This window comes from Ipomoea triloba, chromosome 7 (genome assembly GCF_003576645.1).
Source record: "Ipomoea triloba cultivar NCNSP0323 chromosome 7, ASM357664v1".
Lineage (NCBI taxonomy): Eukaryota > Viridiplantae > Streptophyta > Magnoliopsida > Solanales > Convolvulaceae > Ipomoea > Ipomoea triloba.
In genome coordinates, this window is record NC_044922.1 from 16,963,790 (window position 1) to 17,034,357 (window position 70,568).

Genomic DNA, 70,568 nt, shown 5'->3' on the forward strand with positions numbered 1-70,568 from the left:
ATATATATATATATATATATATATATATATATATATATATATATATATATATATATATATATATTATTTTAATTTTAATTAAAATTGTTAAAATTAAAATAATTTAATTTGATTCATATATATATATATATATATATATATATATATATATATATATATATATATATACTGCTAAAAACGGAACGAAAATAATAACTATAATACATATATACATATTGAATCATCTTTAATGACTCTAAAAAAAATAGAGATCTATATATATAGCAATATAATTATGGAAAATAGAATTACAAATAGCAATGAGATTTATTTTTGTTTTATTACTATTTTATGAGACCCAAAATTATTTGAGACTAGTCTATTATTATATTGTTTCTAAACTTGGTATAAAAACTAATTCTAATTTCTTAAACTATTTTATATATAAACACACACATATATATGTTACGTATGTAGATATATGCTATAATATAGGTTAAGTATGTATATATGCTAACGTACGTGCGTATAGATGTTAATATATATATATGTTTAAGTATGTTAGGTATGTTTCTAAGCCTTTTTAAATCCACTCTCTAATTCCTAATTGAATTTAACTACTGGTTCCTATCCTTGTTAATTACCCACACGCTGCATAAATATATATACACATATTAGCCACACCGATTTTAGAATATAAAAAAAACCCTAGTCTTCATGATCAGCAGCAGTGGACACTCTCATCCTTCCCCAATTTCGACGTCAATTCCCGTTTTTTCCCAGCGTCATCTATTTAACGTGAAATTGAGACGGAGCAAGTGTAGTGATTCAAGAGTTTGTATTGATTTCGAAATCCAGGCCAGGTAAGATTTATGTCCATCTAAAATTATTTACCCCATAAATTAAAATCTGTTTTATTAAGTGTTTACGTGCAAAATTGTTTTAAAATCCCTCAAAAATATTTTCAGGTATTTGTAAATATTTGCTATGTGATGAATATTCAAAAGCTTATACATATTTGTTGTTCGGATTAGGAGCATAACTAATTTAGTATAAACATTGCGTGATCGAATTCGTGTTCCGCATGTCTAATCTTCGCTATGAAAATTTATAAAGTAATATATATCATAAAATATGCAATATGTGAGCTGCTGGTGTAAAAATGGTGATGCCTTGTTTTATTTATATGTGTTTATTTGTTGAGGTATGTTAATTGTTACGTCTGGAATCATTCTGCATGTATTTGTACATTAAGTACTTTCGTTTTACAATTCAATAATTGTATTAGTATATGATATATAGTATAGATATTTGGTGTATTATATTTAGTATGTTAATTAAGAGTATCAATTGTATATTATATTGTATTGGCGTGAATGATTTCGTATATAGTTTATGAAAGGTAAAACATTGGTATATGGATATTATATATACAAAGGTTATAGAGATAAGGTATGAAATTGAATTAGTGAAATTTGGGTTTTAAATGTAAGACGTGAGACTTTAAGGTTATGGTTACTTATATGTTTTGTCTAGGAGGATGGCGAAATTTGGAGTTTTTGAACTCTCATTTTTGGTTACTATTATTATTACTGTGAGAGCTGAGTTCCCTCTATTTGGTTTTGGCCACCGGTTCGTGGATTCGTCCGATTGGTTGGGATTTGGTTTTGGCCACCGGTTTGTAGATTCGTCCGGTTGGTTTGGTATTGGTTTGGAAGTCGAATGATGTTGTGGTTTTAGTGGGAGTGAATGTGAAGGTGGTAAAACGAAGAGTCAAGACTCCCCGAGTGTCGTGTCTCTCAAGGATGGCGAATGGGAACCGAATTAGTGTGTTGGCATCTACGAGGTTGAAGGGAAAGAGTTACGGGAATGGCTAGGGGTAAGATTCATTTGTAAGGGGGTAAGAAGGTTGATAAAGGTTGTGTAAAATAAATGGAAAGACGGAGATCGGGGCCTTAGGCTTCTCTATGTGGACTATCTTTGTATGGTTTTGTGAGCTAGAGATGTGGAATAGACTAGGGAGTTCATGGCACATCACCAAGTGGCGTCACACTTTGGACTCCCACATCTTCATTCGGTTGGGGCATTTCATCGAACACTTTGTCTACCATTCCTCTCGGATCTTGTCCTTTCGGCCTAAGAGCGAAGATGTGGGTGAGTAAGACTCGTGAGTGGCCGCTATCACGCACACACTCACTTCCTTTGGGTTTGCAACCTAATGTGGCCACACTTAGGCACAAAGCATCAACAAACATCATCCACACAAGATCATCATCCAACAATCAAAAAGCTCACATTTAATCTAGCAATTTATATCAAACATCCACATAGATTAACATGGGTAATAAACTCTACAATTCTAGCCCTTAAATGACCCTTAAAATAAGCTATTCTTGGTGCTTATCAAAGTTTCCACACTTAAACCTTGCTTGTCCTCAAGGAAGCATACTTTTCTAAACTCTAATCATATAAGCACCAAGGATAAGCATACTTTTCTAAACTCTAATCATATAAGCACCAAGGATAGTTCGTTCTCTCAAAACTCTAATCATATAAGCACCAAGGATAGTTCGTTCTCTCATTGTCAATTGATCAAGCGATGTGTAGGTGTTCGGAGTTGAGTGGGTGAAATTCCCCACACTATCTACCAAGACCACTAAACTCATGCCGACCAAGTGTAAGAAATATGCTAAGGAAGTTAAAGTCTCAAGAGATGGATATAACATAAAAAGTTTTACACCTTTCAAGCATGCAAAAGACAATAGGGTTTCACCTTGTATTTTCTAAGGGCCTCCAGCCGATCCGACTAGTGGGAACGATGCTCACCCCCTAGCCAATTTCCAACCTAACGCCAAAGCCCCTTTACGTTAAAATAAGTGAGGGCAGGGACATGGACCGCTCATCGCCATGGCTTGGGCGATCACTCTATTTTCTCACTTCCTAGGATAACGTCATCAGGCGACCCGACTTCACATGGAGCTCCATGCTTTTTCGAAGACAATGCAATGGGTGCCTGAATCCTAGCGAAGTGGCCCACCTCCTCTCTATTTTCTCATCTTTCAGGATCTCTTCGGGGTAACCGACTTCACATGGATCTGCATGCTTTTTCGAAGACGGTGCAATGGTTACCCCGTATCCAGACTAGATGGCTCACCTCGGTTTTATCTCTAGGGATGGCCTTTTGCCTTTTTACTTTCACCATATATCAACCCCTCATGCCTTTTTCTAGGGATTAGGGATTTTTCACTCTAAGCTCTCTTAGGCTCACCTTTTGCCCCATGTCCTGCTAAGATTAATTTAATTTCCGGGCTTCGTAATTCTTATCTTTCTAAAACTCAAGGGGTAAACACTCCCACTTCGAGAGATCCTTGACTAAGGTCCAAATAAAATACAAGGTGAAGAACATGCAAGCACACATAAAAATTTTCAATTTGGGTCAAATTGTGCAAATTGGTGCAAAGTGTAACTTCCAAAGCATATTTAAAACATTCGTATTTGGCACAAGGTTAGGAGCCTTCCTAGATAGTATTGGCAATAACACGCCCTCTAGTTCCTATACCTTATCACTCAATTAATCAACTATTTCAAGAAACATAAATCCTTTCCACACTTAAAAGCGAACATCGTCCTCGATGTTTCCATTAGGAACGGAGGAAAAAGGATTAGGGTCTTAAAAGATTGTGCATTAAAGCATCTTTCCACACTTAAAAAGTGTGCTCTGGGCTTCAAATAAGTTTTCTAAGAAATATTATACCCATTATAACAAAATCATGCAACTCATCATCTGTGAACCAAGGCAATTTTGCTCTTAAAAATTGGAAGAAAGGTTAGAAAGATATACCATACAATGCGTCTACAGCCTTATCTTCAGCTTACTGCCCATCTATTTGAAGATTGTCGGCTCATCATCTCCCCGCATTTGGTAATTTAAAAGTAATTCTATGCCTCTGAAATGTTTATCCTGCATTTGTTAGCTCAAACGGCTGCATAGAATTTAAACAACTAAAAGAAACAAAATAATAACAGTAAATAAAATTTGCTTAAAAATTGGGATTATTGGCACTGCCAGACCTTGGAGACTTATTGGATAAAAAGAAAATAATGCACGAAAACTGTCCAGGACCTATCCACGCGGTCTTACACGCGTGTTGGCCCTCGTGGATCAGCACTGGAAAGTTTCCACGCCTGCCAACACGCGTGTGGGCAATCGTGGACACAGTGCTGATCACTTTCTTCGTCTCTCGGCTTTTGCCTTCCGTTTTTGATTCGTTTTAGCTCATTCGTCATGGCTTGGCCCGAAAATCACCTGCATTGTTAGCTCAAGCAAGGCTATCCTAAAAAGAAAATTGCTAATAAACTAAGGAAAATGAAAAGTAAACAAGAAATAAAATTCTAATCTAAGGATAACGTTGGGATTGCCTCCCAAGTGCGCCATGGTTTAACGTCTCCTGGCCAGACGTTGTGTGCTCTATCCTTCGAAGCACACAGATTTTGGGACCTTACCAAGCGTCCCATGTACTTTTGCTTCAAGGTATGCCCCAAGATGGGGAACATCCTTGAATTCCCACGCAAATAAAGGAAGAACAAGGTGTGTAATTGGAAGGTTTATGGCTTCAAACACTCCCCTTGATTTCTCAAAGGTAGTGTGATCTTCCCCTATTTTGTCATTCTCTCTTCCACCCCTGATGGTCTTATCAATTTCATCGTAAGGTTGAGACCATATCCCTTCACTAGAAGTCATATCACCCCCCTCAATTCCCTCGAACAAATCAAACGTGAAAATTTCCTCCTTATCCATCATCTTTTTCTCACATTCTCTATTCTCATTTCCCCACTCTAATGGTCTAAAAGAATCACCCTTTTCTTTGCAGAATATAACGAAGTAATATCCCCCTCACCTATCAACTCATCCCGTCCCAAATCATAGGATTCATTTTCCAAGAATTTAAAACTATTATATTCATCTTCAAACAAACTAGAATCCCTATGATTTCCAACTAATATATCACGATTTACTATAGAGTCATCCTCCCAAAAATTAAAGCAATCATAGTCACAAGTAATAGAAACATTAACACGTAGGGAGTCATCTTTACAACGAACATGAGTATTTTTATCAATACTTTCGCACTCATAGATAAAATTGTCAACAAAGCCTATGGAATCATCCTCCCGGAAATAAAAACATTCAGTATCATAAGAATAAAAATCATTGTTGCATTGTAAATGGGAGTCATCCACTTGAGTGTCAAAAGTAAATCTATCAAGAGAACATGGATCTTCGAAGGTAGTAATGCAAGAAGGTTTAGGAATGTTACCATGTGTAGGCTCTTTATCTTCCCATACCACTTCGATGTTCTCATCATCTCTCTCCATCTCGACCTCTTTTGAATTTTCCAATTCGAAAATTGGAACTTCTTCTAGCACCGGAGCATAACAATCTACCATCCCTTCACTACCTACTTCTTTTCCAGCGTTTTGTGCATCCATCCTTGGATAAGAAGTTGGGTGCGGTAAGTAGTGATATGGAAATGGATAAGGGTTTTGAGGTGGGTAATGATATGTTGGTGGAATGTAAGTATGGGTGGAATGGGGATAATATGGATATGGTTGGGGTGGAATATAGTTTAAAGGATTACCCTCATGGTGTGGGCAACCATGGGGATGCATTTGAGCTCTCATTGGCAAGCTTCTAATTGATTTTCAATAAAATTCCCTGCACAAAGCTTTGACCAACAACAAATCTTTTGCAACTAGAAGTAGTTGAAAGTGAGCAATAAAATATTCAAGATAATTAAGCTCACTTTTCCAAACAAGTAGCAAAAATAAGAAAATAAAACAAACAAAAAGAAAGCAATTCAAGAACTCTTAAAATCCAACTTCAGAGATGTCAACACTATTCAAAACCATTTGCCATCCCCGGCAACGGTGTCGTTTTGATGTTGTGGTTTTAGTGGGAGTGAATGTGAAGGTGGTAAAACGAAGAGTCAAGATTCCCCGAGTGTCGTGTCTCTCAAGGATGGCGAATGGGAACCGAATTAGTGTGTTGGCATCTACGAGGTTGAAGGGAAAGAGTTACGGGAATGGCTAGGGGTAAGATTCATTTGTAAGGGGGTAAGAAGGTTGATAAAGGTTGTGTAAAATAAATGGAAAGACGGAGATCGGGGCCTTAGGCTTCTCTATGTGGACTATCTTTGTATGGTTTTGTGAGCTAGAGATGTGGAATAGACTAGGGAGTTCATGGCACATCACCAAGTGGCGTCACACTTTGGACTCCCACATCCTCATTCGGTTGGGGCATTTCATCGAACACTTTGTCTACCACTCCTCTCGGATCTTGTCCTTTCGGACTAAGAGCGGAGATGTGGGTGAGTAAGACACGTGAGTGGCCGCTATCGCACACACACTCACTTCCTTTGGGTTTGCAACTTAATGTGGCCACACTTAGGCACAAAGCATCAATAAACATCATCCACACAAGATCATCATCCAACAATCAAAAAGGTCACATTTAATCTAGCAATTTATATCAAACATCCGCATAGATTAACCTTGGGGCCACCAATCCCCTTTCTACTCTACTCTAACATACTAAAGAAACAAGAAAATGATATGAAATCTCAAAGAAGCAAATATTAGATTAAGAAATGGATAGAATAGTTACCACCCTCAAGAGGGGAGTCTTTTACAATTTGTCTTTGAAGTTCCAATCTTCCTCCTTGCCCATGAAGCTAATCTAATCTAGGAGAAGAGGAATTTCTCCCAAGAGGGGGGAAAATCCCTAAGAAAACCTAATATATGCTATTGTATGCTAAAATCTACTTGCCTAGGGCTTGGGATAATGATCCTTATATAGTGGGAACAAAATAGGGGCAAAATAGACATTTTTCCCGAAGCTGAATTTTAGGGTGACACAGGGCTCTCGACGCGTCGAGCCCTCAAGGAATTCCCGATAATTTGTTACGGCATATTCTCGACGTGTCGAGCCTTGATGCTTCGACGACTATCGCCACGTGTGGTGGAGGGCGTGGGGAGCTTCTGGAATGATTCCACGTCCACCCACACGCGTGTGAGGTTGCGTGGGAGACTCCTGCTTCACGGTTTCTTCATTTTCTGCTCAATTTTTGCCTTAAGTCCTCCCTTTGGCTGTAGAATACCTTAAAAACATCTTCCATGATCGTGTTAGTGGTTTTTGGTCACATCTGAGTCTTAATGCATGAAATTCTTATAAAATGGGTAATAAACTCTACAATTCTAGCCCGTAAATGACCCCTAAAATAAGCTATTCTTGGTGCTTATCATCGAAACTTTCCATTTGGATCCATTCCTCCTTGACAATATGTATGATAACGGTTGATGGACATATGAAAAAGTTTAACTAATTATTTGGAAAATTTACCTTTGGTGGTTATTGTGAGAGTTCAGGATACTCTCTATTTGGTGGTTAATTAGAGAGATTGGAATTCTATCTTTGGTGTTTATTTTGAGAGATTGGAATTCTCTTTTTGGTTATTATTTTATAGACTTGGAAGTGATTCTTTTGATGTGGAAATTGTCGGTGGTTATTTAAGGATTTAAAATATTTCTTTAGTTATTATATTATAATTTAAAGAAATTTGAGTATTGATGGTATTATGAAATGTCTTGAGGAATTGATTATATGAAAATGTTGAGATACAGGTTATATGGAGAATGTTGAGAAAAGAGTGGTTGAATGGATTTGGATTATGGATAGGCAATGCCTTGATCTCCTAGGAATTTTGTGGGTATATTTATATATACTTTAATGTGTGATTTCCTCAAGTTACATTTTAATTGGTTGAAATTTATTGATATTGATGAGAATAAAAATGCTTAAGGGGTTATTGAATGTGTTAATTACATGTTCCTATTTGTTATGTGCTATGTGAAAAATGTTTTACGGGGTGGAGTATGTCTTACCAGCCGTCGTGCTGACTTTATTTCCCCCTTAGTTAATTTTGCAGGTGATGATTGCATGATTTGGAGCATGAGAACGATTTACACATTTCTAGATTAGTCTTTGAAGTTTTATTTTATTAAATAATCTAGAGGTTGTATTTGAAAGAAATGTATTTAGTTTATTGTACTAGTAGTAGTTGGGGATTGTTGTTGTAATATTGTTTTTAGCCTGTGCGTTTAGGTATAGGAGAGATACCTGAACGTGGCGGTAGCATCCCTATTTTTATGTAGCTTTGTTTTTGGGCTTCCGCAATTAATTAAATAAATCCCTTTTTATATAATATTTTGGTGTTGAAAAATGGGGGTGTTACATCAACACCAAGTTCTCCCTCCACCTCTTGATCTCTCTAAGGATGATATTGATGAAGAAGATCATATGCCTCTCACCAGGCTGATGAAACCGAAGCCTTCACAACCCGAATCCTTCTCTGCACGACCTGTTTCCAAGCCAGTGCAACCTCCCGAATCCTTCTCTGTTGAAACTCAAGGCCCTATTGCTCCCATAATTAGAGCACAACATTAGGCTATTACTATGCCACGAAGTCGGGATGAGTCGGACTCAGAATCCACGTGGATAGAAGATGATTCTGAGGGGGATGGAAGATGTTGATATCTGTCGTCCATCCTATCAACCGATACCTGAGGTAGTCAGAAGACAAATCACCGAACATATGTCTCCACTCATAGCCCAAATAATGCTTGCTCTAGATTATGTCCACAGACACATCTACTTGCAATGGCCATATGTGTCAACTGTTCAGATTGAGGAAATTTCCTCTAAAGCAACCGAAACTGAGATATCCGAATCATTCCAGCAGCTCACCATCCATCCTGATCATGTCTCTCAACAAATCAATGCCGATGCAGTATTGGCTCAACAATTGGCCTATGAGGAATCTAATGATGTGATGCCTCATACCGAAGTATTTGCTGAGTTGCCCTCCCATGAAGAGATACTACGGCAAGAACTTGCTCGCGTCTATAATTGGCAGGAGTGGTGAATGTCAAGCCTTTGGGTAATTGCCAGCACAATCAGTGAAATGGCCGAAGAGGAAGAATGGGCATTGGATTGGATGGGTACACGATCTATTTTTGATGCAACGAGACCGGATGAGATTGAAAGGGTCTTTGCTGGAAAGCTTCAAGGTAAAACAACTCGGTTTGGCAAATCTGTTGATCTCAATGTAGGCTACCGAACACCTCGGGAACGCCTGATGCTAGAAGACATGAAAATTGCCAAGATCCACAATATCTCTCGAGCACAGACGGAGATGAGGGATCTTAGACCTGATGTTGGACCGAGCCATTTGCCTGACGAAGATGATGATAATGAGGATTCGGATTCTAATCCAAATCAAGGATGCCGTGACCAAAATGATAGGAAGGATGATGATGATGACGACAACGATGACCCATCTGGAAATGGAGTTCCTCCTTCCCATGCATCCCGAGCCGTTGTCAATCCAAGTTCGGGAGAACAGACTGATCATGCCAATGATAACTCTAATCAGCCCAAATCTGATGAGACAAAGTTTGCACCCACCGAATCATTGGACCAACAAGTTATGCAAAGTCCTAGTTCAACCCGATATGAAAACGTGGAAGCATCTCGAGGTGTGAATCATGATGGCTTGCAGATCATTGATGAAAACCTGATCGCCTCAGATCTAAATCTCGTTGATGTTGAGGTTGAAGTACTTCTTGACTTCACTACGGATGGAAATATGGAAGTATCCCAAAGTGTCAGTCCCGAAGACTTATCCTCCCCGACCAACGAATCCGATGAACTCAAAACTGCCGAAGGACATGAACTTGTCTTGGCTGAAGGTGGAAACATGGAAGCACCTCCCAAGGACAGTCATGACCACACTGCCGAAGTGTCCAAGAGCTCGGACTCCTCTGAGGTAATTGTCAATACCTCTTCCGCTTTCACTTCTCTGTTACATGCCATACAAGGGATAGCAAGGACTCAAGATGCTCAATTCAAATCTCTAAATGAGTCCATCACTAAGATCAAGAAGGATGTCAGAAAGCAGAAAAAGAAGTCCTCTAAGTCCAACACTGATGAAAGGCTTACGGCTCTTGAGAAAAAGATTGACAATGCTTTTTCGGAGAATCTTATTTCCCTCGGATCCCTGAAGGAATCGGTAACCAAAATCACAACCATACAACGTGATTTGGTTACGAAGCATGCCTTCATCAAAGAACGTCTTGATCTATCTTGCTCCAAGCTTGAGTACGTCACAGGAAATCAAAACACAATGGGATCTTACATCTCGGAGTTTGAATGGACTCTCAAACAGCTGCAAGTATGCATCAATCGATTGAGCAACAAAGTCGATACTCTTATTGAAGTTAATGATGCCAACAAGGGGGAAGAGATGAAAGGAACTCCTCCGAGTACTTGCAAGTGAAAAGAAATTGTCCGAAGAAATGACGATCAGGACAATGATGATGTCTCACGAGAATGAAAAGCCCTTCTAAACATCAAAGAAACTCCATCTCCTTCACCATCACCGAAGAGAACACAAGATAAACCTTCCGGTGGTGGACCAAGCTCTAAAAAGCAGAAGAAACCAATGACCCGAAGAGTCGATGGAGAACAGATTGAATATGTTCCATATAGGGAAGGATCCGGAAAGTACTATCAGGAATGCAACATTCCACCCTTCTGGAACAAGAAGAAACCTATGGATAGGTTGAATTACCTTAAAGATCAAAATGAGAGAATTTTCGAGCAGAAGAAAAAGGACGAAGAGACCCCCAACTTTTCTTTTGTCTTTTAGAATAGGTTTTTGTTTTCATATCTTAGTCTTATAGGTTGACCGAATCGTTAGTAACGAACCATCATTGAGATATCTCTCATGGAAAGGATTCAAGTCACTGACATCGAAGCCTTGGAGAATCAAACCAAAGAATTGAAGATTTGAAGAACCGAAGTGTTGAAGGCTTGAAGAACCGAAGACTAAGATTACAGGCCGAAGGATGGAAGGGCCAAGCTTTTATGACCGAGCAATCTAACTGTGATTGTCTCGAGGAGATTAAGAGGAATGATAAGGTCAATCATTCTCTCGCACAATCAAGGCAAAGACATTCTCTGATAAGTTGTCTTATCTACTGCCTTGAGAATGGGTATAATTGAATGTCAAATCGGGTTCTATGCAACGATCCCAAGGAGCATTTAATGATTGTCACCTTTTTGTGGGACAAAAGACAAATTGTCCTTGCATAAAAGTGAACAAACGGCTAGAAAGTACTAACATTCTGAAAAAGGTCAAAACCTTACCCATTGGATATTACACACTGGACAATAGGTTTGAATTTCACATTCCCTCCAACGGATCTGAAATTGCACCTATAAATACCCTTGTCCCATCTCACTTTGACAAGGTTGAAAAAAGCTAAATATTGTCTAGCAAGCAAACAACTCTCAGTGTGATATTCATAAGCTTACAAGTGATATTTAGCAAAAAGAAGTTCTTGTGTGATTAAGAAGCTTATCAAGGAAACTAATCACAAGGTTTCAAGTTGGAGAAACATCACAACCTTTCAGCCATCTCTACAAGTGAAGTAGAAAGAGGCGGAGTAAACTTGGAAGAAGTTGAAAAAACTACAACAACAAAGCTGCCGGGCTAAGTGATCAAAGGAGCTTGTTGTAACGGAGTTTGTACTATTACTGGGAATATAGTGCAAACCTTCACGAGTTGTGAAGAAGAGTGGAGTAGGCTTAGTTAACAGCCGAACCACTATAAAAATCTTTCTCTCTCTCTTTTATTTATTTTACGTATTGCATTGCATATCCCACTCAAACGTAACACCTTTACAAAAAAAACCTAAGTGCAAAGTGAAACTAAAATTTGACATAATCTTTCCGCTGCGATATAACTCTTTTGAAAAAGTTTTCAAAAACCTCTTGTGAGTCTATTCAACCCCCCCCCCTTTTAGACTCACACCGTTACTACCGAGACCAACAACTTTCATACTCACACAAACCCAATCTTATGAAACTTTTCACTCTTGATGTATATATTATAGTATTTCAAAAAAATATTACAATATTATGTTAATGTATGTAATTAAATTCCTCTCATTATAATATTAAAAAAAATTCCAACAATCAAATTACTATATGATGTATATTATAGTATTCAAAAAAATATTACTATATTATGTTAATGTACGTAATTAAATTACCCTCATGATAGCATACCATGCAATTCAATTATGGTTCAAAATATTTTAATCTTGCGCATTTTTTTATTTTATATTCGTTAACAATAAAATTACTATATGATGTATATTATAGTATTAAAAAAAATTTACTATATTATGTTAATGTATGTAATTAAATTTCTCGCATGATAATATTAAAAAAAATACCAACAATCAAATTACTATTATGATGTATATTATAGTATTCAAAAAAAGTATTACTATATTATGTTAATGTACGTAATTATATTCGTAAACAATCAAATTACTATATGATGTATATTATAGTATTAAAAAAAATTACAATATTATGTTAATATATGTAATTATATTCTTCGCATGATAATATTAAAAAAATTCCAACAATCAAATTACTATATGATGTATATTATAGTATTCAAAAAAAAATTACTATATTATGTTAATGTACATAATTAAAATTTCTCTAATGATAATATTAAAAACAAAATTCCAACAATCAAATTACTATGTGATGTATATATTTTAGTATTCCAAAAAAATATTACTATATTATGTTTATGTACGTAATTAAATTCCTCTCATTATAATATAAAAAAATTACAACAATCAAATTACTATATAATGTATATTATAGTATTCCAAAAATATATTACTATATTATATTAATGTACGTAATTAAATTCCTCTTGTGATAATATTCAAAAAAATAATTCCAACAATCAAATTACTATATGATGTATATTATAGTAATCAAAAAAATATTACTATATTATGTTAATGTACATAATTTGTAGGCAAATATACCAATTTGGGATGTTAATCTTGTAGGCAGTTTAGTGTTATAAATAGGGAAAAAGTCTCCTATAATATCATTCCATCTTATCTCTAATTAAAAGCAATTCAGTCATCCCGTCCAAAAAAAGAAATCCTTTCTTCGAAATGGCATTCAAAATCTTGTGGTGTGCTCTCCTTTTTTCCCTAATTGCATTTTGTAAGTCCAATCGTTTTTTTCTTTAGAATACTATCCCCTGCGTTGAAGTTTCAATTTTTTTAGGGAGTTTACGTAGTGTAAATGTATAGTACGGGTTTAAAGGTGTCTTCAACAATTAAAGCATGCTCAGAATACCTCAGGACCAATAGTTATATCGTGGACTGCGGTCCACATTAAAATTTGCTCCTTAGGACATTTCGTGGTCTAACCCAAAATAAAATTAAAAACTGTTATTGTATGTAACTCATTGTTCAGAGATGTAAAAGTAATGATTAAAGTTTTGGCAGGCACATCGCTCACGATGGTTGATGGGTGCAATTGCAAGGACAAGTGGTGCTGGGACGATAATTCTTGTGACAAATCACAACATTGCAGTTGTAACAAAATTGTACACATTTGCGCCTGTCCTGTTCAACCACACGCGAATAATCTTGGATGTAGTAGCGATAAGGACTGTAATCATCCTCATCATCTTGGACTTACAAATTAAACCTACAATATGCAAAATAATTTTACATTAGCTACAATAGTGATCTATATAATTCATGGTTGTTGAATAAATATAATATTAGATGTTACTGGTTAACAAGATGTCTTGGGGTTCAAACTCCCGATCTCTCTTAAAGAACAAGAGTGCATGACCACTCACGCCAACCAAACTGGTTACTGGATGTTAATGATTTGATTATCAATATTTCATATAACAAATATTTCTCTCCCTTATCAGTCGATGTTACTATATTCTATAAAAAATTATTTTAATAGGAAATTAATTATCTCAATTATGTTATGTAGAAATGGCATAAGATTTGGAAAAAAAATTATATAAATAGGTATTAAAAGTTAGAATTAATTATTTTTCAATTAAATCATTTAAATGCTTTGCAAAGTTGGATTGACCTAATTCAAAACCATAGTTCGGCCGAAAAATTTAACGATAGGATTAAATGTGATACAAATTGAATAGTCATGCATCTACTTTGAAGATGTTAATAGTCAAGGACCAAATGTGATATAAATTGAATAGTCATGCACCTAATTTAAAAATCTTGATAGTCAAAGACCGAAATTGATACATGTATTATAATCGAATGACTACAAATGATAGTTTCTCTTTTTGAATCTATTAACTTGGGCCAAACATGCCCTTTGGACTGAAATAAAATAATACTAGTTAAATTTAATGAGTTCTGTTCATAAAATAAAATAATACTAGTTAAATTTAATGAGTTCTGTTCATATTTATATTTATATATAGTTAAATTTAATGAGTTCTGTTCATATTTATATTTATATATCTTGTATTATTATTGATATTGTTATTGTTATTACTATATAATCTTGTATTATTATTGATATTGTTATTGTTATTACTATATAATTCAGGAATCAAAAGTGAAAATCTCTCTAATATCTTTTATAATTCAGGAATCAAAAGTGAAAATCTCTCTAATATCTTTTTATAGAAAATAATTCAATGCTAATATAATAGGGTAAGCATAGTTTTGGAAAAAAAAATTATTTTGTTTAGAATAGAATTAGTGATTACCAAAGATAGCAATTTGGGCTGTTAATCTTGTAGGTAGTTTAGTGCTATAAATAGGGAAAAAGTGTAAAGGATACCAAGCCTTGTGTTTGAGTGTCACAAACTTGTAAAGGTTGCTGTCTTTGAGACACTGAATCATTTTATTTCCAAACTCTTTGTTGATGACCCTGGACATAAAGCCTTCGATTTTAAGTATGGATCCTTCCTTAACCATACTTTTCTTCGCATCTTGATCCTGGATACTCATTACTCCATCTTTTCCATAAATGCAAGTTCTTTCAAAGATAGTGGAGTGCATGCTCAGATATCTTTGGCTAACCAGAAATTGACATGTGTTAACACACGACTCCACATTCTCAATAATAAACGGTCATCAACCGTTCAGCTCAATAACCCATTGAAAAACATCTTGAGTATGACAACCAACTCCTCGTGAAGAAATCTTCAGTGTAAGTCTTCGGTTAATAAGAACTTGGCCAAAACTCTGGAGAACGTCTCCTTCCTTTCTTGACAGAAATAAATCCATGAGCCTTCATGATGATTTTAGTACTCGATCATGAGATACTTCACAAATCTCCAGACATGAGGATTCGTGTAACTCAAAGTTCCTCAGTCAGACTTCGTGATAATTATCACTTGTCGTTCCCTGTTTATGACTGATATAGCAAACAAAGATATAGACAGGAACACATAAACTTCATTTCATTTAAACTAAAGGGACCCACAATATACAATAATTAATCCAGAAAAGACACCATAGTCTGCCCTGATGATGTTGTGATATTGCGGTGAGGTGTGGATGTAGGTGGTAAAACGAAGAGTCAAGACTCCCCGAGTGTCGTGTCTCTCAAGGATGGCGAATGGGAACCAAATATGTGTGGCATTTAGGAAGTTGAAAGGTAAGAGTTGCAAGAATCAAAGGGAAAGGTTTTGTTCATGGGTGGTTTGAAGGTAAAAAGGGATTGAAAATACAAAAGGTAAAAGGAAGGGGTTGCATGCCAAAGTCAAGCCAAAGGATTGATTATCGTAGGTAGCTTGGAATTGGGTTTCGGGATTGATCTAGGGAGTCACGGTATTAGTACCGAGTGGCGTCACACTCAGACTCTCAATCCTCATTCGGTTGAGGCATTTTATCGAACACCTAGCCAACCACTCCTCTCGGATCTCATCCTTTCGGATTAAGAGTGGAGATATAGATGAGTTGGGCTCGTGAGAGGCCGCTATCGCGCACTCTCTCACTCCCACTCGGTTCACTAGCTACCCCAGCCGGAAATAGAAGCAAAGATTGAACAACATCATCCATACAAATATCAATCATACTCCCAAAATACTCAAGATCATAAGATAAAATATAAGCATCAATCCATAGGTGAACAAGGGCACACACACCCAAACTAATCTACTCTAACATGATGAACATTCAAACAACAAAGCAAAATACTCAATGTAATAAATCTAAAGAAGCAATCTAAATGGAAAGAGTATGTTACCAAAGGAATGGTGAATTTGACATCTTCAATCCATCTTCGTTAATCTAAAAGATCTATTCTAATCTAAGGGAAAAGAGTGTGTTTTTCCTCCCCAAAGGGGAAGGAATGGAAAGAGAAATCAGATCTAAAGTTTATTGGGGCTGTAGGGAACTGATCTAAAAAACCTATAAAGGGCATATATATAGTCCCCAAAATCTCGCCCTAATTATTTCCGCGCTGTGTCGCGTCCACGCGGCTCACACGCGTGTGAGCGTGCGTGGGAGCAATCCAGTAAGCAATCACGCGTGCTCACACGCGTGTGAGCGTGCGTGGTGAAGTTTGCTTCTGTTGTCTTCTTCTATATTGTAGCTCTCGACGATACGGTTCCATAGCCACCTGCCTCGCCTCATTCGGACATTCCTAGCTCCGGTTACGTCCGTTTTACTGAAGTGTCACCGGAATGCCCTGCGAAGTGCAAGATTTGTGCAAATTATATCGAAACACACAAGATTAGTCCCTAGACCTATATGCAATGAAATTACCCTATCTTAGCATGTTTCTAGGCCTAATGGACATCTATTATAGCATGTTTCACACCTAAATGACCCCTAAAATACGGCTACTTTTGGCACTTATCAAATTTTCCACACTTTAACTTTGCTTGTCCTCAAGCAATTCACAATTAAATGCTAATCATTTAAATGTCAAAGGTAGCTGTGTTACTCAATCAATTAATCGGTCTATTAACTCTAGGATGTAGCCAATGGAGTGGGTGAAATAACGCACATTATCTACACAGAATGGTAACCACATGCCATACACTCTAAGAATATACAAACAAAGAAAAACCCCAATGGTCTCATTTGGACAATGCAACGCACACACCCTTCATTCAACCAAGCATGCAATCCAAATTAGATTCACCTCAAATTTTACAAAGGCCTTCAAGCCGAGCCCCCTAGTGGGAACGATGTGCACACCTCAACCAACCACTTTTCGACTAAACGCCAAAGCCCAACGGTAAAATAAGTGAGGGTAGGGACATGGACCGCTCACCGCCAATGGCTTGGGTGGTCACTCTTTCTTCTCACTTCCTAGGATAACGCCATTGGGCGACCCGACTTCACTTGGAGCTCCATGCTTTTTCGAAGACAGTGTAATGGGTGCCCGAATCCTAGCGAAGCGGCTCACCTCCGCTCTATTTTCTCATCTCCTAGGAGCATTTTATGTGGACAACCAACTCTAGGTATAGCTTTTGCTTTTTATGAAGACTATGGTTGAACACAACCTAGCGAGATGGCTTTCCTCAATTTTTATCTCTAGGATTGGCCTTTTGCCTTTTCTACTATTTCTCCATACAACCCCTCATGCCTTTTTTTTGGGATTAAGGGATTTTTCACTCTAAGCTCACTATTAGGCTCACCTTTTGCCCCATGCCCTACCAAAATTAGTTCAATTCCGGGCTTCGCTTTCACTTATCTTTCTAAAATTAAGGGGTGCACACTCCCACTTCGAGAGATCATTGACTAAGGTCTAAGGAAAATAAGAGGTGAATATCATGCAAGCATTCAAGAATTTAAAGCTCATTTGGTCAAAGAAGGGGTACTTCCCATGGATATTCAAAGAGAAAAAATTTTATTTTTGGCATATGATTAACATTCTCCCTAGATAATGTGAACAATGACACACTCTCCAAAGATAAAACACACCCATAAGACAAGACCAATAAATCAATCAAGCAAACAAACAATATAAGCACAAGGTGCATCCTTTCCACACTTTAAAACAAACATCGTCCTCGATGTTGCCTTGAGGATCAAGTGGAACAAAGGAGCACGGTCATTCAAAATCAATCAAACCCTTTCCACACTTTAGAAGTGTTTCCGGGGGTGTGGGGTATTAATAATATAGCATTTTGTGGGTGCGAAATAGCATGTGTTTATCAAGTATGCAAGGAACACGTATAACAATTTAATTTCCACACTTTAGAATTGAAAAACGAGGCATAAAAAGTAGAAGGGATAAGAGGTTTACAACCAAGTAAGCATCCCTTCATTTCCACACTTTAAGCTTCCAACATCTCTTTTGCCTTCGTTCTCCAAGCTACATGAAACAATGTTAGCGCAAGAAGACAACCAATTGACGTGCAATGGCCTGACGGAAGTTATTTTATTCATAATGAAAGTATTAAAGCATAAACCCTAAAACAAGGTAAGTAATTAAAACAAAAGCAATAAGAAATATATGTAAATCAAGATAGCAGATGATTCTTGGCATTGCCAAGCCTTGGAGACTCATAAAATTGGATGAAAAGAAAATAATGCACGAAAATCTGTCAGGACCTGCCCACGCGACTCACACGCGTGTAGGTCCTCGTAGATCAACACTGGAAAGATTCCACGCCTGTCACCACGCGTGTGAGCAGGCGTGGACAGCAGTGTTGATCATCTTCTTCGTTTCCTGGTTTTTGCCTTCCGTTTTTGAACCGGTTTAGCTCATTCATCATGGCTTAGCACCAAAATCACCTGCATTGTTAGCTCAAGCAAGGCTATTCTAAAAAGAAAAATTGCTAATAAACGAAGAGAAAGAAAAAGTAAACAAGAAATAAAGTTCTAATCTAAGGATAACGTTGGGATTGCCTCCCAAGTGCACCATGGTTTAACGTCCCCTGGCCAGACGTGGTGTGCTCTATCCTTCGAAGCACACTGATTTTGGGACCTTACCAAGCGTCCTGTGAACTTTAGATTCAAGGTATGCCCGAAGATGGGAAACATCCTTGAATTTGGAAACTAAGGAGAGGAAAATAAAATTCAACGATAAGTAAGCTCGGGGTATTATTTCAAGGTGTTCAAAGATAATATACCCCTCTTCTTCTTTCTCCTTATAGGTTCCTATCCCTGCAACCTTTTCCTTAAAGACTCCCCAATATACACACTCTCCACCTTCTATCCTATCTAGAGCAATTTCTCCCGACACAACTTCTACCGGATTGTCAAGGGTGACAACTCTCTTTCCTTGATCCTGCTTCTCTTCTACGATTTCTAAGAAATTCTCATCTTCCCATACAGGATAATCATATTCATAAAATTCGCTTTCACAAGAATAAAAAGATTTGATCTCATCCTCACTCCCCAAATTATCATCACACAGTTACAAGTAATCACACTCCCATGAGCAAAAAGAAACTTTATCACATTCATCAAGATTATCATGAATTGTAAAGGAGTCATCCTCACAAACATTATAAGAACCTTCAATAAGAGTTTGAGGGAAAGTTTTACCTCGTATGGGTTCTTTGTCTTCCCACACAATTTCAATGTGATCCTCGTCCTCACTCTCAATCTCTTCCCATTGTGGTATGTTCAACTCGAAAGTTGAAACTTCTTGAAGTACCGGGGCATCAAGTTCTTCTTGTTTTTCTACACTCACCTTTTCATTTTTAGCCTTTCTTTCCATCTCGCCTTCACTTCGCGGATAGGTTTCCATTGTCGGGTTAGTTCCCATGAAATGGTCATCAACTTGTGGTAGCATTTTCTTCATGAACTCCTCCGACATTGATAGCATTTTAGTCTCGATTTCGTCCAGCGGAAGTCCTTCTTCGCGAAGAGCGACAAAATTCTTCTTCAATTCACTTCTAATCTCATTTCTTAGGTTGATGGTATCTTCCTTGGCCATTTGTATGAATGTTTCTAATTTGTTCTTCAGGATTTGAATTTCATCATTGACCGGTGGAAGGTACTCACAATGTTGTCTCTCATATGGCATTGGTTGAGTGAAATTTTGAACAAAAGGTGGTGTTTTGTAAAGGTATTTTTCATCTTGTTGTGGTGGGGGTGGATAACTAGGATTAGTGTAAGAATGAGAATACCAATTCTTCTCAAGGTTATGATTTGGTGGAGGGTCATGGTGGAATGGAGGTTTAACGGTTGAAGGGATTTTGACCTTTAATGTCGGTTCACAATTTGGATCTATCTCCTTCATGACTTGAATAAGTCGGTTGTTAATCCTCTCAGCTATAGAACTCAATGATTCCTCTCTATCTCGAAATGGGGTATCTCAATTCTTTCATGGTTAAGCATAGATGAGGAAGCATATGAATATGATTGTTGGTTGTGATCAAAGTAAGTGTTCGGGTGTGAATATGGTGGTGGTGGGTACAAATAAGGATTTGGATAATAATATGGGTAAGGTTCATAAGTTTGGGGTGGAATATTTGTCGTATATGATCTTCCATGGTATGGGTAACCATGGGGATATGTATAAGCACTCATTTTGTAAGCTTCAATTGATTTTGATGAAGAAAATTTCCTGTGCAAAGCTTAACAAATGATAAGCGCCAAGGATAGCACTTATAAGGGGTCTTTATTAGATTAAAATCGCATCGTTTTAGCATCCGATTACAACAATTGCATGCATTTTAGCTCAAATGCGATTAAAATCTTCTAACAACATTTCTAGGAAGAGTTTTGAAGTATTTCACAGGTTGGAGAGGGATTTTGAAGCTAAAATAGAGCAAAAGACAAACAAGCCGAAATGCAGTAGCGTCCCACGCAGCCTCACACGTGTGTGGCTGGGCGTGGAATTATTCCAGAGAGCCACCACGCCACTCACACGCGTGTGAACAAGCGTGGTCGGGCCAAGGGCCATTTTGGGAAATTTGTTCCTTTTTCTTTGTCACCTATATAAATCCCTTTTGCCCTAAACCTAAGGAGAGCAGAAAAATTGTTAGAATAGGGTAGAATAGATTTAGAGGGTTTTATCCCCTCTTGGGAGAAAATTCCTTTCTTTCACAAGTTTTAGAATAGATCAAGGGCAAGAGAGAAGATTGGATTTTCAAGATCAAGGTTGTAAGATCCCCTTCTCAAAAGGGTGGTAACCATTCTCTTCATTTTCTAATTCAATACTTGTTTCTTTGAATTTTCCATTCTCTTTCTTGTTTCTCTAGTATGATAGAGTAGATTAGATAGGGGATTGGTGGCCCCATGGTAGATCTATGTGGATGTTTAATATTATTGCTTTGATTTGTGAATTGCTTGTTTGTTGGATGTTGAACTCGTGTGGATGATGTTCCTCAAGCTTTGTGCCTTTTGTGGCCACATTAGGTAGCAAACCCAAAGGAAGTGAGTGTGTGCGCGATAGCGGCCACTCACGAGTCTAACTCACCCACATCTCCGCTCTTAGTCCGAAAGGACAAGATCCGAGAGGAGTGGTAGACAAAGTGTTCGATGAAATGCCCCAACCGAATGAGGATGTGGGAGTCCAAAGTGTGACGCCACTTGGTGATGTGCCATGAACTCCCTAGTCTATTCCACAACTTGCACTCGCAAAACCATCCAAAGATAAACCACATGGAAAAGCCTAAAGCCCCAATCTCCACTTTACTTTTCTTTATTTTACACAACCACTATCAACCTTCCCCTTCTTACAAATGAATCCAACCCTTAGCACTCCCGTAACTCTTTCTCTTCAACCTCTTAGATGCCAACACACTAACCCGATTCCCATTCGCCATCCTTGAGAGACACGACACTCGGGGAGTCTTGACTCTTCGTTTTACCACCTACACATTCACCCTCACCCCATACACATCAAAACCCTGTCAACAAACAACAAATATTTCGCAACTAAATGTAGTTGCAAGTGAGCAATAAAATATTCAAAGCAAATAAACTCACTTCTTCAAGCAAGTAACAAAAATAAGAAAACAATATAAATAAAAACAAAAAGAAAGAAATTCAAGAACTCTTAAAAATCTACTTCAAAAATGTCAACACAATTCAAGAACCGTTTGCCATCCCCGGTAACGGCGCCATTTTGATGTTGTGATATTGCGCTGAGGTGTGGATGTAGGTGGTAAAACGAAGATTCAAGACTCCCCGAGTGTCGTGTCTCTCAAGGATGGCGAATGGGAACCAAATATGTGTAGCATTTAGGAAGTTGAAAGGTAAGAGTTGCAAGAATCAAAGGGGAAGGTTTTGTTCATGGGTGGTTTGAAGGTAAAAAGGGATAGAAAATACAAAAGGTAAAAGGAAGGGGGTGCATGCCAAAGGATAGATTATCGTAGGTAGCTTGGAATTGGGTTTCGGGATTGATCTAGGTAGTCACGGTATTGGTATCGAGTGGCGTCACACTCAGACTCTCAATCCTCATTCGGTTGAGGCATTTTATCGAACACCTAGCCTACCACTCCTCTCGGATCTCATCCTTTCAGATTAAGAGCGGAGATATAGATGAGTTGGGCTCGTGAGAGGCCGCTATCGCGCACTCTCTCATCATCCATACAAACATCAATCATACTCCCAAACTAATCTACTCTAACATGATGAACATTCAAACAACAAAGCAAAATACTCAATGTAATAAATCTAAAGAAGCAATCTAAATGGAAAGAGTATGTTACCAAAGGAATGGTGAATTTGACATCTTCAATCCATCTTCATTCATCTAAAAGATCTATTCTAATCTAAGGGAAAAGAGTGTGTTTTTCTTCCCCAAAGGGGAAGGAATGGAAAGAGAAATCAGATCTAAAGTTTATTGGGGCTGTAGGGAACTGATCTAAAAAACCTATAAAGGGCATATATATAGCCCCCAAAATCTCGCCCTAATTATTTCTGCGATGTGTCGCGTCCACGCGGCTCACACGCGTGTGAGCGTGCGTGGGAGCAATCCAGTAAGCAATCACGCGTGCTCACACGCGTGTGAGCGTGCGTGGTGAAGTTTGCTTCTGTTGTCTTCTTCTATGTTGTAGCTCTCGACGATACGGTTCCATAGCCACCTGCCTCGCCTCATTCGGACATTCCTAGCTCCGGTTACGTCCGTTTTACTGAAGTGTCGCCGGAATGCCTTGCGAAGTGCAAGATATGTGCAAATTATATCGAAACACACAAGATTAGTCCCTAGACCTATATGCAATGAAATTACCATATCTTAGCATGTTTCTAGGCCTAATGGACATCTATTATAGCATGTTTCACACTTAAATGACCCCTAAAATACGGCTACTTTTGGCACTTATCACCTGACAAGCTTCCACCTCAAGGAATTGCAGTTACTTCCTCACCTTGCCTTTGCCTTTCGCCCTTGCCTTATCTTGCTTGCTGTTGGCAGTGGAGAGTAGGCTTTGTCCTTGACTGCTCTCTGGAGTAGGAGGGCTTTGAACGGGTCGAGCACTTAGGACTAAGTCCTCGTAAAAGCGGCGACATTCCCTAACTTGATGATCCCATGAGGGAGGCATTGGGGCATATCTAGGTTGATTCTCCTGGACAGATGACTCGTCAAGGATTTCATATGGCTCTTCCTCGGGCATCTCCTGTAGATAATGCTGATAGACTTCGTCATAGTCCTCGACACAAGGCTGCTCTTGTCTTGGAGAAGGAGAGTAGGCCCCAGCATGGTTCACTTCGTACCGATGCTGGATTTCATTCCACTTCCCACCAGTGGAAATGTGATAAGACTCCGAGATACCCTTATTTCAGGGACATTTTAGGGTGTTTTATCGCGTCTATAGCATCCTTATTTGGTAAATTATGTGCGTAAATGCTTGAAAATCACTAACTGATGCACAAAAGTTATTTTTAGCTTAAAAGAAGTAAAACAGGAGCCCTGGGAGCAAATAGGACCAAAAGATGAGCTTAAAGAGCAAACCAGGCAAAAGCGGAGCCCCGGAGGACCAATCTGGAAGGCCACACGCGTGTGAGCAAGCGTGGAAACTTTCCAGAAGCTCCCCATGCACGCTCACACGCGCGTGAGAGGCGTGGAGGCGTGATGCGCGAATTTCAGCTAGGGTTGTCATTTCGGAGACTATTTAAACCCCTTTGATGAATTTCCAGAGGAGGACTTTCCAGAATTTTAGTTTTCCCTTTCCTTAGTTTTCCTTTGGAGAGTTTTCTCCATTTTTCTTAGTTTTTAGATTAGATCAATCTCCATTGTAGAAGACAACAAGCTTGGATTGAAGATCTTCTTCTCTCTAGGTGATCTCTATTTCATTTCTATAATTTTAGCTATCTTATTCTTGGATTAAATTAGCTTTTACTTTCATTTCATAGCATGAGTAGCTAATTTAGTCTAGGGATTTGGATTGTGTGATTGAATATTGCTTTTGTGATGATCTTATTTCTATATCTTGGATCTATGAGTTTGTGTTGATGGATTATCTATTCTTGTCTTTTGATTGTTGTTTTGATGAGATCTCGTTGGATTTGGCCAATCTAGATGAGAGATTGAGCTCTTGACTCTTTCATGTCTTTGATTAGAGTTAGGATTTGAAGCTTTACACAATCAAATTTCCTATGGACTTCTTAAGAATAGTAGGATAGTGTGTAGCTTAAGTGTTTGATAAAATTCCTCTTAGAACTTTGGATGCTTGAAGGCACTCCTAAGTCAAAGAAGCCTTAGTACACAAGGTGGAAAAGGACTAAGACAACACACTCTTGAATAGACAATATCCTAGCAATCCTAATCCATGACCTTAGACTCTCACTATGCAATATTCATGAACACTATCCAATCCCTACCCCTTTTACATATTCCCAAAATCACTTTTACTTTACTACTCTCTTGCACTCAAACCAACCAATGAACTACACTCTCACTTGCAATTCCACCCTTCACCACACTCAAGTCCTATGCATGATCCAATCAAGTAAACTCCCGAATGTTTGACACACCTCCACGTCCCTCCTTCGAGACCGACACTCGGGGAGTCACAGACTTTCCGTTTTAACATAAATATCTTTTGACACTCCAACCCTACGCAAAACCGCGATGTCAAAATGCTTGAGTGAGGTGGAGAGCGTTTTGGTATGAGATCCTGATTTGGCCAGAAAGGTTCAACATCCGGAGGAGCAAGTCCAGTTGAGTGGTAACCTGGAACTGAAAATGTTGGCTGTTTAGGAGCTTCCTCTGAATCTGATAACTCAAGTGGGAGATCGGAATTATCTCCTTCCAGGGGCTGTCCCTTTTCCGCCCTGATAAGCTCCCAAGATACCCATTATTTGAGTATAAACTAGGGTGTTTTATAGTGTTTTCAGTATCCTTAAATGATAATTTTATGATGATTTGTGCTTTAAATTCGTTAACCACACACAAAGCTACCTTTGGCATGGTTTGAGACAGCACAGAGGTCCCGGGAGCTATTAGGAACAAAGAACGAGCTTAAGAAACAAACCGAGCAAGTTTGGAGCCCCGAAGAACACGGAATGAAGCCCACACGCGTGTTGGTGCGCGTGGCAACATTCCAGTAGCCAACCACGCACGCCACCACGCGTGTGGGAGGCGTGGTTGGAACACTGCGCGAGAATATTTTCTAGGGCAAAATTTCGGAGACTATTTAAGCCCCCTTGATAGAATTTCAGAGGGAGAGCCTGTAATACCCGGTCTTTTTGGAATTCTAGATCAAACCATTTGAAAACTTAGCTTATTCCCTATCTTTATTATAGTTATGATATGATGTGCACAAATATTTGAATATAGTGAGTATTTATTTATTTTAAAAATAAATATGTATATGTTTAGCTCCTGTTAGTGTACGTACATTATTAGCAATTTTTATATATTATACATATATGCAGTGGTATGTATATTTATGTATTTTTGAGTGTACGTACTTATAGTATAGATATAGCATATATGTTGTGAAATTAAATATATATGTGTATCTAAGATATATATATGTAACATGTGTTAGTTATATATATCTATTATTATGTTATTATATATAAATATATAACGTATGCACAGTATGTATATATATAAATTAATAATAAGTTGTGTTAGTGATATATATATGTATATATGTAACGTATATCTATTATAATATATATATAGTGATAGGCCATTAAGTTTGGATTTTATTATATATGTTAGTGTGTTACGTATGTATGAATATATATAATTATAATATATAATGTATGTTATGTATGTATTATATGTTATAGTACGGGAGTACTATAAATATATATATGGATAATAAACCCTAATGCTGCCTCCTTTTTCTCTCTAAAACTAAAAGCCTTTCTCTGCTGCTCAACTTCGACTTCCACCGCCGGCCTCCGGCCGGAGCTCTAATGGAGCTTTGAGCCGGCGGTTTTGGTCACCTTCTACGTTTGCTCTGGCTCTTCTTCCGCCCCGACCACCGTCGCAGCTCCGTCCGCCTCCGACCACCGCCACAGATCTTCTTCTTTCGTTTTCTTTCCCTTTAAATAAAATAATAGTAGGTAGGTATTGAGGTTTGTGTTGGTAGCCTTGAACTCCCAACCCTACTTTGGCTTTACCACTTTTTATTTTCTCTATTATTGTGTTTTCCTCTCGTTACTTTCACGGGCTTTTTTCCTCTCGTTACTTTCACGAGCTTTTCATTATCATTAGCATAAATCATTTAGTTTGGTTTCGGCAAGTGTTGATCTTATCCTGGGCGAGTTTAGTTTGGTTTCGGCAAGTGTTGATCTTATCCTGGGCGAGCAAAAAAGTATGATGACGAAGACCCAGATTATCCTGGGCGAGCAAAAAAGTATGATGACGAAGACCCAGATCTTTGATGAAGCTTTAAGCTCCTTGAAGGAACATAGCTTCCTAGTTATGAAACAGCCTGCGATTCAAGTTTTCTATAGCATAGTTAGAAAAGTTGTTTCTATGTCTAACTGTAAGGAATGGTTTACCATTTCATTGATCGTTGATGTAAACGTTTTATGTTATGAATTAATGGAATAGCTACGTTTATTTTCAAAAATATATATATATATGGATAGGATAAAAGATAAATGTGATTGATTGTAATCTCTTAGGAGTTACACAATCAAATCCAAATCAAATCATTTCTTCCTTATTCTCCTTAAGCAATTATTTAAGGACATGATGATAAGCTATTGAAGTCTTGATCACATTCCATTCTTCTTCCTTCTCCTATCGCCAAATTTTACTTGACAAAAGAAAAAAAAATATTTCTCTTCTTGATTCATCCTTCAGTTTTAGGAGCTTTGTTTTGGGTGATAAGTTCTTCCTTTAAGTGATTTGTTTATCATATATTAATGAAGGATTTCTATCTTATATGAATATTTTTGTATGGTATTGGGTGTTGATATGATGATGGTATAGAAGAAGTAGGATCTCCTAACCGTGGTTAAAAGGTTGATAAAAGGGATTTTCATCATTCCAAGTAAGTGGAAATTTTACCCCATGCCTTGCCCTTATTCTTTGTGTGTTTTAAGTGGTATGTATTTGAGAAGTGTATAATTACACTTAGCAAAATTTTATGCATATGAAAGATGCATTCATTTACTTGTGATTTTGGCTCATGAAATGATGAGTAAGAAAGTATATAATTGTATGTTACACAAGTATATTTTATTTTAAAAAAATTATATAAATGTATGTACGTATGTATAAGCTATGTATATATTTGTGTTGTTATTGTATTATGTGTATGTAAGTGGATTTTTCAACCATGTTTTGCCCTTGTGTGTTTTAATCTATGATTAAACATGATTTTTGTGGATTGATTAAGTCATAGATTTTCATACATGAATTCTTGAAGCATGAACCATCTTTATAGTATAAATTATATGTTGTGGTAGAGATTATGTTTATTTGGGATTTATTGATGAATAATTATATTATGGAATTTTAAATAAATATAGGTTTGTGTATATAGCCGTATGTATATGTGTGTGTATACATATTCCTAGTGAAATCTTGTGTATTAAGATGTATGTGTGTGTTTTCTTTTTAAAAAAAAAATATTTTGTATGTGTACGTATTCTTATGAATAAAAAAAAAACAAATATATATATATATATATATATACATGTGCGCGCGCGCGCATATGAGTAGTTAGTATGTATGTATATGTAATTAGTAAGTAGCTAATTGATGCATAGGTATATGTATGACATGTATGAACTGTACGTATGTTTATTATTAATTATATTTTTTTATTACGGAATGTATATATGTATTTATGAAAACATAATTTTTTTTTTGTACAACTGTATATGTTTTGTAGTGTGTACATATTATTTTAATATTCAAATTGAGAATCCAACTATTACGAATTTATGGTATTTATTACATAGGGTTGCACTCTGGTGCGAACTCTCGCCCAGGTAGGAAATGAGAACGCTCCACAGCCGTCCACGTGTCCAGATCAACGAATCAGATGCAATTTTAAAAAAAAAGACGCGGTGGCATTTTCGTAAATAACTAGAGCTTTGGTGCACCTAGTTTCACTTACAAGTGCACCTAGTTTCACTTAAAAGTGCACCTAGTTTCACTTACAGTGCACCTATTTTCGCACATATTTTCACTTACAAGTGCGAGTAATTTACCTCGTTAATATTCATGCACCTATTTTCGCAAATATTTTCACTTACAAATGCAACTAATTTACCTTGTTAATATTCATGCACCTGGTGCACCTAGTTTTAACATATGTTGCACCTAGTTATAACATTAGGTGCACTTAGTATTGATGCTCACTGTGCAATTCACTTGCACCTGTAATACATTTTACTTGCATCTACAATACATTTTACTTGCACTTGTGCAAGTAATTTACTTTGTTAACATTCATGCACCTGGTTGCAACCTATGTGTACCTAGTTATAACATTAAGTGCACCTAGTTATAACATTAGGTGCACTTAGTATTGATGCTCATTGTACAATTTACTTGCACTTGTAATACATTTTACTTGCACGTGTGCACCTATTTTCACTTGCAGGTGCAAGTAATTTACCTTGTTAACATTTATGCACCTGGGTGCACCTATGTGCACCTAGTTATAACATGACGTGCACCTAGTTATAACGTTAGGTGCAACTACATTCTGGACACGTGGCGCGCTGTGATTCGTCCGCATTTCTCTCCTGGGCGGCCAGTACGCATTTGAACGCTATCCTTATTACATAATTATGTTGATAATGTATTTTGTGCGTACGCTACGTTACTAGTGGTAATAATATTAAGATTTATTTGTTTTTATTTCATTTTGCTGATGATGCCGTACGTATATAATAATAATTATAATCATGAAAATAACTGTCAGGATTTTACTATGAAATTACTCTAAATTAACTGTCAGGATTTTACTATGAGATCAGACCTGAATTCTTGTATTTAGTCCATGATCATGCAAAGTACATAAAGTGTAGAAAATAAGTGTGACAAGCCTAGATCAATATTAATTTACTGGCATGATTAAGTACAACAAACACAAAACATTTATACAACAAGATCATCACCTCCCAATATCCATTGAAGTTGTTCAAAAGTACTGCTTGAAATTGATAGACTTGAGTTATGTTCCTCAAGCCAGAGGATCCCTCATGTCTTGATACAAGTGAAACTTCGGTTGCTTTAGGCTCCCGTCTGATCAATTCAAGCAGACATCATCCTCCAGGTTAGACTGAAGTCCCTTTTTCGAAGAATTTCATTGAGTACATTTTTGCACCAGTCCTTTTCTCTCAATTTCGACTATCTTCTGCACCCCTATAAACCCTCTATATTTTCCATTGTATACTTCTAAAGCCGTAACACATACAAGACAACTTCTTTCCATATACAAGATGAGTATACCAACACTAGAAAGGAACTACACAAGAAACTGAAGATATAGAAACTGTTCAAAATATAGCAACACAAATATTTTAATAATAATTACAGTCAGAAAGCTAACATGATGAGTCATCGCCGCAACTGTAACCGTAGCTATGGTCGTCCATAGAATGTTATTGTGCAACAACTTTGTCTTCTAAGCTCGATCTTTTTTTTTTTTTTTTTTTACTAATGAAACGTATGAATTCAAAGAAGTTACACTTAATTTTCTAATATCCTTTTAATTTTCTATGATTTAAAGGATTTAAATCCAATATTGAGTTATCAAAAGTATATGAGTTAATCGGACCATAAATGATTCATTGACTATTGACATTTATCAATTTTCATCTTCGATTTTCAATTTGACCATAAATGGCCCATTGACTATTGATTTTGTTTGAAATTTGGTCTTCCAGTTAAGTATCCATTTAGTGAACATTAAATTTAAGGATAATAATGTAAAAATTAACTTCTTGTTGAGATGAACAAGTACAAAATTAGATTCATAAAGTTAATATATTGGGTTCATCATTAGTGAGAATGTGAAAAGTAAAAAATTTGCATTAGTATCTTTAAATTTAATGTTATTTTAACAAGAATTTAATGTTTATTATTTTTTAGGTAAAAGGTAAATATGTATTCCCAAAGGAAAGGGGCAAAAACCCCGACCTTATGATGTAATTACAAATACGCGGGCGGGGTATACCCCGACCCAAACTTGGGAGATCAAACGCATTGCACCAAGGCAATTAAAAATACGAGAGATATTTAGGGCTTACTCGGCCCAAATGGAGGATGACCATTTTAACACAAAGTGTAAAATGGCAGACCATCCACTGGGTTGAACTCCAAGCAAGCCCCAAACGGCCCAAAGCAAATCTGCGAAAATAAAGTCCATGCAAGGACTGTTGGCCCAAAAGCTATAAACAAATCTAATGGGTCAAATACAAAATCCCTACTACAATGCAAAAAATATGAGATACAAAGCAAAGTCAACAATTTGACTTGAAAATCATTTAAAGCCTTGTCTGCCACACAAGGAAAAAGCTGATGCATCTACTCCATATTGAGCCACGTGCACTGATTTGACTTTATTCCTTCCGATGACCAACTCGGCGGAGAAGAATAGAGACCAGCAAAACTGATGACTGCAAAAGAAAGGCCGCCATTGCTACCTGCCGGTGAAGATGGAGAAAAAATTTCCTTCTTACAGCCGGCAAACCATAATGAAATCTTAAGACAAATTAAAGCAAAACTAAGAATCTCCCGTCAAACCATTACAGTATCTCGGAAAATTCAACAAAATCGCCTGAAAATATAACAAATCAGCCTTAGATACTTACCCAATCCAAACTCCGGCATTTTTCCTATTCTCTCAGCTTTAATTTGCTGTAAAACTGCAAAACGGCGGAAGGCCCCTCATCCTTAGCTTCCTAAAACACCACTGTGGAGCTAGACTCACCAAACAAGCAAGAAGATGAACACAACTCAGACCGAATTGAATACCTTCCTAAAATACATTATGTCAATGGGAGATGGAAGATTTTTAACTAACGTAGCTTCGTACTCTTTGATTGATTAGATACAGAGAAATACGTGACTCAGAAAACCTTTCCATCCTGTCTTTGCCCTGCTATCTCAATAACACTCTTCATGACACGAGAAGAGATTGAGATGGGTTTCTGATTTCCAAATGCAACACCATATCTTATTTCATTGCTTAGCTTGCTTTATCACATATAAAAACATTTCATTTCTAAAAGCAATTCAAGCAGATGCTTCACCTCATATCATGATCTTTTGCGCGCTCCTTAAAATTAAAGCAGATGTTTTAGAGTACCAACACTAGGATGAACCCTTCTTGGTCCACTCATGGGAGCACTAAATCCTGTTCTCTTTCCAAACAGGTCCATTTATGCATATATGTATCCCATAATCATTAATTACATAAATTGGCCTGGCCTACAACCAACTGCTATATTAAACTCACTCATATTCACAGAAATTTATAAAACAAGAAAATTAATTATATTGTCAAATACAAAAGGCCGGCAGGATACATGCATATATATATATAAGAAATTATGAATGATTCCTCCACATGCACTACACCAAAAAGGTTATTTAGTGGCGGTTAATTTGTTATTTAGAGGCGGTTCAAAACCGCCACTAAACTGTTTAGAGGTGGTTCCCCAACCGTGTCTAAATAGTGTGTCGCGAAGGATTTAGAGGCGGTTTTAGACAAGTGTGGGAATTAATGGAAAACTTATTTAGCGGATAATTAATTATTTTTTTCTAGAGTTTAGCGACACTTACATAACCGCCACTAAATTATTTTATTTATTAGCTGCGGTTATATAACCACCGCTAAATCTTAATTTTAGTTTTTAAATTATTTCTTATCTAATTGAACTGAAAGTTTTTGAACTGAAATTAAAATTTTTCATTGTATTTTAGTTTTTATTTTTATAATCCTGATCAAATTAAGTATTTTTTTTTTAAATCTCTACATTCAAATTTGCATTGCAACCACAAACAAACTCTATATACACATTTAATTGAAAACAAAATCAATTGTAATGAATATTTGTCAAATAATATCAAATAATATTCATGTACAACCAACCGTCTACATATTAATTGAATTGTATACATCAACCTCATCTTTGCAATGGAATCTTCATGGACAAGTCCTATATTATAAGAAAATGCAAAGCATAGTTATCTAGGCGGACTTTCTAGGCGAAATGCCGTCGACTGCCTAGTCGACTAGACAGCCGCCTAGGCGATGAGTAATATATATATATATATATATATATATATATATATATATATATATTCCCATACAAAATAATTAGGATGTGAATAGGCAATTAGGCATGATGTGTGTTGGAAATAGGCAGCCATATTTACTTCACTCTAGGAAGTTGTAGCACCCATATTTACTCTACTTTAGGGAGTTGTAGCAGCCCCATTTACTCTCCTCTAGGAAGTTGTAGTCTTAAGAAGAGTGAAATTGAAAGCTTTTGTATATTTCTATGTATTATCACTAGACACTGATTACACATATATATACATAGAAATTGAGACAAAAAGGAACTCTTTTCCCTGAAATACTACTCCCAGTATCAGCACTAACCCTACTGATCCAAACATCCTTATTTGCTCCTACTTTGCTGCATAATGATTCTACAAAGAGGAATGGGCTTTGCTCGGAACAGGAGGACGATGCCGGAGCTCGAACCGCTCCGCCATCGGAGCCACCACGCTCCTCCACGCGCCGTCGCCGTGCCGCCGCTCCGACTCCACGCGCCGGCGCGTGAGGAAGATTCCGGCGACTTCTCCGACTAGAAATTACACCGGTAGACTCGCTTAGTGTGTAGGTTCTACCCATGTATGTTTTGTGGAGTTTTGGGGTTGTATTCTGCACTTAGGCGAGGCGAGCACATTAGGCGTTCGGTCCCGACCGACCGGACGCCTAGGCGTCGCCTAGACGTCGCCTAGGTGACGCCTTGATAACACTGATGCAAAGTCAGTAAAAATGAACTGTGTGCAGGGCCTTGATAACACTGATGCAAAGTCAGTAAAAATGAACTGTATGCACCCAGCACATAGGAATTGATGTATCTAGAAGCCCAAGGCTCAAGTAATGGAACATATAGTTACCATAGCTTTTCAATAGTGGAATTTGCTGCTTGGAAATCTAGGTATGCATCCAACCTCTGAGTCAAAAAGATCTTAAGAAGTTGATACACCAGAGCATATTTAGCATCCTACTCCAATATAATTGTGCAAAAGCAGGTATATCGAGCAAATCACACTGCCATGTAAAACAACTCACAATCAATGAGAGTCCATGACAGAACGAAATAAATAATACTTCTAAACCAAAAACCTAATAGATTAATATAATACACATGGGAATCTCAAATAGAAAATTATACAATCATATATAAGAGGGAATGTCAACACTTAAGCCAACCTCATCTCAAAGAAAATAAAACTACTCTGTAATTATGAAGACTTAATGAGCAGCCAGATTGGTCATGTCCACTGAGTCCAATTTAAAAAAATTTCAAATTTTTTAGTACTGTAAGAAACACTAATACCTTAGCTTCGTTCATATTATGTGCATCATCACCAGAAAATGTTGCAAGATACCTAGTAAGGAACTTGAAAGACACTTTTGTATGTGTACCTGGAAATTTTAATGGAGTTCAAATTGTAACAAGTACTATAATATTTATATAGTAACCATCCAAACAGAAATGAAATTACTACTTCACCTTTTCAGCAATCAAGAAAGTAGAATAAAATCATTTTCAAAAAAAAAGAAAGTAGAATAAAATCCAACACCAAATTGACCTTGTAACACCCCACTTTTTCCACTACCGAAAATACGGGTATAATTAAATTTTTTATTTTACAACAGCGGAAGCTTAAACAACACTAACAACAAAAAGGAAAAAGGGGTGTTATGCCACGTTCGAGTATCTCTCTTATACTCAAACGCACAGGCAAAACTATCTACCAAAAATTATTACTAATTACAACGAGTGAATTCTAAAGGATTTAATTACAACTTTTATACAACTCAAAGCGATTCACTCTCATGCCAATGCCATGCCAAATATCTCCTGCAAAAACACTAAAGAGTGGAAACAAAGTCAGCACAACGGCTGATAAGACTTACTCCACCCCGTAAAACATTTTGCACATAGCACATATCACTTTGGAGCACATAAATTTCCACATCATAAATTTCAACCCCTTAACATGGCATTAGTTATTGTACTCCTTCATATAAAATTTTCATTTTTGATAATCATATATCAAATACATCACATAAACTAATCACATTTTATAATTTCACTTAATACCATAAATTACCACCTTTTAATCATTATTCATAAAAATCTTCATATATCCTTTATCCAAAAATTCTTATAATCGTTTCTCAAAACTTTTCATAATATCATCACTGCTCAAAATTTCTTAAAAACTTTATTTTGTGCCATATTTGCACACCACAAAAACACATATAGAAGAACACAATTATCAAGCAAATGAGACAGGATCATTTATTCATAGACCCTAGTGAATAGTAACCACAACTAAACACTACACAAATTTCTCATTTAAATGGGACAGGGTCCTGTATAATTAGGCCCTTTAGTGAACGGTGCTTTCCACACATTCGAACACTCCGCACTTTCCCATTTTCATGGAAACTGGACTCTAACTTTAAGTGTGCACACCCCCAAATTGAGGATTCCAAGCCTCCCTGGGTAGTTACCAGCCCAAGTAGCCAGGATATGTTTCTACTGACTACCCTGTTCATTCTCACCAACAGGACAACCATATGTTGACCTAGTACCCGTGGATTGTTCCTACCGGGCTACTCCTAGCATTTATCATGCAACACATATCATATCTTCCATAAGTTTTGGAAATCATTTATATATGACAAAATATAGCCCTTATGCTCCAAAAATCATTTATCCAAAAATAATCAATTTTTCTCAAATTTCGAAATTTAAATTATGCGCACATAAATTCATCATCTTCCAATAATTCCATCAATTATAAATATCTATAAATTTCGAAATTTCACCACATATCATAAGTACAATCATTATCAAACATATCACAAACTTCATAATATACCACATAGTTCATCTCTTCATGTATTTATCCAAAATACACATATACATATACATGTACGCATGATTAATCAAATATCCCACACTAATTACTTAGCACAACACACTAATTATATATCTATGTGCACACACAGTTCACGTATCCATTCTAAATTATCACAATTTCATTCGTATGTACACATATACTACCTAATATTCATATAGGTTCCAATATACAATTTATAAACTTGCATGATTCATCAGCTATCAATTTATTCAATAATTATAATAAATCTATTTTCTATAGATTTATATACATATAATTTACACAAGCACATATTAAATGATTTGATTTGAGGTAAATAAATTTTGGATAGACATAAATCTTACCTAAAATCCAAGACTTCACTGAAATATACTCAAAGCAAATTGATAAGCTGTTGAACTTCTTTCTTTTTCTCCTACTACCGAAACCACTTCCTTACACAAACTCATCTACATATTCATCATTATAATATATTTCTCTCCTTCCACTACAACAACGTAACTCACCACATATATATATACATATATATCCACACGGTACACACACAACAATCATATACATGCATATATTATTATATATACATCCAAGACAATTGAGAACTCCCATGGCTTCATATATAATACAAACATCACATATATTATAATATAATATTATATATATATATATATATATATATATATAAACACTATCCATACTCCAACATATAATTATATATAAACACACGGCACACACACAACATATATCTATATTACGGAGTATTATTATACTACACTACAAAACTATATATATATAATAACATTTCCCATGGCTCAAGGAGCACTAATATACATACACACATATAATATCATATATATACTACACGCCACTGCCACACACATAAATATATTATATGTATATATATAATACACAATAGAACATATATATTATTATATACACACTCACAGTACACTCATTAATATAATTTGTCTCATTAGGAGACAACCCAATAGGGCTCCAAGTAAAGCACAAGTCTCAAGGGACACCATTATAATAATAATAATATATATATATATATATATATATGTGGACTGCCACGCAGCCCCTCATTCTGAGAAACACAAAACAACATATTTAATTAACTACATAAAACACTCCTCTCTCTAAAAAATTTTTCTCCTCCTTCTCTCTAATTTCTCCGGCGAGCCGCCTCCGCTTTCTTAGTGGGTCAAAAAAAAAAAAAACATATTTAGTCCGTACTTAGCAAGAGCAAGAATTGAGCCTTGGACATCACAATCAGCACACAAGAACCGAACCATCAAGCCACTTCAAATCTTTAGGAAGTTGTCACCAATAATATATATATATCATACATACGAATAGAAATATAATTGACTTTGAAAATAACTTTGTTGTTCTCCAAACTCGAAACCATGACCTCTTCCAGAATATTTAAGACTCTACCCACCAAGCCAAATCAATACTGAATAACAATTTTCGAAATATATTTATAAGAATATATATAATACCCGAAATAAAGAGAATATGCTTAGAATAATAATTTTCGAAAATTATTTTGGACAACATAGTACATTAATATTTCGAAAATAATAATAATATTTTCTCAAAATACTTACAAAATTTAGGGTGTTACAGACCTATTACTCCATCATCTGATGCAAGGTCCTTATTTTCCTGCATATAGGAGGTGTTAGCAGAACTGTACCAAGATTATTCAGTTCACATAGTTGGGACACACATAATGAAATTAAAATGGACAGTCGGACAGATAGAGGAAATTATATGCAAAAGGAGCACATACTTGGAGTTCCATAGCAAATTAGCAATCTGGGTTTCCATAATAGATCAGAGATGTTATTTCATATATAAATGACATAGTTAAAGAGATTTTCCTGTCAAGTCATTTCATAAATGATAAGATGCGACTATATCGCTTATTGATATTTCAAGCAATACATTGACAATATTTAATGCAAAATTGAGCACCAAATGAACGTACAGATACGCCTATATTTCGTTGTAGTTCCCCAGTTGGATATGCTCATTAGCTATTAGTGTAATGTGCCACATTACCTATTCACGGTGGTGATTTCCCCTCAACAGTTGGCTGCAAAATCACTCAATAAAAGTAGCTAGCAAATTCATATAAAGAATAACATCTGTAGGATATATCAAGATCATTTAACAGGAAACAAACATACATAGAGAAATCCATAACACAATCAATTACCAATTCAATCAATGTTCATTTTGACAGTCTTCTCTGCCTCAAGAATTTTTCCAACAAGTTTAACTGCCTTAAACCAAATCAATTTCTTGTCAGCAACTACACTACTGCACACACTAAGACTGAAATCTAAACATGATTAATGCAAAGTTTAAGCCTTGCTAAAGAAACACATAGCATATTAAAAAAATAAAAGAAACACAAAAGTAATCAGCCAATCGAATATGGCTAAAAACCTTCGCTAATTTGAAAGTGGCTGCTACGGCTCGTGATGTTGCTTCGCTTCCCTAGCACTACGCAAAAACGCGGAGGCCTTTAACTTCCCTGTCTAAACCAAATCCCTAGCTCATGCACTCAATCTGTCAGATATTCGAGGCGCAACTCTTCAAACTGAAGATAAATAGCCAAAATATGATAAATAACCAACTTTGCTAGATTATCAATTCCAAGCATGATGCAAATAATCACTCAGAAAACCATTAAATCCATAACTAACAAAAGATGGAGAAAGAATATATTGTTGAATTGAATCTAAATCAGCAAAAGAAAGAAAGTATGCTAAAATTACCGTATCACAATTCAAGTTGAATTTGGAGAGGGAAGAGAAATGCAACTTGCAAAAAAATCTCTGAATCAATGGTCGTGAAGGAGACTGAGAACTGTGAAAGGCAAACTATGCTGAGGAAATGCAAAGTGATGGAGATCGAATGAGACTTTGAGAAGAACACTTCATTCTAATCCTTCTATATATTAAAGCCATAAACCTTTGGCCAATCACAGCATTGCATTTCCCACCTAAAGAAAGTGACGTCGTTTGGATAGTGAAATAACATACCAATACACTCTGCTAAACTCACACTGTAATACCAATAAAGGAGACTTTTGCAAAAAAAAAAAAAAAAAAANTCAGCACACAAGAACCGAACCATCAAGCCACTTCAAATCTTTAGGAAGTTGTCACCAATAATATATATATATCATACATACGAATAGAAATATAATTGACTTTGAAAATAACTTTGTTGTTCTCCAAACTCGAAACCATGACCTCTTCCAGAATATTTAAGACTCTACCCACCAAGCCAAATCAATACTGAATAACAATTTTCGAAATATATTTATAAGAATATATATAATACCCGAAATAAAGAGAATATGCTTAGAATAATAATTTTCGAAAATTATTTTGGACAACATAGTACATTAATATTTCGAAAATAATAATAATATTTTCTCAAAATACTTACAAAATTTAGGGTGTTACAGACCTATTACTCCATCATCTGATGCAAGGTCCTTATTTTCCTGCATATAGGAGGTGTTAGCAGAACTGTACCAAGATTATTCAGTTCACATAGTTGGGACACACATAATGAAATTAAAATGGACAGTCGGACAGATAGAGGAAATTATATGCAAAAGGAGCACATACTTGGAGTTCCATAGCAAATTAGCAATCTGGGTTTCCATAATAGATCAGAGATGTTATTTCATATATAAATGACATAGTTAAAGAGATTTTCCTGTCAAGTCATTTCATAAATGATAAGATGCGACTATATCGCTTATTGATATTTCAAGCAATACATTGACAATATTTAATGCAAAATTGAGCACCAAATGAACGTACAGATACGCCTATATTTCGTTGTAGTTCCCCAGTTGGATATGCTCATTAGCTATTAGTGTAATGTGCCACATTACCTATTCACGGTGGTGATTTCCCCTCAACAGTTGGCTGCAAAATCACTCAATAAAAGTAGCTAGCAAATTCATATAAAGAATAACATCTGTAGGATATATCAAGATCATTTAACAGGAAACAAACATACATAGAGAAATCCATAACACAATCAATTACCAATTCAATCAATGTTCATTTTGACAGTCTTCTCTGCCTCAAGAATTTTTCCAACAAGTTTAACTGCCTTAAACCAAATCAATTTCTTGTCAGCAACTACACTACTGCACACACTAAGACTGAAATCTAAACATGATTAATGCAAAGTTTAAGCCTTGCTAAAGAAACACATAGCATATTAAAAAAATAAAAGAAACACAAAAGTAATCAGCCAATCGAATATGGCTAAAAACCTTCGCTAATTTGAAAGTGGCTGCTACGGCTCGTGATGTTGCTTCGCTTCCCTAGCACTACGCAAAAACGCGGAGGCCTTTAACTTCCCTGTCTAAACCAAATCCCTAGCTCATGCACTCAATCTGTCAGATATTCGAGGCGCAACTCTTCAAACTGAAGATAAATAGCCAAAATATGATAAATAACCAACTTTGCTAGATTATCAATTCCAAGCATGATGCAAATAATCACTCAGAAAACCATTAAATCCATAACTAACAAAAGATGGAGAAAGAATATATTGTTGAATTGAATCTAAATCAGCAAAAGAAAGAAAGTATGCTAAAATTACCGTATCACAATTCAAGTTGAATTTGGAGAGGGAAGAGAAATGCAACTTGCAAAAAAATCTCTGAATCAATGGTCGTGAAGGAGACTGAGAACTGTGAAAGGCAAACTATGCTGAGGAAATGCAAAGTGATGGAGATCGAATGAGACTTTGAGAAGAACACTTCATTCTAATCCTTCTATATATTAAAGCCATAAACCTTTGGCCAATCACAGCATTGCATTTCCCACCTAAAGAAAGTGACGTCGTTTGGATAGTGAAATAACATACCAATACACTCTGCTAAACTCACACTGTAATACCAATAAAGGAGACTTTTAAAAAAAAAAAAAAAAAAAAGTATAAAAGGAGACAGAACATCCAATTTAAACTGTTCAAAAAAAAAAATCTATCTAAATACCATTGGGATTAAAAAAACCCCTCTTTTCCGCAAAACCAGCACCTTAAATCCCTCTTCATTTTGTTTTTAATACCAAAAGCACAAAGCTCCATAATACAACATTATTAAAAAAAAAAAAAGGATAGCACATGGCTCAAGGTTGAATATAGGCAAAACCTATTTACTTTTTCCAGTGGAGTTTAACGCCCCGAGGATTCACAATTAGAATTTGTTCCACTCAACAAGCTGCAATCTTCTTCTATAAATTACTCCGTAGTATATTCAGACCAGCAGCAGTTCACCATTCACCTTCAATTTCTTTGTTTTTTCTTTGATTTCTTAAGCCACGTGAAAAGCTACTTATAAATACATCTTCTGGGGTGATGAAACCCCACATTTACATAGAACCACAACTGCACAACCGAAAGATGAAGAAAGATCAGTAAAAGAGGTGATAGATTATTATTTTCTTTTTTTTTTATCATTTTAAAGCTTTATCTTATGAAGAATTCAATTAATTATAAACATTTCATTGTGCACTTCCTCTATTTTTTACTCCGTAACATTCATGCAGTGAGCTTTTGTTTCTATTTATTTGTGTTTGTCTGTTTTGGCCCACATTGCATTGGCACCTGAGACCATCAAGAGAGAATGATCATGAGAAACAATTATCCATACTAAAAAAAGTCACATAAAACAGATCCAAACTGATGTATACTTATAATTCTGGATATGGTGAAACTTTAGAGCTCGACAATAATAGGAGACGAGGAAGGCAAGATGCTATAAAGAGGAGACAAAAGGAAGGCAAGATTGTTGAAATGTACTTCCGTAGTTTTATAGGTATATGTATTTTGTAAGAAAGTAAATTAAACTTACTTGAAATGTAGAGAACTGTATGAGTTAACATACTTGAATATTCTGATTATTTAAGTACTCTATGTTGAATATTTTGATTTAAGATTGCATATAAATTATTTTTAGCTAAGTTGTTGTCAAATTAAGATATTGAACATTAAGGAATGTATATGATAAATGAACCTCAAATTCGAAGGGAGAGCGAAAAATAAAATCAACCAACACATAAGACTACTATAAAATGTTGAAATAGAATATATATTCACTATGAACAAACAAATGAACTTAGCTGATGGAACATCCTCTTCATATTTTTATCGTTCAACTTGAAACTTAAAATCTGAAAGTAGCAGATCTGACATTTGTGCATCTGTGCCTTTGCTTTCAACTTTCTTAAGAATAAGTTTGATTTTATTTAGATTTATTATTCATTGCAGGTAAAAGGGTCAAGTTCAGTCAAGCAATCCAGTGACAGGCAGTCATGATACACTGATTTAGATTATTGTTTATTGTTGAAAAAATTCATTACACATAATACAGATTTTTTTAATTTTATTTAAATTTAATTTAGTTTTTTCCATTAGAAGTATTCAAGTACTACAATAATAAAGCCGTTTTAGTTTCACTACCTAAAGCCATTGAGGTGGACAAATGGTTTCAATGCCCGAAGCCAACTCCCAACCCCAAATCTGATATCCCTTATCTTAAATTATATTTCCCCCAAAAAGAGAGCCTTCATCAGGTGAAAAGCTACACAAAAGAAGGACATGTTACTTGGTTCAAGACCACGCAGACACAAGGTGTTCTGAAAATTCATGTATAAAACTAGGTTTAGGTTTAGATTTTTTAATCCAGGGGCTGTGGATGTAATATTTGGGCTTCTTAAGAAAATTCTCATGTGTTAAATTTTAAAATATAAAATATATATTGTTTGGTGAGAAGAATAGCTAAGATTAATAACCTTGGTTTAAAAAAAAAAAAAAAAAACAACCTTGGTGTTTTCACAAAAAAATGATCGAAGTAGGAGAAGAATTATTACTAAACCTCAACTATGTAGCATCATCTCTATTTCATTTTGTACAAGTCACCCTCCCATCTCGCCAGTAAATAAATTCCGGGAAAAAATATTCACCTGAAAAAGAAACAGTTGATCAAATTTTCTTTGAAATTCTTAAGAAATACATAAAACATTGCTTTAAAGAAGTTATTTCTCTTGATAAAAATACATATTGGACAAATAAATAATCAAGAGTGAGGGCTTTCAAAAAAAAAAAAAAAAGAAGAAGACTGAGGCAGAACTGGACTATGAAGCGTGGAAGCAGTGGAGCAAAAATACCAGATCTGGATGAAGAAAGCGATGGAGGCGGCGCCACGACGGAGAATATGGTGGACGGTGGCGACGATGTGGATCTGAAAGCTGTATCCCTGGAGCAGACGACGGAAAAGATGGACGGTGGTGTTTAGGTGAATGGGGTGTGAGTGTGTGGAGAAGAATCAGAAGATGGAGAATGAGAGACTGAGAGTGAGACTGTGTCAGACAGAGGGGCGGCTGTGGTACTGACGTGAGGGGCTGGGGTGGCTGGCGGTGGCGGACGGGCGGTGGGCGGTGGCCTCGATCCCTGGAGGTTGGAGCAGGTCCTCGGTGGCCAATTGGCGAAGTGGCGGTGCACAGTGATAGTGAGAGACTGAGAGAGACAGTGCGAGAGAGGGACTGGAAATCTGAAATTACGGATTTGTATATTTAATTTCAAAGTGGGTGCTGCATTGTTACAACTTAGACTAAAAAATACAAACATAATAAAAAAATATAAAATATAAAAACAATATATATTATAGTATATAGGTAGAGTAGTATATATTAGGTTAAAAAAATAATTAATTATTTAAGTATAAATGTAATTTTCTATTCTACATTATATAAATTTATATAATTATTCATATAGTGATTAATTATTCATTGTACATTAGTGTGATTATTAAATTTATATACTTAATTCATATAGTGATTAATTATTCATTGTACATTAGTATGATTATTATATTAATTTCATTTTTTTCTAAGTTGTATAAAATTTATGTATTATACGAAATGGTGTTCAAGATATTTGTTAATTTCAACAAATAACGTGGATTGTTTTTTTTTTTTCGGAAAATAAACAAATGACATGCATGTAATGAAAATATTAGAACATCATCCATTAGTAATTTGTGTGCAAAGACAAGTCAACAACATGTATTTGGTATATTCCAAAATTCATATTCTACACCTTTAAGTGTGGTTACTAATGGTAATAATACTATATTTTCTAAGGTATAGCTTCACACATTATTTTAAGTAGGGAGATTATATATAATATAAAATATAGAACCCTATGAATTTTTTGTCGGATGTATATACATGTACTGAAATATAAAATATTTAACATTTTAAGAGTTGTGAAAAAAAAAAAAAAAAGCATTCTAAGAGTTGATCATAATAGAGAACATTATTACATTTATTTTAAAAAAAAAACATATTATTACTTTATTCTCTTTCTTTTATTTTAATAATTTGTAATTATGTTAAAGTTTAATCAATCCACTAAGAGACTAAACTTGACTTGGCAATAAGAAAGAGAATTACGGAAGGAAGATGAGCAAGGATAGGGAGAAAGCGATTGTAGAGATAGTTGGGATTGTCGTCAGCTCCTCCCTTTGTCTTTGCTTTCCGTAGTTAGTTGTAAAATTTATTAAGTATTTTGTGGTCAATTTTGTGTTTTAGCTTCTTCAAGAAATTATAGTGTATAATTATAATTACTGTTTCTAAAATATATGTGTGTAATAGAGCGATGTGGGTAACAACAGAGAGCAGAGAGAAGTTGTGATTAACAAAAAATAAAGAAATTTACACATTGGACTCACAAGTCACAAGGTTCTAGAGCATTTTTCCTTTTTTATTTTATTTTATATATTTAGAATTTTTTTTTTAAAAATCGGTCATATTCATGGGTGTGTAAGAACTGCATGTCGGCACCCACTTCAACCTCATTTATGGTATTTTTCATCTAGCATCATCCTGCTAATTAAATTGGCCTTATTATAATCCATCTCCCCTTGGTGAAATCAGCAAGGAACCTAACCAAGCATAGGTGCACTGTATGAAATATATATACACCATTACATATAAATTTTTCCTTTGGGCCAATGGTCCAACAAAATAATTGTTGGTTATTTAATATATAGAAGGATTTTTGCCAATAAAATATTTTACTTCATGCTAAGTTTTGGTATAGTTAGATTATATACATATACGTATAAAATTGTTATAAAAATGTATAATTATATATATAGGGGTAAAGTTCATACCTAATTTCATTTCTTTAATTATACTAATAATACATTGTACTTACTTAAAAACCTACAAAAAATACAATATACTGTTAGTTCCAAAAACCACAATGTCATAATAATATACCGTTGAAATCTTTCTGATTAATTTCTTTGTTAATAATATATACAATGTGGAGGGTATATATACAATTCAAATACTAACGTAGTTTAGTAAGTCCTTAAAAATTTTTAATTTTTAATTTTTTGTATTAAATTTATAATATAATTTATTTCATTTGGTAATTACCACCTTAAATATCAATTCTTATTTTATTTACAAATAATTATGTTCATAACTTTATTGTAGCAAATCAACATAATTATTAAATAATAAAATTTTATAAATGAATAAATCTCATATTTCCTTTATATATATGAAATTTAATAATATTAATTTTTTTTAACAACATAACATAATTATAATATTTTAAATATTTAGTCCGTGCATCGCACGGGTAACATACTAGTATATTTTAATAAGGACTTGGGAGCAGCAAAACGCATGTTGTATCTGTTTAATAGCAGCGGTTTCCACGGTTAATAGCGGGGGTTTCCCTTAACCGTGGCAATTAAAACGCTACAAATATTATTTGATTAATTTTAATTATTATATCGCGGCAGTCAAAGAAACCGTCGCTAAACATTTATTTAGCGGCAGTTATTAAGAACCACCACTAAATTAGTGTGCTAAATAATTCCTTTTTTGTAGTGATGCCAATATATATATGTCATTAAGGCACAATTAGTAGTATAGCTTCAGGCACAAAATTAATTAGCTTAGGTTTGCAGGCAGCATTTTAATCTATGCTTTCCTTGCTTTAATCTAAATCATCATGATAACTGATAACAGATTAGGCATAATTTGTACAACCATGCTTCAATTCATAAATATGTAAAAGTCAAGTATATATAGTAGTAACTAACAAAACTATATATAGTGAGACCTTTAGTCTACAATACAACTAACAATAGTCATCATACATCGCGCATATATATGAAACATGCGATCTAATATGCCCTTATATATATATCATTTGAAGGATTGTTTGCAAAAGAAGAAGAATCCCCAATTCAAGTAGTTTAATTTCATGCTTTACATGCCTCCTGATTTGATTGGCAATTTTTTAGGCCCCCGTCTAGATAATGATGCAGTATGTACGTGTTTTCACAATAATAAGCTTCTGGCCTCGATTTTGTTTACTAATTTTCCCCATCCATGAAATAGAAGAAATTTCCTCCTTTAGGTGAACCATATATGGGAGTAGAAGGCTCTGTTCTTTAGGTGAATCAAAGGCACATCCCCAACGTTACGAATATTACAACGGTCCAAATTAAGGCTCCAATTTTTATTGGGACGGCCTTGTTCTTGATGGCTCGAAGGCTAGCATAATACTTGGTTATCCAACCTTGTATTATTTTAACCTCCTTCTTTCGTTGGGTGGTTAACCATGCTGGATCCGTAGTTGTTTCCCCAAGTATGTCCAGACAATGAGAGCCTACAAAAATTGTCAAATTATATATATTTTGATAATATTTATTAGTCCAAGAATACATATATATATATATATTCAGTACGAAAGCGATAAATGTTGATCCACAATATGTATATACATATTGATGAACATACCATTTTGGGTATAAACCGCAAGGATAGTATCCGATATGTCTTCCAAAACTCTGTCAATCCATAAAGACAAGGAAGCTAAGCAAATAGAATAACATAAAATAGGGAGGCTATAAATTTTTTTTTATAAAGAGTTAATTCCACTAGATGTCCATTGCTTTTTGTGACAATTCCAAATTTAGTACAAGACTATCTTTTTTGCCCTTCAACATCTCGGATTATTATTTTTTGTACTAAAAAGACTAAAAGAGTTAATAGGAAAAGTCATGATAAGACTAAAAGTGTCTAAAAATAATCGTCTAGAATATTAAATGACAAAAACTATTATGTAGGAATAAATTTGAAATTGTCACCAAATACAAAATACTCCGGTAGAATGAACTCTTGTTTATAAATTAAAAAGATCAGATTAGTGTGAGACTTTAGATTACCCAGCACGGCTATATGGGTCTCTCCCTCCGTTCGAAAATATGATATTGCTCCCGAAATTTCGGAGAACTAATTTAATATCCTGCAATTTTAAGTTGTCATATAATAATATAAATTAACGCTAGTTAGCTCATATGCATACATGAAGAAATTTCGATGCTAAATATATTCCAATGCAAGTATGAAACCATGCCAACAAGAAAAAAAAAAAAAGTTGAAGAACATACTTGTCCTCCGAAATACATTGTGACCCAGTGTGGTTTGGGTGGAACACCGAAGGCATCTATGCACGACTGGGAATATTGCTCCAGATTGAAAGGAGCTGGATCGAACATGGAGTCGGTTCCTTTCGCTATGGGAAACACCAGTTCACTACAAGTCTACACACCAAAATTGTAAATTGTATAAAGAACATATTGATGTATCACACAATTTATGGAACAACCCATTTAAAAAGATGGAACAATAGCTAATCAACTAACTATGTGGTTTAGTTTGGCGCCTAAGCCATGTAGAATTTCGATTACAGTGATAATTTAGGTGTCCCTGAACACCTATGCGAAATTTTTAGAACCATGATATTTAATTACAGATTAATTGAAAGTATATATAATATTTTAGAAACAAATATATAATATATTAAGGTGTATGAGAGGCAGGCAGCTTACTTGCCAACTCCACCCATCATTCCCTCTGGCGGAAACACTATAGAAAGATTGATTCCCTTCTATGGCGGAAATAGTATAGCAGGGTTTATTCCCTTGTATGGCGACAAGAGCAGCATGTATTCGGTCAAGAATATCAGCCCCTTTGGGCGCGCCATCTATGGCGCCGCACACCACCCTCACTGGTTGTTGGGCCGGCGTGTCATATTGAGCGGCCACACAATACTTCCCATCCAAGTAATCCTTTAGCTCCGACGGCGAGTTTAAATCCCTAAACATCAACGCCCACATGGTAAAAACTTTAAACAAATTGAAGGGTATTAAAAGCTAGATGGAGAAATTTGCACAAACTCACTGTACTAATTGCAACACACACATATATATAGATAGATAGATGCATACTTTGTATATATAATTCAAAACATATACATTATATTCTCAGTTAGATTTCTGTCAACACTCTTTTAATCGCACTCTTTTAATTGAGTTTCTCATAACTTACTGACAAAGATTGAACTTGCGACTAAGAATGGAGAGACCGTTTGACTGGGAAGCAATCGTGTCAATAATTGACCATGATTGTTTTATGGTCTGATAGCAGGTGTCACTAACTTCCTGCAATCAACATTCATAAAATTCAAGCTTGCAAAAATCAACATATTGTAGGATAGGACGGAAAGTTTGAGTGCCTTACCCTAAAGTCTTTGCTCACTATAGAATAATATGCATCTTCTGCTGTAATATTATCGAAATATAAAATAGGTGCTGATGAAGCTAAAGCACCAAGAGCAATGTGTGGATACTTCAACCGAAACCACGAAGCAAGCACTTCATAAAATAATACAAAACTCAAGCTTTAATTTAATTGTTGCCAAAACCACCAAATTAACTCTAGCTAGAACCAAAAAAATAAAAATAAAAATAAAATATATATATATTATAATCTCATACTTACTTCCTCCTTATGATCCTCCAATAACAATTATCGGAGAATCGTGGCCTGATAAACTGTTTTTTATATATAAAAGCACCTCTGCATAATCCGCTAGTGCTTGCGCGGAATTGAAATACCCCCGAATGGTATCGTTTATTAGCCCTTCTTCGATGTCCCCAAATGGTATCGATTCTCCGTAAAACCTATGCTGCACGATTACCAGATAAAATGTAGATAATAGTGAGCTCAAAATTTTAATTGAAACTGAACATATTCATTCTTCAATTATTACCTCTATGTAGACGAGAAGGGCCTTAAAATGAGGGGTAATATTGGTGAGAAATCCGGCGCCCTTAGGATCAGTGTCTATGGGAGATTCAGCCCCGAGCCATGCGAAGATAGGGGAGTTGGATTGGGCGCCACCCCAGTACTTAGAGTTCACTATGTATCTCTGTTGGAAGGTGGCATAACTTTGAGGTGCGTAATTGAAGTGGTCCAAGGTTTGTGTGTAGTAAAAGGTTTTGAAGTCAGGGGGAAGAGGTTTGGAAGATGAGTGTTGTAGGATGGGCTCGTAGAATGGGGTGAGCCTAGGAATTTCGTGCGGCAGGCTGCCGCAGGTTGTCGAGGAGAGGAAGATAAGTTGAAGAAGGAGCAGCCATTGCCATTGAATTGCAGAGGTAAAGAGCTTCATGGCGTGGAATTGACGGCGTAAAGATCGATAACACCTATATATATGTATGTTTAATTTAATACAATAATAATGATTGATTACCCATAACAACAAAATATATATCGATAAACGACATGCATGCATTTTCCATCATAAAAATATGCCATAATATTACTGAAATATATATCACGGCCGAGGATTCACATACACTAGGTTAATTTTGTGTTGGATTAATGTATCATGTCAGTATACATACTCTCAAACCAAATTATTAGTTAGAAGATCACCAAGAAAGTTTTGTTCTAACTGGAATTAATGTGGAAGTTTGATTTTCAAAAAAAGTTGTAGAAAACTACGTAAAAAAAAACAACAAAAGCTGAAGAAGACGATCGACTTGCTAGGCTGCTGTTGTACGTACTGAATACCTAATCTATTCTAATAATAATAATAATAATAATAATAATAATAATAATAATAATAATAATAACTAAGTACGGCTGCATATATCTAATATCTAATAATAATAATAATAATAATAATAATAATAATATGAAAAAATTGAAAACTTCTGCAATTATATAGAAAATTAACGGAAATCTTAAATGGACAACAAATTATATATATATATATAATTTTATTTTTTGTAGTATACATATAAACAGTATAAATGCTTTTATTTACTGCAAATTCGTAGAATTTAGTAGTATTGAATTCAAAAAATATATTTATCTCTCTTGGAGAACCATTATGATTATTCCTAAATCTGCATGCAATACAAGAATTACCCAATGACTAGAGCATAGAACATTTGTAACATGAAAATAAAAGAGTTTATTCCTTTACGTACACCTATACAAAGAATAAATCTGGAAAAAATAGTTCATGATACATGCACAAAACATAGGAGATTATTAACATATTCATGCACAGATAAGATGAATTAAATAGTTCATGATACAGATGAGCATTCAGTGATGAAGATGCTCGATAATCGATGCTAGCTAAGCTTTAGTTACGTAGTTATGTAAGGTATCCCGAGAGTTGAGGAATAAATTTCTAGACCATTCTTTTATATATATATATATATATATATATATATATATATATATATATATATATGTATATATGGTACAGAGATATACGACAGATGTGGAAGATTTTTCTCATCTCTAGAGCATTCTAAGTGGGAGGCGTGCTGCTGGTGCAAGCTTTGGCAGTCAATGCTCGGTGCCTTGAGAGGTGGAATTCGATTCCATGGAGATTTAAATTATCATGTGAATTGTGTGCTTGCCAACTCAGATGATTAACGTTTGTCATGTATCGTGCAGATTAGGAAGAGATTTTGATAGGCTGATTTTGGATTAGAATTAATGAGAAGAATTTATTTAATTTTTTTGAATGTGTTATTTGTATAATCTTTGTCAAGAAAATTCTTTACTTCATGCTTCTATTTAGATTTATTGGTATTGTTATAAAAAAAACTTTGGCAGAATAATACAAAAGTGTCAAATTTCATAGAATTGTTTACAGTTCAAATTTTGGAAAAAGAAAAAAACCAAACCGAAATAAAGAGCAGTTATTTTCTTTTTGAGAAAAATACGAAAAATATAGAGCTAATAAAGTACCCGTTAAAATTTCATTTCGCAGATTGAACGGGATATATGATTTTATTTGTAGATAGGGAGAAAAGTTAGAAAGAGTGTTTGGGAGTTTATATGATAGAGGACACTCACCGGGAGACAACCGGAGACGAAGACACGATTCCACTCAACAAAGCGCTGTCGGTACAACAGAGAGACTGGGGACAGCGTCTCGAGAAGCGAAAGTTGGAGAAAACGTAAGAGAGTGATGTGGGTAAGAACAGAGAGCAGAGAGATCTGAAGTGAAGGCGGGTTTGGATCGTTGGCGGGCTTTGTATTTGGGCATTTAAATAGAAGGTGGGTATGGAGGCAGTGGGAATTTTGGTGGTCAAGGTGGCGAATTGAAGGTGGTGAAAGAAGAAGGAAACAGATCAGAGCATTTATAAAGATGAAGAAGGAGGGAATGGAGGGAAGATGTATATATGGCGGCAAGTTTGTTACAACGGACTCATCTCATCATCTCTTAAATAAATAAATAAATAAAAGACATAATTTTGTACTTACTGATTGCATGCATGGGGAGATGAAAATGAAAAAAGAAGAGAGATGAAGAAAGCTCTCGTTGCATCTGGCTCCAACATGTGGCGTTTTGTGCCAAAGTCAAATGCCATATATGCATCAAAATTTTTGTCTGTGTGTACTCCACTCCGTATATTGTCCAGAAATGGACTCAAATAAGTTAAAAGTTAATAAAGTGGCTTAGTGTATTTGATGAATGGGACTAGTGGTTTATATAATTGAAGTCCAAACCCACATGTACTTCTTCATCAACTTTTTTCTCTTTTTTCTTCCTCCCTATATCTTTAGAAGATGAATTGCCAAATGTAGTTTTCTATTAAAATTTTCCTCCTTACCTTTAGAATATGAATTGAGGGATTTATTGATGTTATATAGTATTAGAATTGTAAGTTATGAATTGTATTTCTAATTGCATGTATTTTTCCTCCCTATCTTTAGAAGATGAATTTAGGATACTATATAGTATTAAAATTGAACTATTTTATCCAATTAATTATATTTCATATTTAGTTATGAATATAATCACATTTTAATGTGTTAAATTTATTTCCCCCAATAATTAAGATGTTATGTTCTGCTCTTATTTGTAAGTTTTATTTTGTATATTTTTAAAATATAATCACATGTTATGTGCCCGTAAACATTGTCACAAAAGTTTAAGTAATTGTGACAACTTTCTAAAAGTCGTCACTATTGTTGTTATTATATAATATAAAAATATTATACATAATAAAATATTGATTAATTCGACCAATTAATTGAAACAATCAAAGTATTAATTTAGTTGATTATGTAACAATTTCTCTCATACGGTAATTCAATTTTAAATTGATCAAATTATTAAATAAGTTTAGTATTTTTGTTATTTATGTACCTTACTAAAAATTAATTATTTAAAATATTAACTATAGTCAAATATTTCTTATTATAGTTAATAATTAATAATAATAATAATAATAATAATTATTATTATTATTATTATTATTATTATAATTGTAATAATAATTGAAAAAAAAAAAGAGAAAAGTGATGTGGGATCAAAAGTGATCCCACATCAAAAATTAAAGCAATATAATTAAGAAGGGGGTTGAGCTCCCTCATTAAGGTGAGCTCAACGCCCCCTTAAAATGGCAAGAGAGGTTATAGAAGCCTCAGGCTTCCTTAATAATGAAGCCTGAGGCTTCTTAGGAAACAAAGCTTTTTTTTTTTAAATTAATATTTAAAAATTAAATTATTAATAATTTTTTGGTATTTGTCTAAAATATTAAGGAGAAAAGATGCTAAATACAATATTTGTTACTATATTTGTTGTCATAATAAATATTAAGGAGAAAAGATGCTAAATACAATTTTTGTTACTATATTTGTTGTCATAATAAAGAAATTATTTATAATTATTTTTTAGGTCACTAATAATTCATTTTGGATCAAAAACAATTCTCACAAATAAGTACAACTATTGTGACGAAAGTGTTGTCACAATAAAATAATTAATTACAACGATATTATTTTATTTGTCATTAAATCAATTTTTTGTAACATATTTAGTCACAAAATGTACATTTATTGTGACCACTATTGTTATCACTTAAATACTAGTTTTAGTGCCCGTAAACATTGTCACAAAAGTTTGAATAATTGTGACTATTAGGTCTAGAGATGGTTTTGTTCCGGACACAAAGTTCAAACTTTGCATGGATTTAGAGATGTGAGATGGCGGGATCCCTTTTCTCTTATCTGCATAATTAAGCACCATGCAATGGTTAGTTTTTGTTGAAAATTAGTTTGAAACGATATGTACTTACTGATTGCATGCATGCATGCATGGGGAGATGAAAATGAAAAAAGAAGAGAGATGAAGAAAGCTCTCGTTGCATCTGGCTCCAACATGTGGCGTTTTGTGGCAAAGTCAAATGCCATATATGCATCAAAATTTTTGTTTGTGTGTACTCCACTCCGTATATTGCCAAGAAAGGGAATCAAATGGACTCAAATAAGTTAAAGTTAATAAAGTCTGGCTTATTAGTATATTTGGTGGGACTAGTGGTTAATATAATTGAAGTCACATGTGTCGAAACCTACATGTACTTCTCCATCAACTTTTTTCTTCCTCTCTATCTTAAAAGATGAATTGCCAAATGTAGTTCTCCATTAAAATTTTTCTCCTTACCTTTAGAATATGAATTGAGGGATTTATTGATGTTATATAATATTAGAATTGTAAGTTATGAATTCTATTTCTAATTGTATTTTTCCTCCCTATCTTTAGAAGATGAATTTAGGATACTATATAGTATTAAAATTGTCTAAAATTAAAGAGTTTGCATTGCTTTTGTATTTTACTTAGTATGGAATGCATTGTCAACAAAGCATTCTTCTTTTATTATGCTATCACGTTAACACTTTAATTACAACCACAAAAAACTTATCATAAAACATTATTTGCGTTTGCAAAAAAAAAATGAAATAATTTCTTTTTTTTTTCTTTGAGTTCTAGTGACTCGGGTAGAATGTAGTATATGTTCGTAGCTACTTTCTCAACATACTGAAGCACAAAGAGTCAACAGATGCCTCCACTGAGACTCGAACCCACTCCCTTTCACATGGGAGTGTACACCGGGTGCCGCTTGAAATAATTTCTAAGCGCAATAATTTATGCAAGATAATAATAATCTTTCTTATCGTACTTACTTCCTCCGTACGATCCTCCAACAACAATGATAGGAGAATCTTGGGCTGAGTAACTATTCTTTATATATAACAACACTTGTGCATAATCAGCCAATGCTTGAGCGGAATTGAAATAGCCGCGAATGGTGTCGTTTCTTAGAGTTTCTTCTATGTTCTCGAATGGTATTGATTTTCCGTAGTACCTATGCTGCACGATTACCAGATAAAATATAGATAATTGTGAGCTCAAACTTTTAATTGAAACTGAACATATTCATTCTTCAATTGTTACCTCCATGTTATGAGTGGGATTGGCTATTTATATCATGATATGGACCAGGGTTCACACTACATTATATATGCACCCTAGATCGTTTTCGACGAGGTACAGAATTCACACACGTAATTAAGGTACAAAATTTCATAATACAAGACAAAAAAAATTAAAACACAAAACACATACACATGTTATATATTTACTTATTTTTCAAATCTGATTTAGGTACATAATTTGTGTTCATTGGCACATAATTTCACAATATAAGACATAAATTCATAACCTAAAATGCAGTTATTAATTTGCTTTAGGTACAAAATTCATACTTTTGCGAGGCAATTGGTTGGAGTGAGGGAATTAAGTGGGAAAATAATTGCAATTCGAAAAGAGATTAATAATGTATGAATAAAGTTGTAATTTAAATTCCAGTGTTTGATTATATTTGCAGGAATAAAATTACTGAAAATTTCAATTCCAATGTTGGGTATACATGAATAAAATTACTGAAAATTCAAGTTATTATTATTATTATTATAAGCAACCATGTAGAAGAAAAATGATTATAAGCAAGCATTGGAATGGTCCTCCACCTTAGCTTTCTCTTAATAATAATGGCGCCATTGCAATCTCTATTATTTTTTACACGCTAGACAAAGAAATTTGGTAGGAGTTAGTAGTTTAAATGTCATGTTTTTATTAATTTCTTTTATATATTAATTTGTGGTAAAAATTCATTAAATATTAGTTAATTATTTGTGCTCTAATAATTCAGGAGATAGGAATCCAATTATTTGTGCTCTAAATAGAAGAGGCGTGAAGGCATTTGATAGTGGATTATTTGTCATCTTCAATTCGAAAAGACTGAAGGTGGAAGACAGAATGAATTGGTCCCAAAAGTTGTAATAATCCTTACCGGATTTATTGCTCCATCATTTCATAATTATAGATTTATTCGAAAAGCATACAAAGGTTGAGTCGGATGACACTATGATTATTGAAGCCCAACTCGTGAAGCTTGAAGTCAAAGATGTTGGCTGCTATAATTATCCCTTGTGGAATCCCATCCATACTCATCATCCACTGACGCTCAAAACATTCTTAATAATTAAGTATGAGTTTAGACATATTTTAAAATATTTTTTAATAAGTAATCATTAACAAATTAACGTGTAATTATGTCAGTAATCGTAATTCTATAAAAAAAATGTGTATATATTTTCATATTGTACAAAGTACTATTAATATAATATATGTCTACATATATGGATAAAAAGAGAAATTGATAATATTTTTTATTATATAGATATTGATAAATATTATATATAATTTTTTCCTTGCATGAAAAAACATTCTTATTTTAAACTTTTATATACTGATATCTGAGTTTTGTTTCAAAGTCTACTTTAGTGATATTTTAAACTTTGAGTAACACTTGTGCGCGGCCGTCTCGCAAATTGGATCTTTGATTAATTGATCAAATAATTGATTAATGGGTCGGATCTTTGACCTTGTTAATTAAAGATCCAACCCGTCTAACGTATTGAGACCCATGAGACGATCTCACACAAGTTTTTCGCAAATTATACTGTGGACCATGGTCCACAATGCATTGTGGCCCATGGTCATGGCTGATACTGTAGTTGTGTTGAACGGATACTGCAGTTGTGTTGAACGGATACTACAGTTGTGTTGAACGGATATTGCAGTTGTGTTGAAAGGGAACTACAGTTGCGCAGAACAGATGTCGTTTCATCCGTTCAACACACTGCAGTATCAGTTTAACAGAACTGCAGTTCCAAACGGATGAAACGGCCTCTGTTCCGCGCAACTGTAGTTCCCTTTCAACACAACTGCATTATCAGCCATGGTGCATGGTCCACTGTATAACGACGGCAAGTTTTTGCCTTAAACTTTTGTTTGTTATCATAAATAGTAAATAGATGTCTGGAAATCATTTAGTTTTGTTTCTAAATATTTTTCAACTCATAAATGTAGTACAATCAAAACCTCTCTAGATCATCATTTAAATAATAGGTACATAATAGACTTTGTGGCTCAATATTTGTAGATCTATGATATGTTTTTAACTAATTTATTGGAAGTTTATTGCTATAAATTAAATTAACATATATAGTATCTTTATTATTATTTAATTAGGTAAAAATGATTGTTATTTTAAATTTTAAGAAAACAACACTTTTATTTTAATATATACTGGTAAATAATCTAATTAGTTTACAGCACTATGTTTTTATTACAAAATATGGAACACCGTCCAAATCATCATTGTATGATATGATATAATGGCCTGTTTGGCAGGCTGTAGCCTAATTCTTTGATAGTAGAAATTATATTGGAATTCATAGCACCCCAACCCTCCCTCAATTCCAACTCAGCATAGAAAGAAAAGGAGAAAGAAACAAATGACTTTTTTGCTTTCCTTTCCATCCTGTCTTTGCCCTGCTATCTCAATAACATACACTCTTCATGACACGACCATATCTTATTTCATTGCTTGCTTTATCACATATAAAAGCATTTCCTTTCTAAAAGCAATTCAAGCAATGCTTCACCTCATATCATGATCGTTTGCTTTTTAAAATTAAAGCAGATGTTTTAGAGTACCTAGCTAGCTAGGATGAACCATTCTTGGTCCACAATACAACTAACAATAGTCCTCATATCATGATCTTTTGCTTTTTAAAATTAAAGCAGATGTTTTAGAGTACCTAGCAAGCTATCTAGCTAGGATGAACCCTTCTTGGTCCAAAATACAACTAACAATAGTCCTCATACATTCCTGACATACATTTAACTAAGATGTACTGTTGTACAATCAAATTAGTAGTGAAGTAATTAAACCCTTACCTTGAAATTATAAACTATTCTAATTTTTGAAAGTATACATTTATTTGATTATAAGATTAGTGCAAAAGTATCACTCAATTAATTGAATATCAATTGAATAATACATGACTCGTTTGTCAGTAAATATCTTGAAAAAATTGATATCAAATATGATTTATGTAATTATATTATTATTATTATTAAAATAATTATGAGAAAAAAGGATAAATAATTTAATTGTAATTGTTATAAAAATAAATCCAAAGCCATATATTTAACTTAATTATCATAATAATTATTAAGAAATTATTATTACGTAATTATAATGATATTTTTGTAATTATACTTTTATACCTTAAGTATATTTCTTTTCACCATATCGCTTTTATTTTTTCCCTCATCATCCATATTTGAATGAATTAATTGTAATTATTATAAAAATTACTATAATATATGTTTAATTTTAAATTACTAATATTAGATATTATTATATGTTTAATTTTAAATATACTAATATTTGTATAATTATTAGTTTAATTAACAAAATAATTGTTAGTCAATTATACCAATATCTACAATTAATTCCTTAATTACAAAAATCTTATATATGTTAATTTAATTTATAGTAAGGCTTACCTAAAATATTTATTATACCATGAATCATGTCTACTTTTAAGGTACACTAAACTAACACTCAGTATATTTAAGTTCAGTTTTTTTATATACAGATAAAATTAATATAAAAATATGTCATTAAAAAGTTCTAATTAAAAACTTTTAAATAACAACTATATATATATATATATATATATATATATATATATATATTGATATTTTTATTTTAATGTATTAAATTAACATACAATTATATTAAATCACTAATATTATATTCATTTTCAATATAATATTAGTTCATTTTTAAAATGTTGTACATTGATTTTTTACAATACTGTACTATTGCAATATATAATTAAAATTAACATGGACTTACACCTTGCAATTAAACCTTGATGGCAGGCAGTAACAATTTCCGGCACTGCAGATTGTATTGTGGCACTGCAGATCATACGGTACCGCGGTGGACAGTGTTATATATAGTGCTATCTGGAGGAGAAACGAGAATACCTTGGCCATGTTTGGTAAATAATAAGCCTATCAACCAATTTTGGTTTATTTGACCACTATTAGTTGTTTGGTTAATAAAATTTTTGTAACTCCAAAATGCTAAAATTCAAAAGGCTACTCAAAGGAGTCTTTTCAATTAGTTTTTTGAGAAAAGAAATTATACTAAATAGCTATCAGCTAACGGCCAATTTATCAAACAACTTTCTACCATCAGCTAATATTATCAACAAATCATACATTCTAACCCAAACGGCCAATTCAATCAGCTGGGCCAAATTTTCTTCTTTCCGGCCATGTGGAGCCTTCACATGTGCGCAAACAAGAAGATCGAAGAAAACAAAATGGCCTGGGAGGAATAAAGTGAAAGAAATAAAAATGGTGGTGTTTGAGTGTGTATCACACTCGATCTCACAAGAAAGAAAGAAAGAAAGTGGAGAATCTTGACATTATTGGTTTTTACTCTCACGTGAACTAACACTCATTCTTTGTCCTTACAATTATTTTCTTTTCTCTTTTCTGGATGGTTTTGGAATTTTAGAAAGAAAAGCTATGCTGAACAACACTTGTGCATAATCAGCCAAAGTTTGAGCAGAATTGAAATAGCCACGAATGGTCTCGTTTCTCAGAGCTTCTTCCATGTTTTCGAATGGTATTGATTCCCCGTAATACCTATGCTGCATGATTACCAGATATAATATGGATTTACATTTTAACTGTAAGCTCAAACTTTTAATTGAAACTCGACACATTCATTCTTCAATTATTACCTCTATGTAGACAAGAAGAGCCTTAAAACGAGGGGCATTATTGGTGAGAAATCCGACGCTATGAGGATCAAAGTTGTTGGGAGATTCAGCGCAGGCGAGAATAGGGAAGTTGGATTAGGTGCGGCCCCGTACTTGGAGCTTACTATGTATCTCTGTTTGAAGGTGGCGTAGCTTTGATGCCCGTAATTGAAGTGATCCAACTACCGTTTTAGTAAAAGGTTGTGAAGTGGTAAGGAAGAGGATTAGTCTTAGGAGAATGTTTGAAAGAGGGAGCAGCCATTGAATTGCAGATGTATATATATAGATATATGCATGATTGGCAAAAATCCTTGTGCTAAATTGCATGTAATGCCAATTTTCTTCCATGTGGAGCCTTCACATGTGCGCAGCAAACAAGAAGAAGAAAACAAAATGGCCTGGGAGGAATAAAGTGAAAGAAATAAAAATGGTGGTGTTTGAGTGTATCACACTCGATCTCACAGGAAAGAAAGAAGGAAAGAAAGAAAGTGGATCACGATGCGTATGATGCGTGGTTTAATTCTCTTGCCAGATCAACGCCCCCTTCTTGCTTTTCGATGTGGGATCACTTTTGATCCCACATCACTTTTCTCTTTTTTTATTTTTATTTTTTATTTTAATAATTATTATTATTATTAATTATTAACTATAATAAGAAATATTTGACTATAGTTAATATTTTAAATAATTTATTTTTAGTAACGTACATAAATAACAAAAAGACTAAACTTGTTTAATAATTTGATCAATTTAAAATTGAATTACCGTATGAAAGAAATTGTTAAATAATCAACTAAATTAATACTTTGATTGTTTCAATTAATTGGTTGAATTAATCAATATTTTATTATGTATAATATTTTTTATATTATATAATAACAACAACAGTGACGACTTTTAGAAAGATACCAGCTGGTTGGGTTTGGTGAACAAGGATTGTCATGCTGATAGAACAAAGACAAGCAACGACACTTTAATTTGCTAATACGATAATTGCTGAGGCTGAATTGCGCAGAAAATTGCAAATGTTGAGTTTTATAAGTAACTGGAGTTGTCCTTTTCCAATAAAGTTGTAAACTTTGGAGTCCTTAAAGACAATTGCTGCTAGGAAACTGAGTCATCGTTACATGAGATGGATATAATTATATCCTTATCTAAATGCAATTCCATAAATGAATACTGATCACCCATAACAGTAGGGTAATTAATTAATTAGGGTAAGATAATGCATTAATTTGGATGACTCAGCTCCATTATCTGTGTGTAGTGCAAACCATCTTTTTGGCTTCTTCAAGGTCCTCACATGTCAAAAGCAACGTAGCAGTAAGCCAATACACACTGATTTTGGCAGGGATTTGGCACGTTTCCAAGCTAACTCTCTTTGGTCCAGAAATTCCATCAACTTTGGTTAATTATTGAACACAATTCCATAGTGTGTCAAAGTTAGTGGACACGTTTTTCAACCTAACTTTTTTACAATAAAGATCATTTCTCTCTCTTTCTTTTTTCGGGTTTTAAGATTCTCATACAATTTTTTATGGAGTATTTTAACTTTTTGGTATTTGCCTCTCATCAAATTGTCCAAATTAAATAATGTACTCGTACCTTATGTACAAAAATAATATACTTTTAGTATATCAAAAATGTACTTTTTATTTGTGTGGATCATGGTCCATGCAATAATGATTGGCTTTAAATTTTAACCTAATTTTATTTGGATTTAAAATTAATGAATTATATATAGATTTGGGTCATTTGGTTTGTTTAAAATATTATATGTAATGTCAAACTTTTTATATAAGTTTTGTTTTTACACTAGATTTTATACTAATGCCTAATATAATATAATATTTTATTCTACTCTAATTTTCAGGTTTTAAGAAAAGAATTTGCTTTAAAGAAAAGCTTATAAGGTATGTTTTGTTCTGTTGATAATGGTTATATATGTTTTTATTGCTTTTTATGTGCGTTTATGATTTTCTTTAAATAATATTTTTTGTGCATAGTGCATTAGCAAATAGCAATGAGCAATATTAGTGGCACATATCATGTTGATGAAGGTCAACAGTTTACATATAAACCTCAATATTAGGAAAAAGAATTCATCTTTATGCAAAATTAGTATTCAAATAAATAGGAAAAAAAATCCATTTTTACGAAAATAAATTAAGGAATCCATCTTTATTTATGCAAATAAATTGAAAAAGTAATCTTACAAAATTACTATTATGCAAAATCAATATTCTGCGTGTGTAGAATTGGAATTATTATTATTGGTGTAAAATCAATATTTGAATTATTATTATTGGTATAAATAATAATTAATATATTATTATTTCCTTATAAAATTATGCAAAATTTCCAAAGAATTTTTCCGTTTATTACGCACAATTTGTTTCCATTATTCTCACAATTATAATTTTTTAATTGTTTTCAGAATTTGGTAACCATTTTTTATTTTTAAGTACGTATTGACTTTAATTTGTGGTAACAATTTATTAGATATTAGTTAATTACCATATAAAATTTTGTTACCAATTAAGGTTTATTAATTTTTTTTACCAATTAATTAATATTCATATTAGTTTGGGTGGAAAAGTTGAAGAGGATAATTTTACTTTTATTGATCTACATTTACAATTATTATAAGAGCCAATAATGTTTGTTAGGGAATGAATTTTCTAATTAAGTGGGTAATCAAATCCCATAGTAATGCATGTTCTATAAGCCTGTCAACCAAAAAATAACAATAACTTTGATTTCATTCCTGACGGCTAAACCCATGAACCAAACACACCCTTATAGTGTTTGTTTAATTAATTTTCCTTTATTGCTAAATTATATATCTTCTCGATCTTAAAGGCAAAGTACCAAATATTCACACTAGTATTTTATATACTTTTTTTTTGGGGTGAGGAGGAAAACACGAGCTCGTGTGTAATAATTTGCAAATCACATAAAAATGATAAATTGTACAAGGAAAACTATGTACCATGAATTCTCCCAAGGAGATGTTGGCAAGGATTGAATCGGTGATCTTTAGGTACGAAAATCATACTTCAGCTACTTGACCACCACTTTCAGGGCTAATAAACCATATTTTAAAACAGTGGGATACTACAAATTTAATCAAATATACATATATACTAGAAATTAAATATTGTTCACTAAAAGAAACTATAGTAATGGTTATGATTATATTTTATAAATTGTGATGATACGAACTAAATTGAATAGGGAATTTAGCGCAAATTTTACTGTGGACCACAGTCCACCAAGCATTGTGGTCCAAGTGACAAAACGACATTGTTTTGATTAATGAAAATAGACGAATGAAACGGCCTCCGTTCTGAGTAATTGCAGTTCCCTTTCAACACAACTGCAGTATCAGTTCAACACAATTGCAGTTCCAGACGGATGAAACGACGACCTCCGTTCCGCGCAATTGCAGTTCTCTTTCAACACAACTGTAATATCATTTGAGATAAACTGTAATATCAGTTACGGAGATTTATGGGAGCCGTTTCTCTCACTTATTGAAACGACGTCGTTTTGTGACCATGATTCACAATGTATTGTGGACCGCGATCGACGGTTTAACACCTGGGAATTTAGAACCCAAAATGATATGCAACTTTAGCGAGTTGTATTGGTCATATTTGTGATGCCAATTAGAAATGGAACACAATAAACTTCTTCTCTCCCCACATTAGAAACTCCCCATGCAAATGAAGTCTATCCTTAAAAAGAAAATGAGAAACAAAAAAAAAAAAAAATCAACAAACACATGATTAAATTTTACATAGCTTGCCAAAGAGCTCGTGGTCTAGTGGCACCCGGTGTCCAGTTTACACTCCCACATGGATGATGGGAGTCTTTGTGCTTCAGTAGGTTGAGCAAATAGCTATGAACAGATACTACATTGTAACGGAGTCAGTACTCGAAAAAGAAAATTACATAGCTTAGTTATGAAAACCAAATTTCGACGCAATTAGGGATACGACAAAGAACATTATGTAAAGAACGATCATAGCCCAATAGGAATAACTAATGTATTGATTTTATTAATTGGGCTGACCGATATACAATCACTAGTCCCAGTTTTGTGAATGGATTGTTAATAAATATATAACTAATGTATTGATTTTTTTACATACGTACCATTTTGAATTTTAAATATTCTTGTTGCGGCCGATTGGAATTTTTGACATATGATTTATTAATTTACAAGTGATTTATTACACTCAATTATTCAATTTTTTTTCTTTTTAATATTTGTATATAGCAAGGATATATTAAGTTCCTAAAAATTTAATTGATGGAAAAGTATCAGACATCTTCTAAGGTTCCACCTAATTAAAGCATGTGCTTCATCTCAACTAAAAGCCTAAGCTGATAGTTGGACTGCACATATTATATTTATGCTCACACGCCCCCTCAACGTGTGCGGTGGATTTCCAACCAAGCAACACGTGGAAGTCTCTTTTTGTGGGTGATGCGGAGATTCGAACCCATGATCTTTTGCATGGCTCTGATACCAAATTAAAGCATGTGCTTCATCTCAACTAAAAGTCTAAACTTATAGTTGGACTGCACATATTATATTTATGCTCACACACCTAATATTTATACATTTAATATCTTTAAACTATGGGTCTATGACTAATTCATACCTAGCTACTCCTCTCATTACAATAAAACAAGTTTTGCTTAAAAACTTGGTTTTTGCCTTAATTAATTATTCTTTCTTGCAAAACGAAACTTACAAATAAACTTCATCACAATAAAACTATATATCTTCTTGATCGAAAATGTAACTTACCAAATATTATTCACGCTAATATTTGATATTGAGTATTGAATTTTGACTGCTTACAAGTACTTTACTTGCATTGTAAAAGATTAGATAAAAGGACGATATTAATATACCATTTTTGTGTGAAGAGAGAAACCCACAATCACTACTTGGGAGTGTATACTAATAAAGATGTTATTATGTAATAACTTGCAAACCATACAATAAAGGTAACGTACCAAATATTATTCACACTAATATTTTTACTGAGTATTGCTCCACCACCGTACCCATAGGCCATATCTTCATGAAGTTTGAGTTAACATGATACTTGGGTTGAGCATCCTAGTGATTTTGTGTTGGATTAATGTATCATGTCAGTATACTCTCAAACCAAATTATTAGTTAGAAGTTCAGCAGGGCTTAACTCAATGGTTAAGGTTGATCACCATGAGAGTTTTGTTCTAACGGAAATGTGGAAGCTTTTTTTTGAAAGTGAAATGTGGAAGTTTGATTTTCAAAAAAATAAAAATAAAAAAATCGAAGTGGTGTGCGGAGTGTATATAGGTAAGGATTATGACGGCTAAAATTATTGGTTAGAAAATTCTATGACAACTAAATTGATTGCGCTGAGGGACCAAAGCAATATAAACCACTACAATGCACTTTGTGCCCATTAACACCATCCCTGTCTAAAACAAACACATATATATAATCTTTTTTAGAGTTTTCCTAGCCTCTAGCAATTATTGTGGTTAGCCATTAGATATTTTATTCTTTTTTTCATTTTAAATAAAGTTTATTATTCAAAGGGAAAATTACGACTTTGATCTTAAATTGTTTTATAATAACTAACTCAGTTTTTGAACTTTTCATACATATTTCTCGCCCTTCATTTGTTACTTTGGTAGCTCTTATAACTCATGATTGGATGAATGAAACTGTTAAAATATAACACAAGTTTTATTAAGTATAATGAAAATGACATTTTAAGTTCTTGAATTTTTTCCATAGTCATTTTTCACCCTTCAATTTTACCTTGGTGACTCTTTTCATTGGATGAAACTGTTAAAAACTTAACAAAAGTTTTAATTTATATAACTTAGGGAAAATGGCCTTTTTGGTTCTTCAATAATTTTCCCATGGCTACTTTACACTATTCAATTGTTACCTTGGTAGCTCTTTCCATCTATAACTAGATGAAATTTTTAAAAATTAATAGAAGTTTTATAAAACTTAAAATCAAATTGATAAATTTGTAAAATTGCAGTGTCATTCTTTTTCCTTCAAAAATCATCCTTCGAAACATTCTCGTCCTTGTTCTAGAGTAAGGTTGTCACTATATTACTGACAAGCCTGACATAGAAGTTATCTTAATTAAAATACATCCAAACTTTCCAATCTTGTTAAAGAGAAGAGTCTAGCAATTGTCTAAGATAGGGGTTACCTTTCTGATAATGTGACTTTCTATTGTTCACCTCAACATCACCACATTGAACTCTTTGGCTCTTTATTTAGTTAGTACAAAGGTACATCCAATTCACTGGGACTTTACCGGCTAAACTATCAAATTGTATCATTTTTACAAGTTGTGGTATTTAATTGAATTATTGAAGTTTTTTTATACTTTGATGACTTAATAATTGTTTAAAAATAATTTAAGAATTTGTTTGACCATTTATCCTTTATAATAATTATAGTAAATTCAAATTTAGTTTAAAGTTAATTATTTCACATCAAAATTTAAAATATTAGTGTAATATATTTTAATCAACACACTTAAAAGAATTGACATACAACTATACAAATTGTTGATTGGCATGCATGTCTCCATTAATACCTAGTCAATGAAGACTTGGAACTTATTTAACCGATGTGGATATTGCATTAAATCATGCATGCATACCTTTCTTTCTTCCTTAGCCATCAAGAAACTAAATCATCCATGTCAACCACATGTTCAACTCAATTATTCAATGAAGACTTGGATTTATATATTTAGTCTATGTGGATTGTGAAAGACAATATATTGCATTCTATCATGATGCCTGCCATAAACCTTTTAAATTTAGTAACTTATCCTAAATTAATGTTGATCTTTTAAAAAATATATATAATATGACATCGAAGGTAAAAATAAAAATAAAAATAAAATAAAAAGAGAGAATTGAAGGTAAAATGTTCCAAGTTTAATTTTCAATCGCAGGTTTTATTATTAATTTTGACAGCAAAAATTTTTGGCAATTTTGAACTTCCATCCGCCATTAATTTTTTTATTTTTAAATTATAAAATTTTATTAGAATGCCGCTATAAGAAAATAGCAGAATATCAATAGATTTAACAATAAATTAAATAGTTACAACTTAAATAGCTACCTATTTCAATGTTTTACTAACAAAATTTTATTGGTAAATTAAATACCTATATATTTCGGTAGTTTACCAACAAATTTTTCTGTTGATAACTTCATTTTTTTTTGTAGTGTATGTATTTATATTTTTAAAATATTAAATTAAATCTCAATCCACGAAAAAAATGGATGGAAATTGACAGCATTATATGAGCTGGGTATAGTAGTCGGGTTGTGATACATTGTGACAGCATAATTCTTGTGAAAATTCAGTACATTAATATTAATAAGATTGGGTACAATGTTTTCAAAAAATAAGATTGGGTACAATAAATATATTATGATTATATCTAATTTATTGTCCGTCTAACCAGCTTGATTGGTGTGAGTGGCCGCATGTATTCTTTTCCTTAAGAAAAGTTGGGAATTCACTTTACTCCTTAATTGGGCTGGTTCGGTGCGAACAAAGATTATTCTGAATATGGTAAAATAAAAACTTTATTTGTCTTCTATTTCTTGAGTACTTGAAGATCAGCATAATACTTAGTTATCCATCCTTGTATTATGTCAACCTCCCTTTTTCGTTGCTCAGTTAACCAAACTGGATCCGATTTACTTTCCCCAAGTATGTCTAGACAGTGAGACCCTACAACACCCAAACAAAATATATTATTATACTTTCATCAACTTATTATATATACTTTACCCCATTATATAATCAACATTAGTATTTTTTGCACTAGATTGATGAAAAAAACAGATGCATTTATTTGAATAAAACAGATGCATTTGCTATGTCCAAATGCTATATTGATCAATATTGTAAACCCCGAAATATGTATATAGACCAACATACCATTACGGGTATAGACAGCAAGTATAGTATTTGATATGTTCTCCAAAACCCTATCAATGTACCATAAACATAAAAGAATAACATAAGATATAAGGTTAATAATAATAATAATAATAATAATAATAATAATAAAAGCATTAATAATAACTTTAAATAAAAATCGTTATAAGTACCCTCCGCTGCTATATGGGTCTCTTAGTCCGTTGGAGAAAATAATGTTGCTACCGAACTTGTTCAAAACTAATTTGATATCCTGCAATGTTAATTTTTCATATAATACTCTCCTAGAATATAATACGGAGTAGTAAACATCTTAAATTAAAGCTAGCTAGCTTATATGTATATATCAAATATTTGAAGAACTAACATACCTGTCCTCCATAATAGGTTGTTATCCAGTGTGGTCGAGGTGGAACTCCGAAGAGATTAATGCAGTTCTGGGAAAATTGTTGCAGATTGAAAGGAGCTGGAAAGAACATGGTGTCCCCATCGCCACGTCCGATCGGAAACACCATTTCACTACATTTCTACACACCAAAATCTTTCATTTCTTAATAAAACGCTTACCAGTAAGTCAAAAGTTATAGTTATTAGCAGTAAATAATACACAATTTTATTTCCTTTCTTTATATTTGTGTAGTAATTGTTGTCATGTTTCGATGATAAGATGGTGCACTCGACTTTCCGAGCTCCAGCCTAACAACTTTAACATTAGAGTTTAATCTTCACAAATATAAGCCTAAGGCACTGTTTATATATATACTTACTTGCCAAGTCCATCCCCAAATACCAGTACCGGTGGGAATACTGTAGCAAGATTGGTTTCCTTCAGTGGCGAAGAAACCAGCAAAAATCCGGTCAAGAATATGAGACCCTTTGGGCGCGCCATCTATGCTGCCGCACAACTCCATCACTGGATATCCGGGTGGTGCGTCATATTGAGCGGCGACCGAGTACCTCAGAACCAAGTAATCCTTTAGGTCCCTCGACGAGTTTATGTCCCTAAGCACCATGAAATAAAACCTATGTAACTATAGGCTTTGGCATAGTGGTAAAGGCTTAATCTGACAAATTATATTTTTGTATTTATCTGAGGATAAGTAGTTACTGGCAAAGTTTGAACTTGCGACTGAGAATTGAGAGGCCGTTTGGCTTGGAAGCAATTTTGTCAATAATGGACCATGATTTTTTTATAGTTTGATAACAACTCTCACTAACTTCCTGCAATCAACATTCAAATTAAAAATTCAAACTTGCAAAATCATAGTATGATACGAAAAAATAGTTTGACTGCTTACCCTCAAGTCTTTGGTCACTATAGTATAATATCCATTTTGTGGTGTGATATTGTCAAAGTAGAGAATGGGAGCTGATGAAGCTAAGGCACCCAAAGCAACGTGTGGATACTTCAACCGAAACCATGAAGCAAGCACTTCACGATATAATATAAATTTCAACCATAAATTAAATTCCTTCCAAAACCTCATCAAAATATTTGAAATTTAGAAAATAAAGATGGAAAATTTTAAGATAATCTCGTACTTCCTCCATATGATCCTCCAACAACAATGATGGGAGAATCTTGAGCTGAGTATTTCTTCCTTATATACAACAACACCTCTGCATAATCAGCTAAAGCTTGAGCCGAATTAAAATACCCACGAATGTTCTCATTTTTCAAAACTTCTTCTGTGGTTCCGAAAGGAATTGATTCCCCATAGTACCTATGCTGCATGCATGATTTCCAAATAAAATATGAATTTACATACAATTTAACTGTGAGCTCAAACTTTTAATTAAAATCAAACATATCTTTCAATTATCATCTTATCACCTCTATGTAGACAAGAAGAGCCTTAAAACGAGAAGCATTATCAGTGAGAAATCCGATGTCTAGAGGATCATAGTCGATGGAAGATTCAGCGCCGAGATATGCGAAGATAGGGAAGTTGGATTGGGCACCACCCCAGTATTTGGAGTTGACTATGTATCTCTGTTTGAAGGTGGCATAGCTTTGAGGTCTATAATTGAAGTGATCCAACGTTTGGTTGTAATAATAGGTTCTGAATTCCGGAGGAAGAATGTTGAAAGAAGAAGATTCTGGGCGTCGTAGGTTGGACAGGTAGAAAGGAGTGAGACGAGGAATTGTGTGTAGCGTTTCAGAAAGGGAAGTTGTTGAGAAGAGAATTAGAAGAGAGAGGCATTGAATTACAAGTGTTAAGAACTCCATGGGAATTAAGGAATATAATTGAAGACTGGGATTATGGGTTTATATTATGATCTCAGGTTCCACCTAATGTTAGATATTTATATTAAGATATTTCATTTAATCTCCTATAAAATATGTCTAATTCACCACACCTAACAAGACCCTAGCTAGTGGTTGCTTTCCGTAGTCAAGAGCCATCAATATTGATTTTTAAAAAGTTTGGATGTTCACCACAAGATTACAAGTTCGACTCTCAATAAAATTAGCTTATTAAATATTTTGGTTTGAGCCGATTAGCTATTGTAAGATATATTTAATATAAATATATCTATAGTAATTGAGAGGAATTAAAGAGAAGGATTATGGATGGAAATGAATTTATTTCTATTTGCTTCTGTATGTACACTCACACACAGACCACACTTTTTTTTAACAAAGAAAGGTTTTGCTTTGCATTATTTCTTCACTCCATTACAATTCATACGGCATTACTACAACATATATAAACATAGCAAACAAAGATGACAAAACATAATGTCATAATCAACAACCACTAATCCATGTTTTGTGCTTTTTCCTACCCCACATCCCATAAAACATTCCATGTTTTAGGGGATATAATTATCCACTCCATACTACCATGTTTTCAGGCATTACATCCACTTGGTTTATATTAATAATAATATATTATTTATAATTATTATTACAACATTGCCCCCCTTAAACCAAGTTGGATATATTCGTCATCCCAATTTCCTTCTTCAGTTTGAGAAATGTCTCTATCTTCAATGGTTTTGTAAAGATATCAGCAACTTGGCATTCACTCTTCAATGGTTTTGTAAAGATATCAGCAACTTGGCATTCACTTGCACAAGGTTTTGTAAAGATATCAGCAACTTGGCATTCACTTGCACAATACTCAATGTTGATTTGTTTTTCAGCTACCAACTCCCTGATCTACTCAATGTTGATTTGTTTTTCAGCTACCAACTCCCTGATCTTGTCAATGTTGATTTGTTTTTCAGCTACCAACTCCCTGATCTTGTGATACTTGATATCAATGTGTTTGCTGCGACCATGAAAAACAGGATTTTTGGACAATGAAATGGCAGACTTGTTGTCACAAAAAATTGTTGTAGGTGCCTCCTGCTTCTGTTGCAAAAACTCCAAAATTCTTCTAAGCCAAATTGCTTGAGTAGCACAGTTTGCTGCTGCAATGTATTCTGCTTCTGCGGTTGAAAGTGCTACAATCTGCTGCTTCTTTGAAGACCAAGAAAATATAGCAGAACCAAGATAGAAGGCATATCCCGACGTGCTTTTTCTTGTCTCAACATCTCCAGCCCAATCACTGTCTGTATATCCAACAAGTTTCACAGCATCATTAGTAGAGTAAAAAATTCCATCATTACTCGTACCTTTGACATATCTCAGAATTCGCTTTGCTGCAACCCAATGTGATTCTTTTGGTTCCTCCATGAATCT

The 70,568-nt window shown here is 34.2% G+C and overlaps 1 protein-coding gene, 3 long non-coding RNA genes and 1 pseudogene across 8 annotated transcripts; all 5 read right to left on the minus strand.

The window, feature by feature from the left end:
* Nucleotides 1–32,750: 32,750 nt before the first annotated feature.
* LOC116023983 lies at nt 32,751–37,879 on the minus strand. 2 transcript variants are annotated; one of them, XR_004099471.1, is made up of 3 exons: nt 37,051–37,879; nt 33,859–33,947; nt 32,751–33,569 (listed from the first exon to the last, which is right to left on the minus strand). It is a non-coding gene; the product is annotated as an uncharacterized LOC116023983 (long non-coding RNA). The 2 variants fall into 2 exon arrangements; XR_004099470.1 differs by having other exon boundaries at nt 33,859–34,397.
* A 1,011-nt stretch (nt 37,880–38,890) lies between these two features.
* LOC116023982 lies at nt 38,891–43,053 on the minus strand. Of its 4 annotated transcripts, none has more exons than XR_004099469.1 (6): nt 42,658–43,053; nt 42,366–42,453; nt 40,990–41,095; nt 40,649–40,876; nt 40,088–40,314; nt 38,891–39,909 (listed from the first exon to the last, which is right to left on the minus strand). It is a non-coding gene; the product is annotated as an uncharacterized LOC116023982 (long non-coding RNA). The 4 variants fall into 4 exon arrangements; XR_004099468.1 differs by having other exon boundaries at nt 38,891–39,399; nt 39,523–39,909; nt 40,649–41,095; XR_004099467.1 differs by having other exon boundaries at nt 38,891–39,184; nt 39,292–39,909; nt 40,649–41,095.
* A 2,661-nt stretch (nt 43,054–45,714) lies between these two features.
* LOC116023979 lies at nt 45,715–50,977 on the minus strand (annotated as a pseudogene).
* A 7,301-nt stretch (nt 50,978–58,278) lies between these two features.
* Nucleotides 58,279–59,320, minus strand: LOC116023981. Its single transcript, XR_004099465.1, has 2 exons — nt 58,858–59,320; nt 58,279–58,764 (listed from the first exon to the last, which is right to left on the minus strand). It is a non-coding gene; the product is annotated as an uncharacterized LOC116023981 (long non-coding RNA).
* Nucleotides 59,321–66,271: 6,951 nt separating this feature from the next.
* LOC116023978 (lysosomal Pro-X carboxypeptidase-like) lies at nt 66,272–69,242 on the minus strand. Its single transcript, XM_031264868.1, has 9 exons — nt 68,712–69,242; nt 68,420–68,606; nt 68,176–68,309; nt 67,986–68,098; nt 67,645–67,879; nt 67,249–67,404; nt 67,051–67,130; nt 66,878–66,927; nt 66,272–66,667 (listed from the first exon to the last, which is right to left on the minus strand). The coding sequence occupies exons 1-9, from the start codon at nt 69,105–69,107 to the stop codon at nt 66,531–66,533; spliced, it is 1,488 nt and encodes a 495-aa protein (XP_031120728.1). The 5' UTR covers nt 69,108–69,242; the 3' UTR covers nt 66,272–66,530.
* Nucleotides 69,243–70,568: the final 1,326 nt, after the last annotated feature.

What these genes read in the sequence shown, in the direction of transcription:
- LOC116023978 (XM_031264868.1), bottom strand. Translation starts at nt 69,107, where the DNA reads ATGGAGTTCTTAACACTTGTAATTCAATGCCTCTCTCTTCTAATTCTC. An exon ending in TAGTGACCAAAGACTTGAGG is followed by an intron (nt 68,099 to 68,175) that starts GTAAGCAGTCAA and finishes TGTTGATTGCAG; the next exon opens with GAAGTTAGTGAGAGTTGTTA. An exon ending in GACCCATATAGCAGCGGAGG is followed by an intron (nt 66,928 to 67,050) that starts GTACTTATAACG and finishes GTACATTGATAG; the next exon opens with GGTTTTGGAGAACATATCAA.